The 72089-nt window shown below is 39.1% G+C and overlaps 3 protein-coding genes across 4 annotated transcripts; 2 read left to right on the top strand and 1 right to left on the bottom strand.

The window, feature by feature from the left end:
* Positions 1-18570: 18570 nt before the first annotated feature.
* LOC113051331 (potassium voltage-gated channel subfamily KQT member 1-like) lies at positions 18571-49310 on the top strand. Of its 2 annotated transcripts, XM_026214971.1 has the most exons (17): positions 18573-19182; positions 25139-25229; positions 30879-31005; positions 31083-31161; positions 31252-31348; positions 32591-32731; positions 32837-32947; positions 33034-33129; positions 33237-33338; positions 33728-33866; positions 34249-34302; positions 34395-34521; positions 43614-43689; positions 44729-44823; positions 45076-45122; positions 45312-45373; positions 48452-49310. In XM_026214971.1, the coding sequence occupies exons 1-17, from the start codon at positions 18887-18889 to the stop codon at positions 48665-48667; spliced, it is 1956 nt and encodes a 651-aa protein (XP_026070756.1). In that variant the 5' UTR covers positions 18573-18886; the 3' UTR covers positions 48668-49310. The 2 variants fall into 2 exon arrangements, with proteins under 2 accessions (XP_026070757.1, XP_026070756.1); XM_026214972.1 differs by lacking the exons at positions 45076-45122; positions 45312-45373 and having other exon boundaries at positions 18571-19182; positions 48452-48591.
* Positions 49311-54755: 5445 nt separating this feature from the next.
* LOC113051343 (cyclin-dependent kinase inhibitor 1C-like) lies at positions 54756-56240 on the bottom strand. The gene is made up of 3 exons (XM_026214998.1): positions 55648-56240; positions 55435-55537; positions 54756-55215 (listed from the first exon to the last, which is right to left on the bottom strand). Coding segments are annotated over exons 1-3 (621 nt in total). The 5' UTR covers positions 56165-56240; the 3' UTR covers positions 54756-55214.
* A 2838-nt stretch (positions 56241-59078) lies between these two features.
* Positions 59079-71909, top strand: LOC113051326 (transient receptor potential cation channel subfamily M member 5-like). Its single transcript, XM_026214956.1, has 26 exons — positions 59079-59154; positions 60884-60951; positions 61029-61179; positions 61266-61446; positions 61529-61695; positions 62260-62437; positions 62524-62588; positions 62702-62887; positions 63009-63105; positions 63218-63336; positions 63442-63771; positions 63849-63992; positions 64818-64941; positions 66259-66404; positions 66487-66599; positions 66691-66789; positions 66867-67116; positions 68679-68797; positions 68880-69012; positions 69099-69273; positions 69449-69617; positions 69785-69963; positions 70178-70310; positions 70423-70495; positions 70576-70666; positions 70795-71909. The coding sequence occupies exons 1-26, from the start codon at positions 59128-59130 to the stop codon at positions 70905-70907; spliced, it is 3630 nt and encodes a 1209-aa protein (XP_026070741.1). The 5' UTR covers positions 59079-59127; the 3' UTR covers positions 70908-71909.
* The last annotated feature ends 180 nt before the right edge of the window (positions 71910-72089 follow it).

Here is a 72089-nt window from a genome sequence, read left to right on the forward strand (position 1 = left end):
GGCATGTTTTCAATCTAAATGTGTCGAGTTACTTTCAGAGGCATGTTCAAATGAGGTCTCCAAAAGAGTAATGAGCATGGCAAACCCTGTCATGTGCTAAATGTCACTTCTTGCCCTTATCACAAGATCACCTTGATGGCAAGTTATCCAGACATCAAATTCATGGATTAGCTCTTACACTTGAAACAAGATCACTTCTTTTTGCCCCTCTCAGAAGTGGCAAAGAAAAAAGAAAAAATTATTCCTTTTTCAGTTGCTGCTGGTTTTCATGCTTAGCATTAAAATAATAATAATAATACAGAAATGACTGCAACTGATTTACCATGTGTCTTATTTAAGTGAAAATGTTTTATCTGTTTTCTGTTTACATGTGATATTTTTTTTCTTATTAACTTTAACTTTAACCTTTGATTATAACTTCCTGCAGGTTACGCCATTACACCAGTAGGTGACAACAAGTGATTTTATGAGTGATTCATTGTAATTTATTCAGTTAAAGCTGCGGTAGGTAACTTTTGACGCTCTAGCGGTTAATAAACAGAACTGCTTGCATCTTGCGGAAGAACATCGTAGCCGGAACTACTTCTCTCTGTTTATGTCTATGAAGAATCACAAAGGTTCTGGGTTACTTCGCCGCGGTACCCCCGAAGCAATCTAAAATAGTCCGAATATAAACACTTATTATAGGTGCACCCTAGTGATTCAGAACAAGCCAAAAACACGGTTTGGAAAATGGATTCATGGTGTACTCGCTTATTATATACATTTTTCTACATTTTGAACACAAACAAAATTACGGACCGCAGCTCTGATTGGTTGTTTCTTACCAGGAGCGGATGAATTTCAGCAAATGGCAATAGGAGCACTGGGAGGAGCCAGAGGAGCTTGATTTTTTCACAGATTATCCAACTCATATTCTACTGTCAGGACATAATGACAGGTTTAACAAATATGTAATAAAATATATTTTTACAAAAGTTACCTACTGCAGCTTTAATCAACTCAAAACACTGATTCATTCAGAAGCAAAAAAAAAAAAAATGTGTTGCTTGCTTCTATAGCTAAAACTGTCACGGTAGGAAATCCAGTGTTTCCTCCGTGTCATGTTTTGTTATTGTTTTTGTACTTACGTTGTCTCCATGTGCTCGTTTAGTTGATTGTCATCACCTGGGTGTTGATTGTCTCGCTCCAGCTGATCGTCATCATACCTCTGCTACTTATACTCACCTCGCTCTCTCTCTGTTGTCAGATCCTCTCTTATGTCTCCATGCTCTAGCTGAATTACCGTCCTCCGTGTTTGTGTGCTGGTTTGGATTCGTGTTGTCGTCCACGTGTCAGTGTTCCGGTCTGTTCCTGGTTCCAACCATTGACCACCTTCACCTGCACCGCTGACTTCACCATCCCGCTCTTCTCACGCCACCGTAGACCTTCCTTGCCATTGCCAACACTCTGGACACTCTTTATCAATAAACAACATCTGATTGCCTGCAATTGCTTCCTCCTCTTTTATCTGTCGTTACAGTAGGATCTGACCATCATGGAAGCAGCAGGCGATCGCTCCCCATCTCATCTCGAAGAATTTCTGCAACGAGCTGTGGGTCGTATGGATCGCCAAGACAAGGCGATAGATGAGATGGGTCGAGCCTTCCAAGCAATGGTGACGAAGGTGTCCGAGCTCGTTCTCCAGACGCAACAACAACAACAATCGTCACCCGCTGCGCCTCCCACGCCACCCACACCGCCGATCGTCTCCGGGGGGATTTCCCAGCCCGAACCACGCCTCCCCATCCCGGAGAAATATGCGGGTGAGCCAGAGTTCTGTCGATCATTTCTGTCTCATTGTTCTCTGCACTTCGCCCTGCAGCCCCGCACGTTCTACACCGAGGAAATGAAGGTGGCATTCGTCTTATCTCTACTTACGGGAAGGGCTGCCCTCTGGGGGACGGCGGTGTGGGAGAACCAAGACAGCTGCTGTGCCTCGTTCCACGCACTTTCGGAAGAGATGAGACGGGTCTTCGACCGCTCCGCCGCCGGGAGGGAAGCGGCTTGGCTTCTCACGGACCTACGTCAGGGGGAAAGGTCCGTTTCCGATTATTCGATTGAGTTCCGCACCCTGGCGGCGGAGTGTAAGTGGAACGAGGAGGCGCAGTGGGATCACTTCCTGCATGGGTTGGCTGACCGCATCCAACAGGAGATCCGCGCCGTCGAGCTCCCCACTTCTCTCAACAGTCTGATTGACCTAACCATCAGAGTGGAGAATCGACTCGATCAAGCCACAAGACGGAGGGGGAGAGCAGTTCTCGCGAACAGACCGGAGGCTCAGTATCAGCGCTCAGATGTTGCGGTCAGCCCACCGGGAGATCTTGAACCCATGCAGGTGGGGCGAGCTCGGCTCTCCCGGGAGGAGAGGATCAGGCGGAGATCCCTGGGACTATGTTTATACTGCGGCAGTCAAGAACATCACATCCAGCGTTGTCCGGTAAAAGGACCAAGCCCGATAGTAAGACGGAGGCTACTATCGGGTGGGATCTCTGCCAGAAAGACCTCATCTACATCGACACTCCTTCCGGTGAGTCTACGGTGGTCCACCCACGCACTCGAGCATCACGCCTTGTTGGATTCTGGGGCAGAGGGTAATTTCATGGACTTCCAGTTCGCTAGTAAGCTTAACATTCCTCTCACCTCCCTCAAACACCCCATTGCACCCTTTGCTCTCAATGGACACAGACTACCAGTCATCACTCAGACCACCTTACCTGTTTCCCTCACCACATCTGGCAATCATACTGAGGAGATATCATTTTACATTACGGACTCACCTCAATCCCCCATCGTTCTCGGTCACACCTGGCTTCAGAAACACAACCCCAGCATCAATTGGCGCCTTGGATCTGTGGTTAGCTGGAGCGAGGAATGTCATTTGTCTTGTCTTTTGTCTGCTGGTGTTAATGTTTCTGAGTCTGTGTTTCAGGGGGAAGCAGTGGATTTGGCTAGCGTGCCCGCGGAGTACCACGACCTGAAGGAGGTGTTCAGTAAGTCTCGTGCTGATTCTCTTCCTCCTCATCGTCCCTATGACTGTGCGATAGAGTTATTGCCAGGTACTTCTCCGCCTAAGGGCAAGTTATATTCTTTGTCTGTTCCAGAGACGGCGGCCATGGAGAAATATATATCCAGTTCTCTAGCAACGGGGTTTATCCGCCCTTCCTCTTCTCCAGCGGGGGCGGGGTTCTTTTTTGTGGGAAAGAAGGACGGATCCTTGCGACCTTGCATTGACTACCGAGGGCTGAACAACATAACGGTAAAGAATACCTATCCTTTGCCGCTTATGTCTTCAGCTTTTGAGAGGTTGCAGGGAGCGTCCGTTTTCACTAAATTGGACTTACGTAATGCTTATCATTTGGTCCGCATCAGGGAGGGGGATGAGTGGAAGACTGCCTTTAACACCCCTAGAGGCCATTTTGAGTACTGCGTTATGCCGTTCGGGCTAACCAACTCGCCGGCAGTCTTTCAAGCACTCGTTAATGACGTGTTGCGAGACATGGTCGATCTGTTCATATATGTTTACCTGGATGACATATTGATTTTTTCTTCGTCTCTCCAGGAACACGTGCAACACGTACGACGAGTGCTTCTGCGGTTGCTAGAGAATGGATTGTTTGTCAAGGCGGAGAAATGCGTTTTTCATGCACAGTCTGTTTCTTTTCTAGGACACATCATTTCGACTGAGGGTGTTCGCATGGATCCTGAGAAGGTTAAGGCTGTGGTAAATTGGCCATCCCCAGAGTCTCGCAAGGCCCTGCAGAGATTTCTGGGGTTCGCCAATTTTTACCGGCGTTTCATTCGCAATTTCAGCCAACTAGCCGCTCCTCTGACCGCCTTGACCTCCCCTAGTTTGACGTTCAGGTGGTCAGACGCAGCTGAGGCTGCGTTTGCCAAACTGAAAAGCTGCTTTGTTTCAGCTCCCATTCTCGTCACCCCTGATCGCTCACGTCAATTCATAGTGGAGGTCGACGCGTCAGAGGTGGGGGTAGGAGCAGTGTTATCCCAACGCGCATCCTCAGACGGAAAGGTGCATCCGTGCGCGTATTATTCTCACCGTTTATCTCCTGCAGAAGTTAATTATGACATTGGCAATCGAGAGTTGTTGGCAGTCAAACTTGCACTGGAAGAATGGCGTCACTGGCTTGAGGGGTCGGGTGTACCTTTCATTGTATGGACGGACCATAAGAATCTCGAATACATTAGAACCGCCAAAAGACTTAACTCCAGGCAGGCTCGGTGGGCATTATTTTTCGGTCGTTTCGATTTTACACTTTCTTACCGGCCGGGTTCCAAAAACATCAAACCCGATGCTTTATCCCGTCTTTTTGAGCGTTCCGATCGTACTGCTACTCCCGAGCCCATTTTACCGGGGACCATCATTATCTCCGCGCTCAGGTGGGAGGTCGAATCGAAGGTGTTGACCGCCTTAGAAGGGGTAACGCCCCCGGCTCGTTGCCCACCGAACCGATTGTTTGTGCCGGAGAGGTTACGGTCAGACGTTCTCCAGTGGGGTCATTGTTCCAGTGTTGCTTGTCACCCAGGGGTTAGTAGAACTAGATTTCTGGTCAAGCAACGATTTTGGTGGCCTGGTATGGCTCGTGACGTCCACGATTTCGTCTTGGCTTGTTCAGTTTGCGCTATTGGTAAGACTTCCAATCGACCTCCAGATGGGTTACTCTTACCGCTGTCTGTCCCTTCAAGACCCTGGTCCCACATTTCGCTAGATTTTATCACCGCCCTCCCGCCCTCTAAAGGCAATACGGTGATTTTAACCGTAGTGGACCGGTTCTCGAAGGCGACTCATTTTATTCCCTTGCCCAAATTACCTTCAGCCAAGGAAACAGCGGTAGCTGTCATTGACCACGTCTTCCGCATACATGGCCTCCCGACAGACGTGGTTTCTGACAGGGGTCCCCAATTTGTGTCCAAATTTTGGCGAGAATTTTGTAAATCGTTAGGAGCGACTGTTAGTCTTTCTTCCGGGTTCCATCCCCAGAGCAATGGTCAAACCGAACGAGCCAATCAGGATGTCGAGAGGGTTTTGCGATGTTTGGTTTCCAATAATCCTTCGTCCTGGTGTCAGCAACTCTCAGTTGTGGAGTACGCACACAATTCTTTGCCAGTGTCATCTACGGGCATGTCTCCATTTAAGTGTAGTTTAGGGTACCAACCACCTAATTTTGTCAGTACGGAATCCGAGGTTTCGGTCCCCTCCGCACACGCATTAGTCCAGAGGTGTCACCGCACCTGGACCAGAGCTCGCAGAGCTCTGCTCCAGGCTAGGTCGCGCACCAAGGCTAAGGCCGATCGCCACCGGTCGAAGCCTCCCCGTTACGTCGTCGGTCAAAGAGTGTGGCTTTCTACCCAGAATATTCCTATGCGGTCCGTTTCTAACAAACTTGCTCCCAAATTTATTGGCCCGTTTTCTATTACCAAGATTATTAATCCGGTTACCGTGCGTCTTAGCCTTCCTCCGGCGTACAGGAGGATTCATCCCGTGTTCCACGTCTCCAAAATTAAATCGGTGATTTCTTCCCGTCTTAATCCGCCTGCTCCGGTTCCCCCCCCGCCTCGTCTCGTTAATGGGGAAACCACCTATTTGGTTAATCGTATTCTGGACTCTAGACGGAGGGGACGCGGTTTTCAGTACTTGGTGGATTGGGAAGGTTACGGTCCGGAGGAGAGGAGCTGGGTTCCTGCTCGGGACATATTGGATCACCACCTTATAGATGATTACAATCTACAGGTAAAGCAGGCTGGGAACGTCAGGTGACGTCCTAGGGGAGAGGGTACTGTCACGGTAGGAAATCCAGTGTTTCCTCCGTGTCATGTTTTGTTATTGTTTTTGTACTTACGTTGTCTCCATGTGCTCGTTTAGTTGATTGTCATCACCTGGGTGTTGATTGTCTCGCTCCAGCTGATCGTCATCATACCTCTGCTACTTATACTCACCTCGCTCTCTCTCTGTTGTCAGATCCTCTCTTATGTCTCCATGCTCTAGCTGAATTACCGTCCTCCGTGTTTGTGTGCTGGTTTGGATTCGTGTTGTCGTCCGCGTGTCAGTGTTCCGGTCTGTTCCTGGTTCCAACCATTGACCACCTTCACCTGCACCGCTGACTTCACCATCCCGCTCTTCTCACGCCACCGTAGACCTTCCTTGCCATTGCCAACACTCTGGACACTCTTTATCAATAAACAACATCTGATTGCCTGCAATTGCTTCCTCCTCTTTTATCTGTCGTTACAAAAACTGAGTACAGAGAAAGAACATCAGACATATTCTTTTTCATTTATTTTTTTTTTATTTTGTTTATTTTTCACTGTAAAAACAAAGGGCTCTAGAAGAGCCAGTTGACAATAATTGCTTTTCCGCTGTCGGGCCAGTGCGAGCCAGTGCTTAAAAAGGGCCGGGCGGGGCTAGCCTCGGACCTGTAGCACGGAGGCAAAAACAGCGCTGCATTTCTACTGTCGGCCCAGAAACTCCATTACACTTCACTAAAACCCGCCCTTAACACGTCTCTCAAGAACAACATCATGCAACCCCATCATTTCACCAACAAAGAGAAGTTAGCAGAAAACTAATTAGAAATAAGTCACTGCTAGCGCGTCACTGCTCACAAAATGAACACGATGAAAGCGGACGTTTTTTTTTTTTTTTGCATGCTTTGTTAAATATTATAATCCAAAAGCATTGATGTTTTCCTATATTAATTAATAACATACATTGATCATAATGAATTAATTTATCAGGATTTAAAATTTTGTCACACAGAAAGCATTATGAAAATAGCCTGCTTATTCAGTCGAATCTGTTTCTGTTTATTTGTAGTAACAGTAGCCTATATACATCACTTTTAAAAAGAATGTTAATTTCTATATTTTTATGAAAAGCTACCAAAGTAGTTGTATCATCACATGCATAGTCTTTTGCATTGCTTATAAATATTTCTGCCTTGTCTGGTGATTATAATCCACATCGAATAAAGTTATTTCAAACACTCGCTGCTGACTGAAAGTGAGTTTTGAGCTCAACGTATTTAAAAAAGTATTTAATTCTGCTGTTATAGCTTTCTGAAATGCTCCGCGGCGCTGACGCTCACCAGACGCAGAGAAACTCCACCTTTTTCTTAACCACTCCTCTAGCCCCAGCTGGCCTGCTTTGACCCAAGGTTTTCGTCGGGCCAAAAAACCTGGACCATTGGCCCCAAGGAAGCACCAACGAGGCACGATCAATCACCGGAAATGGAAACGCGACTGGCCCTGGCACACACTAGCACTCCCGCTTTTGGCCTGATGTTGATTGTCCTCCATTTGCCGGTAGCCATGTCATCCTGTAGATCAAGACTGGGTACACACTGAAGCTAAGCAGGGTTGAGCCTGGTCAGTACCTGGATGGGAGACCTCCTGGGAAAACTGCAGGTGCTTCTCAATGAACTAGAATGTCGTGAAAAAGTTCATTTATTTCAGTAATTCAACTCAAATTGTGAAACTCGTGTATTAAATTCAGTGCACACAGACTGAAGTAGTTTAAGGCTTTGGTTCTTTTCATTGTGATGATTTATGATCACATTTAATAAAAACCCACCAAATCACAATCCCAACAACTTAGAATACTTCATAAGACCAATAAAAATATATTTTTAGTGAATTGTTGGCCTTCTGGAAAGTATGTTAATTTAATGTACATGTACTCAATTCTTGGTAGGACCTCATTTTGCTTTAATTACTGCCTCAATTCGACGTTGCATGTAGGTGATCAATTTATGGCACTGCTGAGGTGGTATTGAAGCCCAGGTTTCTTTGACAGTAGCTTTCAGCTCATCTGCATTTTTTGGTCTCTTGTTTCTCATTTTCCTCTTGACAGATTCTCAGTGGGGTTCGGGTCTGGTGAGTTTGCTGGCCAGTCAAGCACACCAACACCATGGTAATTTAACAAACTTTTGGTGCTTTTGGCAGTGTGGACAGGTGCCAAATCCTGCTGGAAAATGAAATCAGCATCTACAAATGCTGGTGAGCAGAAAGAAGCATGATGTGCTCCAAAATTTCTTGGTAAAACGGGTGCAGTGACTTTGGTTTCCAAAAAATACAATGGACCAACACCAGCAGACGACATTGCACCCCAAATCAACACAGACGGTGGAAACTTAACACGGGACTTCTCCACCCTCCCTCCAGACTCTAGGACCTTGGTTTCCAAATGAAATACAAAACTTGCTCTCAAAACTGTGTCTAGAATAAAAGTTTCTTAATTTAAATGTCTTTTTTTAAACTGTTGTATAGAGGGAATATCTTTAATCTAACATCATCACAGCCTTATTGTAATATTTAAATATTTTTATGTTATTTCATATTTGTCTTTCTCACTCAAATTCTTGAAAACGAAAGAAAAAAGAATAAATAAATGAACTGAATGCTCTCATTGTTGAGTACAAGCTCATGTGTTAAAATATGAGAATGCACATCACCCACAGGCAGCTTTGGGGCTCTTTGATCACTGTCTAGTTCATCTTATATCAATCTACAGACAGAAACTGAAATCAGTATTCAGGACTGTTAAAATATGGACTAATGAAGCAGAGTGGGATTTACTAGCCTGCTTCGACTGCACTGGCTGGAGTGTTTCTGAAGCTGCAACCACCGATCTGGAGGAGCTCACGGATACTGTATCTTCATATATCAGTTTCTGTGAGGATATGTGCATTCCTACCATTATTCCATAATTATAAATCATGGTTTACTGGGAACTAAAACAGCTTCATCATGTAAAAGAGGTTGCTTACAGATGTGGGGATAACATCTTGTATAACCAGCCTAGAAACAGACTGACAAGGGAGATCAGAGAGGCTAAAAGTAGCTACTCTGATAAGCTGAAAAAAAAAAAAACAACAACCCCAAGGTCTTGAAGTCATATGAGAGACTGGTGTTGGCCTGTCGAGAACAAACAGGTCTGTGGATGATGCAGTCAACATGGGATTGCATTATATTCTGCAAAATCTAAATAGACCTTGGACTTACACTAGGATCTTGTTTGTGTACTTCAGGTTGGCCTTCAATACCATCATGCCTGATCATGCCTGCCATTACGAAACATAAGTATATTCAAGTGTGATATTATTATACTTCTTTTAAACTTAAAATAGGAGAGCATGCTTTCAGTTTACTTTTTATGTAATTCTCACAAATGGTCTTTATGTACTCCTCAGAAATATATGTAAAATGACATTTAAGTATACTTGACTTATACTTCTTAAATTCTAAATATATTTGAGCTATACTCCTAGAATCCGTTTTCATTATTATACGGTAGAGGATGCTAGTACATATGTTCTGCACAGAATAAAAATAAAAAAAAAACAAGTGAAGAAGAAAAAGAGTCAACAGTCAAGCTCTGGGGTCAAGTCAAGCTCCATCTACGTTTTGATTATCATTCTGAATGCAATTCATGGTCTTTTTTCAGCTTTTTGATCAAAATGTTATTTCTTTATTTTTTTTTACAAAACTTACCCACATTAAAGTGTTTAAAAAAATTCATGAAGCTAGAATAAAATGTTTTTGTTTACAAGCAGATACCCTGTTCTGTCTTTGGATGTTTTGTATGTTCAGATATTCATACAACAAAATACATAAATAAATAAAAATGTATATACAAATTCAAACCTAAATAGGGTTATACTTAAAGTATGATGTAAAGTTCACTTAAAGGGGGGGGGGGGGGGGGGGGGTGAAATGCTCGTTTTCACTCAATATCCTGTTAATCTTGAGTACCTATAGAGTAGTACTGCATCCTTCATAACTCCAAAAAGTCTTTAGTTTTATTATATTCATAAGAGAAAGATAGTCTGTACCGATTTTTCCCGGAAAAACACGACGGGCTGGAGGCGTGACATGTGGGCGGAGCTAAAGTATCACGAGCGCCAGTAGGCTTTTGCGTTGAGAGCGTTTGGAAGCTGTGACACCGTGAGGACAAAACCAACCAAAACAAACCATGTCTAACAGTCAGATTCAGCATATTTATGATCCAGAATCAGATCCCGAGGCTGAAATTTAACAAGAGCAGCATCAGCAACAACGTCTCTATGTGGTATGTACTGAAACTGTACATATTTGCTTAGCGGTTTTGGAAAAAGTTCCACTTTGTCATCTTTTTTTCTTTCTTTTTTTTTTTTTAAGCTGTACATGTGGAAAGTGCAGTTTGATGCCAACATCGCATGTTGTTTACTTGATGTGCTTACGCGCCGATAGCTAAGTTAACAACACAGAGATATTTGAAGCAGTTTTACTCACCGCCTGCGGTTCCAACACACGATCGTGACCCTTTTTCGTTGGGATTGCATCATCCTTAAGAAATAAACGATGTGCAAATCCGGCGTCAAACTGGGCCTTGTTTGTAAAACAAGCATCTTCGAAATGCAGGGAACAAACACAAACACTTGCACAACTCCGTTGATGCTCTGTAAAAATAAACTCCATCCACTGGTCCCTAGTCTATTGTGCTCTCAGTGCTCTGCTATACGGGAGTGCGCGCTCTTCCGGCAGAAGTGTCTTAGCACCCATATAAGGAAATTCCGCTCCATCTAACGTCACACAGAGCCATACTCGAAAAAAACTTTCCGAAACTTGTGACAAACCGGAAGGAGTATTTTTGGAACAGAAATACTCCTTTAAACGTACAATTTTTGAAACTTTGTCCATGTTTAGCATGGGAATCCAACTCTTTAACAGTGTAAAAAACTCAGTATGCATGAAATAGCATTTCACCCCCCCTTTAAAGAAAACTTATGAGTATACTTGCAGTATAAAACTACCAATCTAGTAGTTTACTGAGACTAAACTTCAAACTGTACAAAGTATTTAATTAGTAAACTATCAGTATACATATAAGTTCACCTTTAGTATAATTGCAGTTCAACTACAAACATAGAGGTAGACTAGTTGTGTACTCAAAGTTTGCTACTGTTATACTTAAAAGTATACTTTTATATACTAGAAAGTCGGCCAATTAAGTCCCAAGGAGTATTGAAACAGTACACTTACAAGTATACTACTAGAACACTGATATTTGTATACTTGCTACATAAACTATACTTAAAAATATACTTGAACTTTGCTTAAGCATACTTAGTAGAATAAACTTGATATATACAACTTTTTGGTAAGGGTGATCATTTCGCAGACAAACTGACCCAGCTTTCTGTTCCCTCTCCAATCTGTCAGTGGATCACCAGTTTTCTGATACAACAGCAAGTGAAACTGAGTAAACTCATATCCTGGACTCTCATGATCAGCGCTGGTGCCCCTCAGGGATGTGTGCTCTCCCTGCTGCTCTTCTCCCTGTAAAGCGAATGAATGCACTGCAAAAGACCCCTCTGTCAAGCTCCTGAAATGTGCAGATGACACTGCCATTATTTGCCTCATACTGAATGGAGATGAGTCTCCCTACAGACAGGAGGTTAAAGAGCTGGCTGTCTGGTGCAGTCACAACATCCTGAAGCTGAACATGCTCAAAACAGTTAAGATGATAGTGGACTTCAGGAGAAACCCCCTGCACTCCTCCCATTCACCATCATGGACAGCACTGTGGCAGCAGTAAAGTCATAAGCCACTTTTCCACTGTCGGGCCAGTGCGTGCCAGGGTTAAAAACAGGCGGGGCGGGGCTAATAGCCTCGGGCCAGTAGCACTGAGGCCAAAATAGCGCTGCATTTCCACTCTCGGGCCAGAAGCTCCGCTGCGCTTCACTAGAAACCCACCCTTCACATGTCTCTCAGGAACAACGTCATGCAACCCCATCATTTCACCAACAAAGAGAAGTTATCAGAAAACTAATAAGAAATAAATCACTGGAACATGTGCGAACACAAAACTAACACGATAGCGGTGTTTCCACTTTCAGACCAAAAGCGGGCATGCTAGTGCATGCCAGGGTCAGTCGCACTTGATCGTGCCTTGAAAAACTTGAGCCAAAGCGGGCCAGCTGGGGCTAGAGGAGGGGTTATGAACAAAGGCGGGGTTTCTCCTTGTCTGGAGATCGTCAGTCGCGGATCATTTCAGAAAGATAATAGCTTTAACACCAGTATTAAAGACTTTATTACTAAAATAAGTTGAGCTCAAAACTCACTTTCAGTCATCAGCGAATGTTTGAAATAACTTGATCCGATGTGGATTATAATCACCACACAAGACAGAAATATTTATAAGCGATGTAAAAGACTATGCATGCTAAACATTAACGTTACCGTAGTAAACATGGTAAATGCAGCTTCTTATTCTCTATCACAATCGTGAATTTATTTAGTAACTTATATTATCTGTCATAAGTCTTGTCTCGAGAGTTTAGCTCCACATAGCCTATCATAAAAATAAAAATAGCCTATGTTTTTGTTCGGGAGCTTTTATAAAATAGAGATATTATCATTCATTCAAAATGTGACTTATAGGCTAAAAATAAAGAGAAACAGACTCGACTGAATAAGCAGGCTATTTTCATGACGCTTAAGCATTATAAATAAATAAATAAATAAAATATAAATAAATTTATTTATGTGTGACTAATTTTGAGTCCTGATAAATTAATTAATTATGATCAATGTATCACTTATTCTATATCTATAGATAGTAAAACATTGATGCTTTTGAATTTAAATATTTAAAAAAGCATGCAAACAAACAGATGCTTTTATCATATTCATTTTGTGATTGCGCTAGTTCCAGTGACTTATTTCTTAGTTTTCTGATAACTTATCTTTGTTGGTGAAATGATGGGGTTGCATGAGAGGCATGTGAAGGGTGGGTTTCTAGAGAAGCGCAGCGGAGCTTCTGGCCCGACAGTGGAAATGCAGCGCTATTCTGGCCTCGGTGCTACTGGCCCGAGGCTATTAGCCCCGCCCGGCCCGTTTTAAGCCCTGGCTCGCACTGGCCCGACAGTGGAAACATGGCTAATAACAGCGGCCTTTTGTTTGCATGCTTTGTTAAATATTTAAATGCAAAAGCATCAATGATCTACTATAAGTGATGAGAGCAAGTTTGGTATTTCATTTGGAAACCAAGGTCCTAGACCCTGGAGGAAGGCTGGAGAAGTTCATAGCAAAAGTTGCTTGAAGTCCAGTGTTAAGTTTCCACCGTCTGTGATGATTTGAGGTGCAATGTCATCTGCTGGTGTTGATCCATTGTGTTTTTTGTAAACCAAAGTCACACCACCCATTTGCCAAGAAATTTTGGAGCACATCATGCTTCTTTCTGCTCACCAGCATTTGTAGATGCTGATTTCATTTTGCAGCAGGATTTGGCACCTGTCCACACTGCCAAAAGCACCAAAAGTTGGTTAAATGACCATGGTGTTGGTGTACTTGACTGGCCAGCAAACTCACCAGACCTGAACCCCTTAGAGGATATGTGGGGTATTACCAAGAGGACAATGAGAAACAAGAGACCAAACAATGCATGTGAGCTTAAGACAACTGTAAAAGAAACCTGTGCTTCCATACCACCTCAGCAGTGCCACAAACTGATCACCTCCATGCCACGCTTAATTGAGGCAGTAATTAAAGCAAAAGCAGCCCCTACCAAAAATTTAGTACATATATAGTAAATTAGGCCAACGATTCACTAAAAAGTTTTTTTTTTTTTTTGGTCCTATGAAGTGTTTATTATTTGTTGAGATAGTGAATTGGTGGGTTTTTGTTAAATGTGAGCCAAAATCATCACAATTAACAGAACCAAAGCCTTAAACTACTTCAGTCTGTGTGCATTGAATTTATTTAATACACGAGTTTCACAATTTGAGTTGAATTACTGAAATAAATGAACTTTTCCATGACAATCTAGTTTATTGTGATGCACCTGTTACATCTGAAAATGTTACATTTGTAAATTACATTACACTTGTGAATAACAAATCTGTACATTCATCAAAACATTAGTTTATTTCTACGTATGTATTATATTGCATTATTTAATTTTCATATAACATTAATAGCACCCATGACACATATCCTCCTATGGCAATTAAACATTACGAAACATGCAGTGAGATACAATTCATACAGTGAGAGATATGAATGTGTTATGCGTTAATGGTAATGGGTTCTTGCATAGGAAAGAGTGACCTTGTACAATGTCATGACTCCTGACTAGGGAACAGCAGGAGTAATGTGTGGGGAAGCATGTGAGGAGGAAACAGTGTTGTACAGCCTAATGGTAGAAGGCAGGAAGGATTCCCAGTAGTGCTTCCTAGAGCAGAGTGCTGGAACAAGCTGACGGCTAAAGGTGCTTCAAGACAGCAGACTGTGGAGAAGGAATGAAGAATTCTTCATTATGAACTCCAATATTGTCTCCATCCTCTTCTCTACCAGTTCTTCACATGAGGCCAGGGTAAAGTATCTAACCTTCCTCACAGTTTGTTTTGAAGGAGACAAAGAGCAAATCCATGTTTCTTCCTTTGCAGATTAGTTTACATGTTGTCATATCAGACAGAATCCGAAGTAGCTCTTAATTGTTATGCATCACATGTTGGTTATTTTGAATTTCCTGAGGCATAAACAAAACAAAGGCTACATTTGCATGGATCTGGTGATTGATCACCTCTCTGCAAGAATTCCGTCCCCAGCCACATGAAACGTGATGTTTCATTCGCTGACCCATAAGTTACTTGGTCCTATTGCACGACGGCGCCTGTGACAGTAGCGTGAGCTGAGAGCCATTCCCCTGATCTGTCTGAGACTGGCATATTCAGCAGAGTCGCTGTAGTTCTGTGCTGATCCCATTAGTTTAACAGCATGGAATAAAAAGTGTCTTGGAGGGAAAGAGTGACTCACCAACCTATCCTCTTCTCTCCTTAACCATTACTGTGTGATGTCACAGAATGGTGAACTCTTTCATTTCTTAGCTCTCGGGAGATGAAGAGCCCCCTATCATCCTGTCAACATAAATGTGTTCTGGTACATATGTGCGTGTGAAACACCACCAAAGGAGCACTTACTCATAAAGCAACCGAATATACTTTCACAGTGAGTCTAAACATAGTATCTCTGAGATAGAAAAATCAATGGAACCAAATACTGGAAACCATTTAGACCAAGCCTAAAAATGGACTAAGGCATAGCAACACAAATAATACACATGCTGTGATATCTCACACCAATAGTGCCGCAGGTTGATAGCAATATAAACCCATTTAGAGGTTTATTTATTCATATGCACAGTGAAAGGTAACACTTTACAATAAGGTTGGGATTAGTTAATGCGTATAATGAACTAACAATAAACAATGTTGTTGTTGTTATAGTTTTTTAGCATTTATTTACTAAGCTAGGTTTATGCTCATTTATAAATATACTATAGTTCATAGTTCATATTAATTATTCATATTTGTTCATAATACCATTGTTCACTGTTAATATTGGAATATGCAATAGTATATGTATATGTGTGCGCGTGCGTGTGTGTGTGAGAGAGAGAGAGAGAGAGAGAGAGTGTGTGTGGGCTGTATAGAGAGAGAGAGAGAAATTAATATACATAATAATAATATTAATAACATTAACCAAGATTAATACAACTATTAAGATTACAATTATTGTTCATCCTTTCATGCAATTTGGTATAGCATTAAGTAATGCCAATTAAACTTTTTGTGAAGTGTCACCCAATAGTTTTTTGGTAAATGTTTTAACGTTCATAATTGAGAACTCAAAAAAATATTGAAATTTTAAATATATATTATATATATTTGCAATGGTCTGAGACACCATGCAGCTTCTTTCCAGACACTCACTTGTCACCATCATTTGTGCTTTTTTTGGCAGACAGCTGATTCAAACACGGTGATTTGCCGATAAAAGAGCGTTTTTAAGCCATTAGCCTGGATGTATATTGCCTCAACATCATTTGGGAGGTGAGGAGAGGTGAAAGCACTTACACTCCATACGGAGATAGACAAGCAAGGGCACGCTGTAGAGCTATTCTGTTCCAGTTCATCTCAAGTAAAAAACCTTGAACCGCATTAGTATTCCTGATGTCAGCAGTGAATTCTCTCTTTTCAATCAGTACATCTTCAAGGTTTTGTACAGTTTCATTGACCGCCCCAGGGACTTCATCCCAGCTAATCGTTGACATTTTTTACATTAAACGCATTGAAGATCAATGATTTTACGCATGAATGGCAGAAACCACTGAATCCCCAAACAAATGTACTTGTTCTTCCCAAGACAGGAGATCTGTTGGTAACCCACCAACTCGATCAAGGGGCATTCATCAGCCATAACAAAACTTCTTATCTCATGAAGACATTCAACATTCACTTCCAGCCCATTGCAGTTGTTTAAATCCAGCACTGTGGATAAAACTATCCAGTGATTTTCTTCATTTTCCTCACCTCACTGAGCAGGAGCTCAACGCGACCCACTTTACCTTAGACTCCAGCAGAACATTTACACACCACACTTACTTAGTCGTGCAAAGCAAGGGGTTTAATCCCTCAGGGTGTGATGGAGTGAAGCGAGGTAACTGCGCTTGAAGGTTGGCAATAGTTAATTTCATGTTGCTGAGAATCGACAGAGTCTACTCAGTCAGAGAGAAGCACTTTTCTAGGCAATACATAAAAAACGTTATCAAAAGCCACTCCAGCTATAATGAATTTGAGCTCTGCAGGGCTCAATCAATAGGCACCCCAATAGGTGCTTTATGATACAGTTCATTGTGTGGTTGGTGCTCAAAAGCATTGCATAAAATCCACCATATAAAGAAAGCGCTCATGACATTTCACCAGCCAGCTCCTTTCTTCAGCAGGGAGTCATAGGTAGCACTAGCATCTGCTCCAAACATCAAAACAAACCATATAAAAGACAAAAATTGTACTCTCTCAAACAAAATGGAACATTACAGATCCATATTCTGCCATTTAGATCCAATACCTCCATTAGAAGGCTCTGTGGAGGATCCAAGTAGTAGATGAGTCTAATAAAAGCTTCCAGCCTGCGTTCCAGCCTCAGTGGACTTGCACCACCATTCTAGATAAGACTGCTGATGTTCTGTCCTTGGGGTCAAAAAGTAGGTCCAGAAAAGTACCTACAAAAAGTTCAGAATGTAACAAATTGAGGAAAAAGGCAAGTCAGTTTGTGCTATGGTCTGTGCTAAGACCGTCTGAGCAATTTCTTCACAGTGAGGTGCATGCCACGTTTGACTAATAACATTATATGTGGCTTGATTTTTCACAGTGCTGTCAAATGCAAGTCATATAAACACTCCTTAAAATAATTTTTAACAGGTTACTCTAGCAGGTCTGCTCCAAAGCTTTTTGGGGCATGAGGTGAATTTTTTTTCATAAAGAGCATAAAGCATGTGAGTAATGTTAATTTTTTTACTGTGCCATATGAAAAAAAAAAAAAAAAAAAAAAAAAAAAATATATATATATATATATATATATATATATATATATATATATATAAATGCACAATCCAGGATGGCTGTATTATATAACATTATGGTCGATTTTGTCAACTCAAACAGAGGCTCGTCAAGCCAGTGGGAGATCGGACAGGTCAATGAAAATGCTGCTCTCTGCTGTATGTCGCAAGACACTGCAGCTGATTTTTTTATATATATAAATAAGTTCATGCCATATTCAGAATGATCTTTATTTAATTAATAATTTTTAGTCCATTTGTCTAAAGAAAAACTGTTTGTGTGTATTTGTTTTTGGAAAAAGCTGAAGGTGCAGTGTCACTCAGCATGACCTTGAACTGGTGCCTCACTCTTGAGAACTCAGGAAGGTATTGATTCACTGAGACGTAGGTTTCAAATACTGTCGACCCGTGAGGCAGTGAAGTGATGACAGATACTGTTGTCAAGTAGATATTAAGATATAGATATAGGTATAGTGATCATCAGCAGACAATGACCAGATTTGCAAAGGTCATATAAACTTAGGGTTTAGTTTCAGTTGATACTGTATAGGAAACTCTGTAGTGTTTTTTTTGTTTGCTTTTTGAGTGACCAAAGAATGGAAAAAATCGACCAGGTAGATTAAAACCCAGTTTTGTTTTTAAAAATATTAATGTTTTTATAAATTCATCAATTCATATAATCTTATATACATTTATTTATTTATAAATTTAATATGACTTAACAGCTTTAATTACATATCTTAAAAGCTGTTCATTTATTTTTGTAAAGCTAATTGTATTAGCTATAAACCTTTAAACATTATATATGTATATATGTATACATACATATATACATATATAATGTTTAAAGGTTTACATGTATGTATGTTTGTATGTATGTATGTATATACACATACACACACACCTTGAAATAAAATTTTTTTATTTATTTTGCCTGAGAATATTAACATATATGTCTTAATATTAAACAATTTATTGCATATAATTAAGTTCAAAGAAATTAACTATTACATGCAGAATGTTGATATATTGACTTTAGCCTTATTTAAAATATAAATAAATAAATAAATAAAATAAAATAAATAAATTAATTAATTAAAAAATAAATTCCCAGTTACCTTTGTTGGCAATGACAGGTGGCTATGTGCTTCCTGGTACGTCACTCACTGTCGCGTTATGAGTATTAATGCATGTAGGTTCATGCAGACAGTCAAGTGATGCGTCGTTTCAGCCTCCTGTTCTGCCAGCTAGACTTTTTCTCTTAGATGCTGCTTGCTCCTGAAACACGAATGAAGCCATGCAAAAAGTGCTTTATACTTTTTTTGAGCGCAGGAGAAGCAGATAAAACCAAACTAAACCAAGTCATCTGTGTCCGTCCCATCCAAAGTTGGAATAGTTTTGAATTGGGTGAGAGATCAGGCGTGAAAGTGTCCTCTCAGAAGCAGCATGAGCTCTCCACCTCACAGTACAGCGACAGAGGCTTCGTGGACTATTGGACCTTCAGAACTGGAGATGAGTGAAGTTGTGCACATGCGAAATGACAGTGTGCGGTTCGGCAGGAGTTCCCCGGCGTCCGCGGAGCCGGCAGTGATCACTCAACGCCAGGCATCTCACCTCCATCCCCGCATGTCCGTGTACAGCGCCACCCGTCCCACACTCTCCAGATCCTTCTTACAAGGACGTGCATATAATTTCTTGGAGAGACCTTCGGGTTGGAAATGCTTTGTGTATCATTTTACAGTGTGAGTATCTAACTCTGATTGCTTTAGACTAGAGAATAAGAAATAGTTTACAACATTGATATATTTTCCTATTCAGAAATGTAGTTTCAAAATTCGTTTACTGATGCAAGAGGCACTGCTTTTATTAAATGTTTGATGAGAGTACAGTGTTGTGCGAGATTATTGTTCAAGGTCATTTTTCATTTTGCATGAAATAATCTTCCCTTCAGTGCAGCGCTTCAGCATACAGAAACTAAATTGTCTTCCAAAACAAGAAATAGTTCATTTATTAAAATTTATGTAATTTTATGAGTTCAACATAGAACTTGCTGAATGTATTTCTTCTTCTTCTTCTTCTTCTTCTTCTTCTTCTTCTTCTAATTCTTCTTCTTCTTCTTCTGTTAAGGCTTTACATGTTTGTATTAACTGATACCCTGGAAAAACAAAAAAAAGGTGTTAATAATAAATACAAACTGCAACAGGTGACAGCTTTTTGATGTTTGAATTGATCAATTTATTAATAAATGTATTTATGGAACTCAAAGTTACCTTGAGTTAAAATCTGGCATTATTCTAACAATTTATTAAGGTATTGAGGTATGTGATTAAGTTAACAAGAGCTCTATGTAAGTAGTTCCTCTATACATGGTTTTACTTTTTGTTCAAATATTTTTTTTCAACTTCCTTGAGTAATGTGCACATAAAAGGGAGTACAGAAAGCAAAGCCTTGTTTTCATGAGCTAATAACATCCCTTCAGTACTCATTACATGAATACGAGATGATAAACTGTAAGTCCCTGTACCTGTATAACAGCAAAGTATTATGTTGAAAACACATGATTATAAGTGCATATGCATCAATTGACACAAAGCTTTAAATTCAGTGTCATTTGCTTTGGATAAGAAGACAAAAGATGTCAAGTGGTCAAATAATGCAGTCATATTAATTAATCATGCCCCAGTGCATGCTGCGAAGAGGGCAAATTATTTCAAAGGAAATTATTTTATTTTTGTCAAAACATGCATCAATCAACTAATGCTTGTTGGTTTGACTTTAAAAAGTCAGGAAATGCAGTAAGAATTGTGGTGCAGGGCCTTGTGCACATGAAAAAGCATTTAAAAAAAATCTGTCATGTCCTTATCCCCAGTCTTTTTGCTAAGCCTTGCATTCCTATATTTCTAAAACAAGTTTCATATTGTAATATAAAAGCTGCTTTGGGATCATTTTGAAATATTAAGTAAGCAAAACATTTTTTGGCTGTCTAGTATTACTTGATCTTTAAGATCTTTTTACAGTGTAATGAGTAACCTGAAAGGATGCTTTGAAGCAGAATGTAATCGTTTTGTAATTCTCAATATGACTGGACTCATTGAACCTTTCATGGTCTATATCTCTAGCAGGAGAGGAGGTGATAGCGGGCGGCTAAACTTGGCTGCAGAGATGACTCTGTTCGGCAGGGGCCCTGTGGGTTTGGTAACCCTGTGACTCAGTGGTGTTGGGCAGAGCTGCCAAGAGAACATGGGAATCTGACTGTGAGGGTGTAGCATCGGCGTACAGAAACTGTTAACAGCTTCACTAGTCATAGATCGTTTGACTGACTCATGGTTAAATGCATTGGTAAGAATGATGAGCATGAGGCAGAGGGTTGGAGGTTAGTCTGTAATTAACTGGTGGCTTGTGATGTAGCACATGCGATTTATTGTGATTTATGGTTTACTAATACTGTGATGGTCCCTATAGAGGACATTGAGGTTAATTGCATCGCTTAAGGGCACAGCTGGGCTCTCTGGGCTCGTCAGTGCATAATTCATACCCACCTGTTGCCTTACTAGCCCAGGGCCTTGAGCAGTAGTCGACCACACTGTTAGCTGGAACAGAAAAGTGAAGAGTATCGCCTGAATACGGAAGCGTTCTTCTGTTGTGTAAGTGTAGGAGGCAGTATATGTTAGCCAAGAATGTGCACAAGCTTATCACTGCTTCAAAGGCTGCAAAGTCATGGGGGAACGTAAGGCACTTATCAAAGTGTGACCCTTGTTTGTGTACTTGTGCACACACATGCTGATGGAAAAACTAGTAATTGTGTATGTGCCATACAGAGTTATTGTTATCTGCCCAGCAGTATGTGAGTGAAATGTCCCTCGCTGACATCTATCTATCTATCTATCTATCTATCTATCTATCTATCTATCTATCTATCTATCTATCTATCTATCTATCTATCTATCTATCTATCTATCTATCTATCTATCTATCTATCTATCTATCTATCTGTCTGTCTGTGTCATTATTTTTCTGCCTGTATAACTGTTTGTTTGTTTGTTTGTCGGTCTGTCTCTCTAACTATCTATTATCTATTTTCTATCCTGTTTTTGAGCATCTCTGCAGAATGGTCTGTTTTTACAGGCAAGGTGTATTTGAGGCTCATAAGTAAATGGCCACTGATGTGATTGGCTTATAGTTATGCTTATTAAAATGATGTAACAGATGTACGCTACTGTGGCGTTCTCTGAAAATAACACGGGTCATTTGGGTTAAAAACATATATCGAGCATCGCGTTAGTTCAGTCAGGCCACGTTAGTCACGCTTGCATCAGCTGACAGTCAGCTGTTCCTGATGTGTACCAATCCAGTCTTGACACCTATCACATGTGGTCTATTTAAATTCCCATTCTTCAGTGTCTCCTCCAACGCATCGCTGCTTGCAATTAACTCCCTCCTCCAACCCCAACTCCACCAACTGAACCTGTAATCCGATCTAACTTTGTTTTTACTTTACAGTCTCTTCATTGGAAGCAGTCTTTCACATTTTGTTTACAACTCACGTAATTGTGAATTGTAATTATATATGCTTATAATGGTTCTGTACTGCACCCCAGGGGGTTTGTCTTGCTGCTCTCCCCGCTCTGTCCAAGCATGGCTGCATTGACAGGCGTGTGGAGTGTTGCCCAGAACATACCGCCAACACTAACTGTATGCAATTATAATTGTCATAAATATACTTGACAGAAGTGGTCCTGATTGAAAACTACTCCGTATATATAAAATGTTTTGGACCAGACAATGCAATAGTGGTAAAAGCACATTTACTCTCCCTTGTGAAGAATGAAGTGACGTGTGGCCAAGTATGGTGACCCATACTCAGAGTTTGTGCTCTGCATTAACCCATCCAAATGCACTTATGTGTTGTGACATGGATTGGATTGACACAACAAATCCCACACAGTAAACTTGCTATTTCTGACATACAAGCATTCGCACCGCTTCTGACCTAAAAGAGAAACTGGTTTGCATCATGAAAGAGGTGGGGCTAAAGAAGCAGTGCTGTAGAAGCAGGTGTTGATCTTCTCCTGCAGAGGCAGTGCTTAGTAGGACTGTCAATGAATATTCTAAATTTGAATATGTATTCGAATAGTTTTTAAAAAAAACGAATTTTGAAGGTGAAACTTAATATTCGAATTTAAAAAAATGTGGAAAAAAGGCCCGCGGTAGTAGAGGCATGGTTGTCTGCTTTGCGAGTGGGTGTGCTAGCGTGCCGGAGGGTTCAGGGACAGGTCACAGCCTCACAGGAGTCGCACTGTCTGGCACAGCATCACTGCTGAAAGCTGATGCGTCTTCATGGAAGATGCCAGCAAGTGCAGAGCCCAACTCGATCGCAGGAGAGAAAATGAGGTAAAATTGTTGACCCGCGAGATAAAGTTGTATGAAAGCTATTTAAGATACAGTTAGCATACCATTCGACCACTAGCAACATGAGGTCAGATGTCAAAAATGTGCACCCAAATGAGCATGGCATAATGTGTGGAAGTCCAGCTAAACAGTCACATCTTGACACTTAACGTTACTTTGCATCGCCCGCCGCAAGCTCTTTGTCTGCAACACGACAAGAGGCCATAACAGATAAAATGTCAATGTCAGTCCTATATGCTGTAAAACTTCAATTAATATTAATAATATTTGTTTCAATCACTGAATGAAGCCTGCTTTCTTTCGGACAACAGTCGCGACCTTAAATTTCTTGCACAAAAATTTGTTTGTTCATTTAAACCATTATGCGCAGAGAACATGAGGGTGAGAGAGCGTGAGGTCTGCAGTCTTGGCCATTAGTTGATTTCCTTGTTTTTGTGTAGGTAATACGTTGTCATATATGTTTAAACTTAAATAGACTTTCTATACAAGTAGTTATGTCTCTTTGTATTATTTTGGCCTGTTATTGATGTAATGCGCGTCATTGACAACATGAGCAACCAGATGTTCGAATAGTTTGAATATTCGTGTATTTTTTAGAGGTAATATTCGAATGTCATTTTTGAGCAATTTTGACACCCCTAGTGCTTAGCAACGCTATTACAACATAAAGTGGCACATTATAAAGCTTTGGTTTCAATAAAATATTTTTAAACTAATGAGAAAGGTTTGAGATCTGAAACTTAAAGGAAGGTTTTTTTTTTTTTTTTTTTGTATATTGATCTGTTATATGTCAAAGATCAAGGGAAATTTGATTTCTCAGTTCATGACTTTAAATCAATTTATAACTTTCAAACGAGGCTTTATTAAGCCAAATTTTAAAGTTTGTATTGACAAATTTGCCTTTCTGGTTAAAAATGGTTTCATGGATTTCTTCATTCAAGAACTGAACTTTTACCTCAATTTAAATTCAACTGGAATTGAATTGGTATTTAAAAAGGCATTCTGAATTTGATATATTTGATAAATACTAGTTTGCAGACCTCTTTGTATTGTCTCTACCTGTCGTTAACAACAGTGATGCACTCAGTTTAGGTCCTTATTTCAGCATTTGAATCAGTGGTGACTGATTTTGATTTAGCACACACATATATTGATTCTGTCTGTTGCATTGTTTCTGCCTCAGCCTTTCTTTTTCAGTTAGTTTAATACTATACATTTCAGTGGTTTCTGCAGGTATGAATAGTTTAATAACCTGATGCATATTTGATTCTGTTTAGCCCCACTCATCAAAATAATATTTCTCATTGCTCTGATTATCTTCTGTTGTTTTTCCCTATTACTGATGTAAGCAACACAATTGTTTGTTGTGTTTATTATGCTTAACTAACCGCCATGGATTGGTAGATCGATTATTCGCTGCATTGCACGGTAGCCCCTGGCATGTTTATTGACATTTAACTTCTCTCGCAGACTGCTTGCAAGGTTATGTTTATATGTTTACTTACATTTCTGGCCACTCCCTCTGCATTTGTGATGACAGGCAACAGCTGGGCACTGTTTGACTGTGGCAGCTGGGTTTCATACCTCTTGGTGTTTCAATTTTTATTGTTAATGCAATCAGGCTGATGAATTATTGAGCTGATGGAGCTGTTGTAATGGGTTAAGCATCACTGCCAAAAACAAACACTGAGAAATAGCATTTACAAATTGGACCAACCAGTAGTGTACTTGATGTTGTGCTATTGCTGCTTGTTAACAGCATGCAGTTCAGATTACTCTAATAAACATTTTTTAATTACAAGATCAAATTTCCTCTTAATTAAATCAGCAAATGGCTTTCATGTCTTTATGTAACAAAAAGCTTTTCTCCTTCATATGCTGTTGGACAATTTGATTGCTTTGGTAAAACAAATTAACAAACATATTTAAAGCACATGAGGAATTATGTTGTTTATATAATTTGTTCTCTCAGATTCATTTCACAGTTGTGTGTGAACAAGCTCTCTTTTCTCTCCAAAAGAAGAACTTTTTTCTTTTGTCTCAGAGGAGTTACAACAAAGCCTTTGCTGCTTTTGACTGAGAGTTCACGATGACCTTTCTGTGATGTGTTTTAACTTACAGTGCTGTTTCAGGGCTTAGAAGTCAATCTGCACCATACAAATATATTTTTGTTTTTCTCTCTCAATTTTTCTCAGTTTTTCTCGTATTTCTTAGAATAGGCTAATGTCCTCTGAACATTCTTAAATATTTTGTTGTTGTTGTTAAAATGACTTGTCTTCCCTTCCGCAGATTCCTCATTGTGCTTTCTTGCCTGATCCTCAGTGTGCTGTCCACCATTGATGAGTATCAAACACTGGCTAATAAAACACTATTCTGGGTGGTGAGTCTTACTGTTTTAGACTTACAGTATGTTAAGTATTTTTAATTGAATCTGAATCATTCTGCTTCTTAATAATATCTATAATACCCAGTGGACTTGGATGATTGCATCTTTTTTTGTCTGTTTCTCAACCTGTAAACAGGCAGCATAAGTAGCAAACATGCATAATGCATAGGGTTCATTGACTACACTTGATGTGTGGCACGAAGCTCTGGAACTCTGACTCATCAAGCAAGCTTGTGTTTTTAAAGATGGTATTGGAAATGTTCACATTTGCATGCAACTCATCGTTTAACTTGTTCTCCATAGTGTTCACTGCCATTGTTTTTGTCCAACAGAGGGCAGCAGTTTATCTCTTTTCATGTTTTTATTTGGTGGCTTTACATTTTTTGGTAATGCCCTTTTTTGAAACTAGATCAATCTTTGCCCTCATTAAATGTAGGAAAAAGAAACACTCATGTAATTAATCACAAGAGCAATATTAAAGGGAAAGTCCATCCAAAAAATCTGTGCCCTATAATCCAGGTCTTGTGAGGAAGAGTTGTTATTCACTGATAATCTTTCTCTCTGCCATTTAAACACCGTTAGAAGAAGAAGCAGATTTAAATGTGCAAAAGTGAATATCATTTAAGAACTTGGTCCTTCCTCTTTTTCTTTTCATTTTGAGGACCACTGCCTTGATGAATTTGAGGACGGTAACTCTCTCAACATTGTAACTGACACCACAAAGTCTATATCAGAGTAGCAGCTCAGTTCACAGAAGATAAAGGTGTTCTGTTGTCTCGAATGGCAGCTTGAGCTGGCACTCTTAAATCATTCTGTTTACTTTGTTCAATAATCCATGGCAGTGTTTCTGTTAAGCATTAATTGCTTCAGGCCTTGTTAGCGCTTCTGAGACTTTGTATTCCTCAATATTCAGATCACAGTCTGTCAAGTAATTAATGTGCTCGTCGAAGCATTTCCTCCTGACAGAGGCTGTTAAACATGAACATAATCAATACCAGCTACAAAAACAATAGCTAGCTTTTGTGTCAAAGGTCCAGAGCCTCAATGCCATATGTCTAGATTAGTTAATATTCCCCGGCATGCAATATGCCTGTCTGCAAGCTTAGGCTGCCTGTTTACAGGTCGAGGAACAGAGACAAAAGAGAATCAATTGTCTAAGGCCAGCGTAAAAATGGGAAGATTATAACGTGGTGACTGCGCGTCAGAGGTCAACCCGACCACCGGCTAATGGGATTAAATCTATGCATTGTGTTCATTAGCCTATGCCTAACATCACAAGTTAATTCCACCATCTAGGGCTTGATGGAGAAAAGGTCCTCTTGGATTAGCAATCTGGCTACAACAGCTCTGCTTAACCAAGCTCACAACAGGTGTTGTCTATTGCTTGTTAAGGGTGACCATCAAAAATCAAATCGCATACTTTTAGCATGGGTTGATGCTAGACTAATTTAAGGGAGAAGGGTGTTCTCACAGGAAGTAGAACCATTGTTTTAAGGGCCGAAATGTTCCCTTAGACCCAACCGGCATGTCATCCCTACCCCCAATTTCCTACCCTATTTTAATGAGACATGGCCCTCTACATTGCGTCTCACAGCTGTTGGGGCAAACAAAAGCAGACTTGCCCTCTTTTCATGACGTTCAAAATGCACGCTAAGCCACAATCAAAAGTTTTTAACACACTTTTAATAATAGAGAAATAATCAAAGTACTCTTTGTATTCATATTATGAAGCATGTTAGAGTACACATATTAGTATATATATATATATATATATATATATATATATATATATATATATATATATATATATATATATATATATGGAGAGAGAGAGAGAGAGGGAGAGAGAGAGATAGATATATATATACTATTATGAACTATTACTTAATATTGATATTTATTCTGGTCCATAAACTGTCCTGATATCATGAAGAAAAAGTACTTATTGTTATAGATATAACACATCATTTAATGTTCTGCTACCGGTTTAGCATATGTAGGATATCATAGTTAAGATCCCAGATTCTCTTTTTTTATTGTGGGTAGTTGTTTATGTAAATTAACTTAAACTTGTCAGGCAAATCTTACTAAGTGCAGATTAATCATTAACTTAAAATCAATTGTTTAAGTCTTTTTCCAGTGTCCGCCACTAATAGTCTTGATAGGCCCTGTTAATCCAGATTAGGATGGCATTGTTTCACCGTGAGCAGAGAGAGCTTCTGCACATTAGCACTACTTATAGCCACACACATGCCACTGACACTTATTAACTGAGCCTATTCTGTGAGAAAAGAAGACTATTGTGTGTGTCACACTTCTGGAGTGAAGCCTCAGTGGTTGATCATTGCCTGCTCAACAGCTGAAGGCGGAAGAAGTCACACAGGACGTCACGCCACACACGGGTGCTGGAAGTCACACAGGACACTATACTGTGCTGACACCACGCGCCTTGAGAGATCCCACACCCAAGGATTGTGATCTCACATGCTTCCCCCTGGCCCATATGAAGCGTCATAGCTGTCGCCAAACGTCCTCCATATGCTAAGTGTGATAACACATCATCAAGCTCTGTCTCGAGGTGTTGCAAGGACAGCAGTCCTGCCACGAGGTGCTGCTAACCCCTTTCCAGGCAATTATCAGCTACAGAAAGAACACTCCCTTAATTGGACAAAACACAGATGTCTCTCTCTTTGTCAGTGAGGGCCCACCATGAATGAGGCCCCTCATGAATGGCTAATAAAACTGTAAATGAACAAAAGCCTATATCATGATGAAATGTTTCCTATCTGAAACCACCATGAATGCGCAATGACCATTTATTGCTGTATTCGTGCAGTCTTGCAGTAATGTTTTAACCCTTGGTCAAAAGAGCCTTTTGGTCAAAAGAGCCTTTAGGCTTTTTGTGTTTCGAATATAGTATAGCGAATAGAAACTAAACATTATCCAGTGCATTTTATCTTTCCAGACGATGTCCCGCAGCGATTAGGGATGAGGTGAGATTGTTTACCTGAAGTGATGTTCCCTGTTATGAAGTGAAAGGCTAACCCCTGGAGTTTTGAAATGTTTGTCTCTGATGCTGGTGATGTTTGGGGTGTTGGGACAAATCACCTTCATCCAATTTGCTCTGAAAAGACACTATCCTGTCAGTCCCCCCTCCCCCAACACAGAGCTAATGCCTTTCTATTGTGTGCGACAGGACTGAAGAACCTTGGGAGATACAGATAAATCTGTGTAACTTCTCAAACAGCGTTTTAATGTGTGACCTTCCAGTCAGATGAGTTAAAGAGTTAAATATTTCACGCTCAAAAATGAAATTCTGTTATCATTTACTCATCATTCTAAACCTCTGCATAACCTTGAGTTCTTTTGAAGAACATAAAAGAAGCTATTCTGAGAAAAGAAGGTATTTTTTTGTCTCACGTTCTTCAGAATAACATCTTTTGTTTTCCCTCGATGAAATAAAGTCATACAGGTTTTTAATGGCATGAGAATGAGTAAATGATGACAGAATTTTCTTTTTTTGGTTGAACTATCTACGTAAAGCTCATTAATTCCTCACTAATTCCCAAAAGGTTTGCACAATGTCACATCAGTAACAGATTTGCTTTGTGTCTTTCTTTACAAGTGTGTGAAGTGTTAGTTAATGCTACGTCTATTATTTATTATCGGATTAATTTGCTTGCTTTGGCTAGAACATAAAAGGCTAGAGCAGCAGAAGTCACTCAATGCCAAGTCACAAGCTCATAGTAAGTCCATTTTTAATATTTGATGTAATCTTATAAGATAGAGGACAAGGGTCAGCTGACCCTCGCTGTTATTACAGTGAACCCTTCCTCTGCTCATTCTGGTGACTGCATTCCAGCTGCGTTCTGGATGGGATATCTGATCGCCATGGTAACTGAGAGAGGCCCTTGCATCTGGGGTCTTGTTTCCTCTCCCCCTTCACCCCCCCACAGAACTGATCCCATGGCCTCCGTCGCCCACTGGCCGTCCACCCAGACCTTTCGTATGCCAGCTGGTCAGTGTGATCACAAGCCTAGATTTAATTAGATAGCAAGTAGAGGAACCAGCAGCATGGAGTGAACAAAGTGGGAACTGCTAATCTGACATAATTAGACGGCTAGAAATGGGTGTTCTGAAATATTTGGAATATTTGATGTTATGTTAACATTAAAAACAAAAAAACAAGAGTACATTTTATTAAGCATTTTTAAGTTTTTCAATTTCTTATTTGATAATGAATTAATGAAAAAAAATATATACACACACACACACACACACACACACACACACACACATATATATATATATATATATATATATATATATATATATATATATACATATATATATATGTATATATATATTTTTTTTTTATCCAATAATCATTTTCACACCTCATAATTCATTATCATATATATATATATATATATATATATATATATATATATATATATATATATATATATATATATATATATATATATATATATATATATATATATATATATATATATATATATCTCAAAAATATCAATTCTATTTTACTCGATAAACAGTGAGTTGGCCTACTTTCAGTCCAGTCTCTCTCCTCTGCTGTGACCTCAGCTGTTTCAACTCACTTTTCTGCTACTGTGCGTTGTTTCACACTTCATCTTCTGTCTGTTCCCACAGGCTAGGGCCGTGACTGCAGTTTCATTTCATTTTTGGAGGAGCTTTAGACAGGCTAGGCAAGCGAACCCTCGGCTTTGTGCCAGCAGCCGTCCCTAGGCAGCTGACCAAGCTCCTTCTTAGCCTCCTCTCAGACCCGGATCCAGCTCTCCAGACTGCTTATGTGACAGAGGGCTTCACGGCCAGCCTCATAACTCATACATGTCTGGTTCCTCGCAGCTCTCAAAGGGCCTGCGCTCAGCAGACTCTCAGCCTTCCTTTGTTTTCTCTTCTTTAAGAAGGAGACGAGGGCAACTGCTGTTGTTGGCCATGACCATGAACCAGCCGTCTTGTGTGTTCACACAGCCCTGTGCCAGTGTTAATACGCATCTGCTACATGCATCCCATGTATATTAATATTATATGCTTTATGAATTGCAAACTACATTCCAAATGATGCATGACCAAATTATTACTCCGCTATCATCTTTTATCCCATACAAACAACAAATACAATTAATTCAATGGATTCTTTGTCCATAGAGCTGTCATTATATATCTCGGTCATGGGATTGCAGCATTGAGTTGCAATAGGTGCACAGCACACAGTGGAGGATGTTGTTCTGGACATGCCTCATAAATATTTTAAAAAGGCATTATTATTCCTCATGAGGAACATCAAGATCGCCAAAGAGCACTACAATGACAGCCATTCACATTTTCCACATAATAACGCAAGTATTGTTAAGTAGACGTCTCATCGCTCAAATAAATTACCTCCTTATACTTTCAGAGTTATATTATAGCACAGCATTGTACATTATGCCTCTGTCAACTCAATTAGCTCTTTATACTTACATTATGTTCTAGTAAATCTCACATCATGTCTCAGCCACAATCATTTCTCATTGTCATGAGCACGTAATATCACTAATATATGTATTTAGTGCTCTTTTGTGAAAGCATAGTGTGTCTGTCTCTTTCATTCTGCAGGAATTAGTGCTGGTACTTTTCTTTGGTCTGGAGTATGCAGTACGTCTGTGGTCAGCTGGATGCCGGAGTAAATATGTGGGAATTCTGGGCAGGCTTCGCTTTGCCCGAAAGCCCATATCTGTGATCGGTGAGTGTGTAAATTCATTTTCTGATTTTCTTTGTGGTAGTTGTTATTGGCATGCCAACATGTTTTTCTTGTTCTAGACCTGATTGTGGTGGTGGCCTCTATTGTTGTATTGGCATTTGGCTCTAAAGGTCAGGTATTTGCCACCTCTACTGTCAGGTAAGGTTATAATTGTCTTGACTTAGCTAATTGACTTAGATGTAATTCTTTTGCAATGTATTGAAGCCATGACATGATGATTTGTTACAGAGGAGTCCGCTTTCTTCAAATCCTGCGAATGCTGCATGTGGATCGACAGGGAGGAACCTGGCGGCTGCTTGGATCAGTAGTCTTCGTACATCGCCAGGTATATATATGTATATATATATATATATATATATATATATATATATATATATATATATATATATATATATATATATATATATATAGATATAGATATATATATATAGATATATATAGAGATATATAGAGATATATATATATAGATAGATAGATAGATATATATGGTGCATTCACGTTGGTCCAACTGCACACAAAAAAATGAGTTGTTAATGACTTTTCAATTAAGAAAAAAATATAGGGACATGTAGGACAGTCATAAGAAATAAGTTTATATGTTTACGGTTATCCCCTCAGAAGTGTTTTTGCCGTTTTTTTTATATTTAATAATTGACTTTCAAAAATAATAATGTAAAAACTATTCTATTGACAATGTTAATTCTCGTGGAAATGTGCAATCATACACTATAAAAAGGGTCCTTTCCCCTGAACCGCGGTCTATTAACATGCCAGTGTTTTAGCAGTCAGTTCAATTTGGCACTCTTAAAATTGAAAGTTCTTATTAGAACCAACAAGAGATTATCGCCTTTTAAGGTGTTTGAAGATTAATTTTCCAATTAAACATGATCTTCATTTGAACGGTCCTAATACTGATTCATAAAATCCTTTTCACTCTTTGCATGTTATCAGCAGCTGCTTGAAAATATATTTGTACATCGTCTCCTGCAGATGTAACGGTGTACCGTTGAAGCTGACCTGTGGCTTGTTGTTAATTAATATTTTCATAAATTCATTATCAGTGTTTCCTGTACAACAAGTGAGTAGCGGGACTTTTTAGTGATAAGCTAAAAGGATTCATATTTTACAGCAAATGTAAGTTTGCAGTCTGAATTATATAAATGTGACACGTTACAGATGGTGAACCACTATATATTGGCAATGAACATCTTTCAAATGAGATGTCTTTGCGAGATCTGCCTAAAAAAGAACATTGGCTGCTACCCAACAAGTGTATTCACTTCACTTCATGGACAAATGACTCTTATGAGCCATTTTAGTGAATTAGATTACTGTGTTTTTAGTAAATAAAAAAGATACTAGTGGAAGCTATTACTACATAGTTCAGAATGAATCATGAAATACAACCATATATAATGTACAGCATTAGCAAAGACAGCAATTTATCATAAAATGAGAATGTGAATCAGAATCCAATTGAATCGGGAAATCTCTACCCAACGCTAAAGCTGCGAAACATCATTTAAGATTTAAGGCTGTAAAATTATAAGTTGTTTCCTCTTTCTAGGAACTGATCACAACTCTTTATATTGGATTCCTTGGACTTATCTTCTCTTCCTACTTCGTGTATCTGGCAGAGAAGGATGCCGTGGATGATAGTGGTTTCACAGAGTTCAGCAGCTATGCTGATGCTCTGTGGTGGGGTGTGGTAGGTCGACACAATGTGGATAACTGAAGGATAATACACCAGTAAACGGGATCATGTTGAGTAATGGGTGTTGCATGTCAGTGTCTTTTCTGTACATCTGCTCAGGTCACAGTAACCACTATTGGCTATGGAGACAAAGTCCCTCAGACTTGGATCGGGAAGACCATTGCATCCTGTTTCTCTGTCTTTGCCATCTCGTTTTTTGCCCTCCCTGCTGTAAGTTACCGAGATTTAATAGCCAGAACACTTGTTCCTCGCACAGCAGGCCAGTGTATGAAAAGAATGAACGTATTTCCCCACAGGGAATCCTAGGCTCCGGTTTTGCTCTGAAGGTGCAGCAGAAACAGAGACAAAAACATTTCAACAGGCAAATTCCTGCAGCTGCATGTCTGATACAGGTGTCTCTTCCTGTTGCCTATAGATGTAGTTTTCCTTATTATTTGTCACTCATGAGGATGGTCAGACTTTCCAGAGTCAATCTGTTTCTTCTGTTCTCATGCTGAAGGCATCCTGGAGGTGTTTTGCCTTAGAGAACCGTGATTCTGCCACCTACAAGTTATTTGTGAAAAGGAACATCAGCAGCTCAGTGTCCAGCCCTAAATTGAAGGTAGGCTACCTACCTTTACTTAAACATGCATGCACAGATCAACCAGACATTTTCACTTATGTAAAAAGAGTAGTAGTTACTCAGAATGTTTTAATGCTTATTTTTCTAATTAGTGTTATTTTTGTATTATTTATGTAGCATTATAGTATTTATTATTTTACATTTTCAGTTTTCATTTTACATTTAATTGAAGTATTAGTCTGTTAGTCTGTTAATCTGTTAACAATTTTAAATGGCTTCAGTTTTTTTATTTAGTTAAGTGTATGTGTGTGCTTATATATTTTGTTTCAAACTGTAGTACCAGCAACGAATTAGTATTACCTTTAAGGTTTCTCAAGGGATTAGATACAAAATTAAAATAAACACTTGTGGAATTTTTCTTTGGGCAGGTGAAGATGAGGAAGAAAATGAAGATTAATGAAAAGGATGATGGACTGAGTTTTGCTACGGTACCTTCCATAACCTATGACTCCTTAGATGACGGGAAGGACGGCGGACCAGAGACAGTGTGCAGTATTCAACAGTCAGGTATTACCAACAATAAACTAGGATACTCTTGACCTTTTCATCCTCTCTTCTGGTTTTCACCTGTCATGCTCTTGAAGCATCTCTCCTCTGATATCCTTCATTTCCCTTCTGCATTCTCACAGAAGGGGCAAACACAGGGAGCTCCAGTTAGTGTCTATTGCTACCTGTGTCTGTACTTGCTAACTATCCCATATGCCTGTCTGTTTTGATTGCTTTTTTCAAAAAAAAAAAAAAAAAAATTATAATAGTGACTCTTGAACCACATGCCATTTGTCTGTGAAACGTCTTATCCATCACAGTCTAATTACTTGGCATGAAATACACATGATTTGATTTGATATGTGCCATTTGAAAGCATTGTGATGGATCTCTCTCCTCACAGGACGGGTGCCATCCTGGAACTCTCTATCCTCTTTCCAGTTCTCTTCATCTCCCGGTGGGTAACAAAACGTTGTTCGCTTTTTTGAAATTGGAAAATTTCAGAGCCGTTTCAGTCTGAAATGATGTGCTTGCTATGCGTGTATTTAGGGAAAAAGCCTGGGATTTTGGAAGCGCAGTCTCGGCCCACACTCCGGAGGAGCAGCAGCATCGCCGATGATATGGAAACTGAGCTGGAGCGAGAGATTTCGCTTGTTCCAGTCACTCATGTGTCTCAGTGAGTAAGAACATATCATTTTTAGAGTAATTTAAACGGAGTCTATATATCAACCACAGACAGCAGGCAGTCAATTATTCCAGTTTCAGAAAGTTTTCCCGACTTATAATCTTTCACAGCTCTTCCGGATGACATGTCACGCAACATCTAGTGGATGGGCAATTAAAAAGTGTTAGCTTGGTGGTGTCAGAGTTAGCACACCCCTGCGGTTCACGCTCACAATATTGCCTCTGTAAATGCAAATGTGGTCTAATCGTCCTGCTAATCTCTGCAGTCACTGGATCCTCAGCTCAAATCTGTGAAAACACTTTTAACACAACTGCGCTATCTCTGCTGGAACACATCTCAGCTTTCCGAGCCCACCCACCTCAACTGAAAACGTGGCTAGAAAAGAATACAGTGTATGTTTCTGGGCCCCAAAGCATTCCCATGAAGAGTGGTTATGTCCCAGGCTGTGTTTGGCCCGAGAGGAGGTCATTATCAGAATCTCTTTGCCCCATTAGCTGTTCAGCATGTGGAACAGCGCAGGGCCTGTGTATACTGCAAACCATTTACTTTTGCAAGCAATGGAGCGACCCTGCCTCTGAATAATCTAAAGATCCAAGTCTCTGTTGGGGGTATACAGTCCATTAGATTACCCAGAGTGCCCCTTTCCATTTGTGATGGGATCCACCACTCTACAGCATATAACCTTAGGCTTCTATTAACCTCTAAAATATCTGAAAATACAAATGTATTTTTTGTCCACTGCAAACTTTTATTTATTTTGAGAAGCCACAAGAGGGCAGTTGAGGTGTTTTTGTAGACCAAACCCCTTCTCCCGACACTTCAAAGCAAGAGTTTCTTTTGGTGAACACGGGCAAAGTCATGCTGTTGTTGCTTTAAATGTTTATTATATTCATACAGTGTGATGTAGGTAGTCAAACTGAGAAAATGCATCTTTTGAGATACAATCCGGAAGCTATTGTAGTGTAGGACTGGTTTTCTTCCCTTTGCACAGTTCTTGTGTATTTTACACACTGACCTTGATGGAGCTGAAGCTGAAGTAGCAATGATATTAATCTCCGAATTGATACAATCACAACGTTGCTTGTACGCTGAGAATAATGTGGGAAAATGTTAGTGCTTTCCACCAAAGCAACTTCAAATAAATTTGAATGTTAATTAGGTAGATATCTTTTTTTTTTTTGTCTCAAGTATGATTCCTTTCTAAATCCTCATTCTTAGCAGACATATTGCATCTCCTTTACAAAGGAGCCTTGTCCCTACAAGCTTTCATTTGATCTTTGAAGTTTAATGAGCTTTCATTCGCCTCACACTGAGATGCAATGGCAACAGCTGGCTTTTCTCTCTTTCTCTCCCTCCCTCTCTCTCTTTCTTCTCCTGCTCAGTGTGGGTGTGAGTACATGTTTATTTGTTAATGTCCAGCAGAGCAGGGTGGGGACTCAAAAAGACCAGAACCAGAACGTCTCTTCTCCTCTCTGCTCATCTTTTCTCCTCTTACTCATTCTCTTCTCTTCTTCACTCCACTTCGTTCCTATCCTCTCCTCTCCCTTAGGACATTCGCCCTGCTCTGACCTTTGACCCAGGCTGTTAACTCAAGAGGTGGGAGAGGCACAAAAGCCTCCTCGTGCCTGCAGCTGAAACAGTTCGGCTGCATTGGGGGTGGGGAAAGAACAATGCACAGAAACATCTCTCTGACCGCTGCGCTCCTAAAACACACACTGGAGGATATCAACACTGCCTACACACTCTCACTACTATCTATTAGACGTTAGGATTGCTCATAGCGCAGTGAGGTGTGGGAAATAAAGACTGTATTGCTTTTGAATAAGTGTTCTGAATCAAACAGTTCAGTAGAAAATAGCCACAGTCGTTATTTCATATCAAATACAAAGGTGTCTTTCACAGCTGCCTGGATCACATAAAACAAACTCCCGTCCAGACCAACACAGGTCTAAAGATGCAATCAAGGTTAACGCAGGTGCTTCTGAATGTGCCCATTTGTACTCACACGTATCAGCTGTTGCAGTCTTGTAGGGCTGTGGTGTGTGGTTTACCAAAGAAGACCCGAGCTGAAAAGAGTGATTTATTCTCAGTAAACAGAGAAGGACTTCTAGTGGCGGAGGCCAAGCCTGGCCGTCTACACTGGTGCAGAGACAAAGAGCCATTGTCTGTGGATCTACACACGCCAACAATAGCCTGATTGACAAGCGGTCCTAGTTTGTAAGTGGCTTCTGGGCTAAAGAGTGCAACAGTGACTTTTGTTAGAAACACTCTTGTCTTCCAGAGCAATAATCCCCATGTTGGTGACTTCACAGAAATGTATTATGCATTATATACAGAATTTCCTAAGAGTGGAACATACTACTAAAATATTTATTTAAAGTAACACCATGAAGGTGTTTTTGATTTAACGGTTAAATATGTGAAATATTTCCCAGGTCGAGAACACCACAAGAATCACGTTTGCCTGTTAGACCGAGTAAAGTGTGTGTGATTGGACTATGCCTGTGTGATTTGGAGTGTGTGGCGGTGTGTGTGAGGCGTACTGAATAGAATAGAAACATTGGCTCACTAATGCCTCTTCAGCACGGCTTGCCAGCACAAGTTTCTTTATCTCGCCCGTCACGGCCCCTTTTCTTCCCCCTTAACAGTAATTGTGTTTCGTTACAGTGTGTTAGAGCTAACGAGGGACATGGAGCGAGAGTCAGCCGAGCAGTGAAAGACAGACAGAGAGGGAGAGAGAGTTGCTCAGCAAGAAGGAACACATCCCAGATGATTCTCTCATTTGCTGTCAGACCAAAAGCCCAGCAAGAAGCTGAAGTTGTAGAAGTTTGTAACAGAACACTGCACATGGTTGACTTTGACAACTAATCGGACAGATCCCTCCGAGCAGCGGTTGTCAGCAGCAGTGCTTTTTTTACTAAAGAAATTTGGATAGCTGATGCAAAAGATACAAATTTTGTCATCGTTCACTCACTCTCTTTGTCACAAGTTCAACATCATGTATTGTTCCGAACCTGGCTTGCTTTGTTACTTAACCCTTCCCTGACAAACAAATCCCTGACAATATTCAAGAAATGGCTGAAAACTCAACTGCATCCTGCATTCATTCGCCTCCTTAACAATACATTTGTTGTCTATGAGCACCGATATTTCCGTTTCACTTTGTGACAATGTCAACGTGCAATATCAGGTTTCTTTCAGACGGCCCGGCAAAGTTAGTGACTTTGTTATCTGGCAACATGATATGACAAAAAGCTCGGAGGACCCTGTTGATGTAAAAGGACTTGTGTTGAAATGGACGCTGTGGGTTTCTTTGCTGCTGTAATGTTTAGGATCATTTGAGGCCATAAGCTATTTAGGTTTTGGACATAAGCTATTTAGTCATGGTGTATAGCAGCAGAGGACTCGGTGTCAGAGTGAAGACTGCATTGCTGTGTGTCACTCCTCTTAAGGACGTTTAATACTCTATATTCGCCTGGTGCTTTGATGCTCAGGATGAAAGAGATATTTGCTTGGCTGAAGGCAGAGGGACCCCTGCTGCGTTTGTGTGTGAGCATCTTGAACCCGCACGTCTTTGTGTGCACATGTGTGTGTGTGATGGCTTTTGGCCAGCGGCCCAGACTCCCCCGAGCCTTTACCCCTGCGTACAATGTCCAGTCTTTGGTCATCTATTATCAGTCATTACTGCCTCAGTGGCCCTTATCTCAGCTGACCACTTATTAAAATGTCATTGAGGTATTTGAGCTTGAATGGGAAGACAGAGCTGATAAATTTGGGATAATGTCCCATACAGCGCAGCAGAGCCCTCTAGACCTTGTGATTCTCAGACCGCGGCTAATCAGAGCACTCTTCCCCTCCTCTTCCACAGAGCTATTCTTAGACACACAGGGCCCCTGTGAGCCTTTTAGTGCCATAGTGCCACGATCCTGCAGCCTGTGGCGCAACACTGCCGCACAAAGCTCTTCATCCTTTGACTCGCTGAGACGAGTCACAAGAGCGCATACTGCCTCCGTGGGGGACACTGTGGTAATTGACGTGTGTGCGATTCATCATATGACGTAACAAAACATTAGGGAGGGTTTGAGTATGCGGGCCATTCCTTTCGGATGATTGAGTCGTAAGTTATATCATGCGGTTGAAGTTTCTAAACTTACAATTGAATACAGAATTTCATCCCATTGTAATTATTTGCTTCAAATGCTGCTTTGATCAAGAAAAATCTAGTCAAAAGTTTCAGTTTGAAAACCTTTTTAAATGTATTTGGAAAAAAGTATGTTATGCTCACCAGAGCTGTATTTAATTGATCAGAAATTCAGTTAAAATAGACATTACACCAGTCTTCAGTGCCACAGTGAATAAAAGCTTAAATGAATTAAATTTTCCAACTCTGAAAATTATAATTCTGAAAACATTATGAAACCTTTCTACAATGAATTAGGTAGGTACGCGCAGTGTCACATGATCAAAAATAATTTTCGTTGCTCAAGAAACATTTCATGCTATTGTCGATGTTGTGGTAATAATGATACTGATGAAAAAATTGTTACAAAGCATTTTCGGTGTCAGTTTTGCATCCACAATTTTTGGTATTGGCCCAGAATTTTCATTTTGGTGCATCCCTAGAATTAGGACAAGTAGTGACTACTTACCTTCACACATTTCTTTCTATGCAAAAAAACTATATTTATGTGTTGGACATACATTTATTGTTAGCCATCTGTAATTTAGCATGGTTTATTCGTTTATTGGCAGATCTGTCTGATTGAGTTTGTCTTTTGCGGTACCACTTGAGGCCATGTTGGTGAAATAGAGAGAGAGAGAGAGAGAGAGAGAGAGAGAGAGAGAGAGAGTGTACATGGATGCTTTCCAGTGATAAGATTAGAGTGAAGATTGAAATGTTTCCTGTTTATCTACGTTTAATTACACTCAGATTAGCAGAGGGAGGTCAAATAACAGGCTACTTTTCCTACCTTAGACACACAATCAAAATAAAATGCCACTAAATTTCTATCACCCTTGCAGATTTAGTGTTGTTGTTTTTTTTTTTTTTTTTTTTTTTTTTTTTGCAGTTCTTATAAGACCTAATTTAGTCAGTATTATGTCCTCATCTCTATTAAGCATCTCCTTTCCATTTGAATTCTTTCCCGTCCTACCCCAAAATCAAATAAGATCAACTAAATTGATTAAAATTGATACAAACGTTGCCCTAAGGAGCGGACACGAGTCTTGGTTCAGCTGTTCTCTCATCTAACTGCTGCTAATGAGGGTTAGATGCACAGAAGTGTGGATGTCATTGTTCAACATTGCATATAGAGGCCAAGCTGAGAACACCTCCTCAGACCTAATGTTGTTGAACCCACCCCGTTAGAGTTAATTGGAGGTGGGGAGTTTGAGCCTTTGGCCTGAAGTGTTGATGGTACTAATGGTGTGTTTATTTCCTGTCCCACGATGCACTTCTTTGATCTTTATTTGGTGCAATTATGACAGCCTTTGTCACAAATACAACATCACTTGTTATTTACATGAACTAGCACGCAAACTCAGATCTTCGGCTTGCTTCTAAAATATATGGCAGCTTTTGCCTGGCTTGTCTTTTGAACATTATAAAACTGCAAAAAATGGGTTGATTTTTGGTTTATAATATACATTTTCATTTGTGATATGTGCATTAATATGTAAAACCAATGCCTTAATGATCTTCCAAAAAAAAATTATGTCATCCTTATGTAATTTCTATGGAATCCTCTTTCTGCCGTGTGATAAAAAAGGTTTATAAATAAATAATAATAATGATAATAATAAATTTTGAGTTATTGTGAGTAGATATAAACTGTGAGGAAAAAAGTCAAAATTCTGTGAATAAAAAAAGTTGCACTTAACCCTAATATAAATTAGTTTTGGACCTCACTGGATATCAGCATTTCACAATAAAAAGAAACATGGTAACATTTAATTGAAGCCATTATATATAATGCATTCTAAAAGTATTTTAAATTTATTAACTATTAATTATGCCTTGTAATGTACTTTATACATTGTACAATCTCATGAATAATTGTAACCAGTTATAATACTTTATAATATTGTTACACCTATACATTAAAACATGACAAACAACCAAATTCAGATGTAACAAGGAATCCTCAAATAATGTAATACATTTACTTTGGTTACAAATATTTTTACAAAAAAAAAAAAAAAAATTATGATTAGCTTGTTGTGGAATTATTGTTTTGTTATAATCACAATCTCAGTAGGTTAAGGTACTCAATGCACCATGGATGTTCTCTAGACAAACTCCTCTGTGTGTTCAGGTCAGTGATGGTCCTCCAGTGGATATGCAGTTTCTTTCACATCTGGCTGCTGTTGTTTAGCAGGCTCAATAAATAAAAAAATACACATGATCGCCTCCTTTTCTCATTCTCTCCTTATCTGTCTGTCTCTCTCCATCTTTTTCTTTCTTTCTCTCCCTCTCTATAATAGTGGGAGTCTTTCTCCCTTTGCGTCGGTCTCCACCAGTGTTCGCCATTAGCCAGGCTTTGTGCCAGCACTAGAGGCAGATGGTGACCCTGCTGAGGTCATGAGACCAGCGTTGCTATGCTGGTAACCATGACTGGAGAGAGGAAGTGGCACTGCCTCAGGGACAGATGGGATGGTTCCCATGTTCTATCTCTGTCCCACACCTCTCCCTCTCTTGCTCTCTCTCTGTCATGTTTGCATGCTCCACTGGAATGACAAACACCCAGGGAGGAATGATTCCTGAACTCTGTGCAGACCGCTGGCAGATTCCCACTTCAGCTTATCTATTTGGATTCTGTAGATTCAAATAATGTCCACCAAAACTTGATCTTCCTACCATATTGATCTCTGGGATGCATATGACACGGAGTCGTTCAGCACTTGACATGATTTAAACCTGAATATGAGATATTTCTTAATGCATTTCATTTTATATGTGTATAAATATGACTTTATACACTACTGTTAAATAGTTTGGTGATAATTTTTAAAAGTAAATTTTTATCACTTTTATTCTGACTATAAAAAATATATATATTTCTTTTTAAAATAAATGCTGTTCTTTAGAGCTTTCTATTCATTCATGTTTCTTGAATAATTTAATTAGAATGATTTCTGAAGGATCAGTGAGACTAAATGCAGAAAGTTGCCTGCTGAAAATTCAACTTTGCCATTACAGAAATATATTATATTATATTATATTATATTATATTATATTATATTATATTATATTATATTATATTATATTATTAGAAAACAGTTATAAATTATAATAATAATACATTGTAATAATAATTTCATAATGTTCCTGTATTTAGTTTTTTTTCATCAGTAAATTAGTGCAGGAGAGACTTCTTTCAAAAACATTATAAATAAATAAATAAAATTACCAACCAACCTTTGAACGGTAGAGTATGTATAAAGTTTTCCACATACTTGACTGAATGTTTCTCATGGTCTAATGAACCTTTAGGGGTTGTAACATTTAAATGTAATATTTCAATATTTATATGCTTGAAATTAGTTCAGATTTGACAAATATGTATTGTGGCAATACTAGTTTCTTTACAAACTTCACATTTTGATTTTACTGATTTATTTTTAAGATAGATAAGTTGGACTGGAGAGTGAAGAAAAAGCATTAAACAAGTGAAGACTCAATAATATACACTTGTTAAATCAAAACTTTGTTATTTACAGCATAATTCCAAACTTCTATTTTTGGTACACTAGTTTTGATTACTTAAATTTATAATAATTATAATGTGTAGCCGTTCCCAAGCATTTATATATGAATGGAAATAAATCATGAACTAAGTTATACTACGTATGCAAAATAGTATCAGATTTTGTTATCAAAAATTTTCCATTACCTCCTTTCCTCCACTTTCCTCCTTTAACTTAGCACACATTTGCATTGCTGTGGGTATGATAACGCTCAAAGCTATGAAGGCTTGCTATTTAACCACTGGCAGTATAACCCAGAGGGACGCTGGTTGAAGTCTAGAGTGTGGCACCAAAGAGCAGTAAATTGTCAGTTGCCTGGAGCATGGCATATGCCTTATTCCTCATTTCCCTGTAGCCCGCAGCCAGGGAGAAACCAGAAACTGTCAACAGCCACGTCCATGAAGTCAATGAGGCTTGATAGCCTGCAGCCAGTCTACTGCTAATGCATTTTAAAGAAACTAGTGAGAGTGCGCTCCATCTTTTGTCAGAGTGACATGCAACAGATCCAAGTCTTGGCATGCTAACATGTTACAGGCACGTTTCACATATACTCCCACGCGGGAGCTGACGTGCAAGGGAAAGTGTACCTCTCATACTTCATCTTTCTTTGAGACAATATCCCATTCCCCTAGATAACCCCGGGTCTCCTGGGAGTCAGTCCCCTTCCCCCCACCAAATCTCAGCGCTGTGGTTTTTGAAACCTTTGAAAAGCAGAGCGAGCCTTGTATTTTCTCTTAGACACTGTGTCCTGGTCGTGACCCTTGTGCTCAGTGGTCACTTGCAAAAGTCCTGTCTACATAAATAGCATCTGGAGAGGCTTTGGGCTGCACCTGAAGGACCTGCCGGAGACTGATAGGATTGTTTTGCAAATTACATTGAAAATGAGTTAGTTAGGGGCGGCATATGCAACCATAATATCAGATACCACATTTATCACCACAGACAAAAACATCTACATCAAAAATGTAGTTCTAATTTCCGAAAATGTAAAAATTATTTGATAATCTTAGCACTTAAAGGGATAATTCATCCAAAAATGAGCCTTCATGTCGTTCCAAACCTGTGTGACTTTATTACAGAGTCATATAAGAGAACATTTTGAAGAATGATCTTTGCCCATCCAATGAAAGACGGTGATGTCCAAAATATCATTGCCTCTCATTGTAAGGGGAAAAAATAGACATTTTTGAAATGATCTTTGTGTTGCACAGAGGTCCTACAGGTTTGAAATGACTTGAGGGTGATATAATGACATACTTTTCATATTTGTGTCAACTATCCCTGTAAATGGGCTTTAAGTATCTCTCTAATACTAATCATGACACAAAAACACACAGGTTGCGGGATTCCCATCGAGCAGCCATCCGTGTGATCCAGAGGATGTTCTACTTTGTGGCCAAAAAGAAGTTCCAGGTAAGATTTTCTTCTTCTGTTTGCAAGCACAACCGAAATGCAGACTTGTTTCTCTTGGTTGTGGTGTTTAATGCAATTTTATATTTGATGATAAAGAAGCTTCTAAATTCACATGTTCCCAGTAATTAGCATTCCTTAATGAATTTCAGTGTAAGTCGTGAGGTGTTTTTTGAAACGTATGGAAGGGAAGATCTTGAGTTGGGACTCATTCAGTAACAGCAGATGCTCTCCCTCAAAAATACATGATGATGTCAAAAGATTACCTTAATAGCTATCCTGGACACTTCCTTCTTCTCCTTTAAGCAGCTGTGCCACACTTGATAACTCGTTATTGCACTTTATTTGTCTTTTCTCTTTGCCCTCCCATCCCCTCGCCATCCTTTCATTTGACCCACTTGCCTCAGTCATCTCTCAATCCCCTTATTTTCCCCAAGTCCTTCTCCCCTCCTCTCACACACTCTTGTGACACAGAACACACACTTTGGAGAGTCTGTCAGATGCTGCTGGCTAGATTTGCTGTTTCTGATGTCATGACAATGTTTACCCTCCTTTGAAAGACTCTAGCTTCTCCTGAAATGGTTCATTTTTGCCAAAGATGTGTGAATGTTTGGCTATTTCACTGACGCTAATCAAACCGAGCTTACGTTCTGTAGCAAACGTGAAGTTTCACACATCTTTCCCATGTTAGTCAGGAAGCTCAAATAAATGTAAATAGTCATAAGCATCATCACCTGTTCTATATATATATATATATATATATATATATATATATATATATATATATATATATATATATATATATATATACTGTATATAAGCATAATTTTCTTAAATATATACATATATGTGTTTGTATTTAAAAATACAAAATGAATACAGTGCACACTCATATATTATATAAACATAAACTTTTATTTTTATAATCATATGACAGCACTTTTATACATTATATATATTGTAGACAAATATTACTGTTTTGTTATAATTCAAATATTATATTATATTGGCAGTTTTTTTGTATGTATTTGTGTTTTTGCAGCAAGCACGTAAGCCGTACGATGTGAGGGATGTCATTGAGCAGTATTCACAGGGTCATCTCAACCTCATGGTGCGCATCAAGGAGCTCCAGAGAAGGTGGGATAAGGACTCACTTTCTATCAGTTAGCAGCAGCTTAAGCTTGTGTTGAGAAAAGTGTTGACTGTAACATGGTATACATGAATGACATTTTAGAGGTATAAGAGCAATATAAATGACAGTTCCATGACCTCTGGGTAAACAAAGCTGGGAAGTTAAGTGTACATTCATCCCTGTCACTATTCCTCTCACATTTCATCTGCCATTTCTGCACATGAACATTTCACATGCCGCACGCTTGGCCCTGACAGACTGGATCAGTCCTTAGGGAAGCTGTCTTTCTACCAGACAAGTTCAGGTAAAGCTGAGCCATTCTTTACACTCTCTGCTCTCACATTCCTTGACCCCACACCATGTTTTGCTACAGCTTGACCCCTTCGTTGTTCTTAATTTTGCTGTTTATTGTTGTCTTGTAGTCTTAGTGCACATTCGTGTTTATGCAGGGTGTTCATTATGTTTTTCTTGGCACCATTCTCGTCTCCTTTAGAGCGCATAAAAGACAAAGGCATAAACACTATTGGCTCCAGACTCAACAGGATGGAAGAGAAGGTAAGCGCTTGAATATCTTTGCTGCAGCCAGAGTAGGATTTAGCTAAACTTAGTGAAAAGGACATTTATAGCATTTTGTCTTGTAAAAACACAGGGAAAACATGTATTTACCTTATTATGTGAAATATCTCTTTAGTTAATACCGCATGCTCTTGAATTTTACTGAGAAACCATGCAAGAAGTCTCCCATTAGTATAACAATAACAAGTTCCAGTTCTTTAGTTCTTTTAGCAAATGCACACAGCACAATTGGTTCGGCAAGGACAGATAAAGATCTGTAAGCTTCATTCATCAAGCCTTTAACCCGGAGGCAGAAGGAACCTCTCTCTTTCACTGCCTTCGATCAAACATCACTTTTTGAAGACTTCTCAAACAGTCTCTGTGAGTGATGTGTGCTGATAAGGGTGTTAAGACTTTAAAAAGAACAGCTTTCTGGCTTGTGTGTGTGTGTGTGTGTGTGTGTGTGTGTGTGTGTGTGTGTGTGTGTGTGTGTGTGTCTAAAAGTGAGAGGTCTGTTAGCCTCTCAGAATGAAGGGGATTCTGGAGCTCTACAAACGCTCACTCTGCTCCTGTTCATTTGCCACTCCAGCCATAAATCCTTTTACAAACAGCTCTCATCCCAGACACAAGCTCCAAACAGTGTACACACTTGTTCACATGATCTCTCTCTCTCACATACTCACTCACTCATTCACTTTCTCCCTCATTGTTTCTCCTAGATGTTTGAGTAAGAAACAAATCGACTCATTTTACGAAATGCCTGAAAAATGGCCTGTGTTAGGACATTTTAAATTCTTTACTAAAAATGCTTAGGAAAACATTTTAAGAGAAATTTGATCTTTATAATGGTTTTCATAGCTGACGTATCTGTAGGGATAAATTGCATCTTGTGCTGCCTTGAATTTATTTATATTAAAACATTAAAAATAAATGACTTTAGGATTGATTTGATCCCATTGACTGACTTCTTGTAATGTTAGGCCCATATTTGTGGCAACGATAGTGATTGATGCATTGAGTAACCAAATTAAGCATTTCCCAGCAGGATCCACCGTCTTCAACTTTTTACTGTAAAGAACTGTTTGAAAATGTGTCATTAGTTGTACAGGCTGTGGACAGGATACCCTACCCCTTTACAGTGTCATTCTTCTTCCCATAATTCTGTGGTAAACAGGAAGCAGGCAGTGTCTGGCATAAACAGGAACAAATAGCCTTAACATTTAGGCAAACAGCCATCTGAAGTAATTCTCTACTGCACTGCCCTCCACTCTGACTGAACTCTCTGCACATTTAGGGCTTTTATTTTTTTATTTTTTTTGGGAAACAGTTTTTCATTTCTCTTCTTCTGTGTTTCATTTAATCATATACACCGCTGTTTAAAATGTTTGGGTTAACTCTTTTTTTTTTTTTATTATTAAAAAACAAAAAACAAAACTATCCTACACTTACCAAGGCTGTATTTTGTTAAAAATACAGTAAAAATACAGTGAAATATTATTACAAAATATATATATAATATATATATAATATACATAATATATATAAATATATATATTATAATGTAATTTAATCCTTGAATTACAAAACATTTCTTGCTTAAGGAACATTTCCAATAATTATCAAAATTGTAACCAGTTGTGCTGCCTAATATTATTGTGTAAACCATGATACATTTTTTTTTTCTTTTTTTAAAAAGAATTCTTTTAGGGAGATTAGAACGTTAAAAACAACAGCATTCATTTGAATTATAAATATTTTATTACATTATGCATGTGCATATACATGTCTTTATTGTTAGTGAATATAACATATTTAAACTTAAACCGTAAAAAGTGTGTGTGTGTGTGTGTGTGTGTATATATATAATTCATTTATTTAAACTACAGACATGACTGTGTAACTTTATATAGTTTTGCCAACTAAATATATTTTCCCATCAAACTACAAGTTTATTATATTCAATAAAGACTACTTTAGGTTTATAGGGGCAAAACTGTAAATGTGATATTATATAGTACTATGACAAACTTGTAGGTGAGTGCGAGTAAATTATGACAGAATTTTCATTTGGATGAATTCAAAATCTTGTTTTTCTCTGTGGTTAGCAGTGTGCATGTTTGCATTCATGTCTATATGGGGAACTGCTGTATATGTTTACATGCTTGAGCTTCCTGCCCGTACTCTGTATGGTGCTGTGTGTTTGTGCATGTGTGTATGTGTTTGTATGTGACTGTGGTGCCACTATCATTGTGTAAACTGTGGTTCAGCACGGAGACACTCGTCTGGTTATTTCTAATGGAGTGTAGACAGCACTGGCTCCACACGTCACTTACCCTAAACCCAAGGGAAAGAACCTCAAGACATCTGGCTCCCCAAATGTAAAATTATAAGTATTTCTCTGACAGTTTTCTTCCTTTCAAACATGAATCCCTTTAAATATTTAACAAGAAATCCCACTGGTATTGAAATATGTTGGTTTCTATGAATATAGACAGTAACGTAAACTACTCTGACACACTCTAAAAAATATATCTTTGAAGTTGTAAATCAAAAAAGATTATTGGAGGACAAAATACTATTTCAGTCTGTCTACTATAAAATGTCACATTTAAATTACTTGCAATTTCCTATTTATTTCTCAAAATAGTTTATGAATATGTCACAAAAATGGTCCTCTATTTCAATGTTAAATAACCACAGCCCTGATGATAGTTTCCACTCAATTTCACATTGATATTCACTTTTAACAAATGAGTGTGGCCTAATCTTTTCATGTTTCGACTATTCATCATCACCTTATTGATTAAACTGTAATCCCATTTATAACATATAGAAGATTGGATTTATTGCCTTTGCTAGTCAAGTCAAGTCAATTTTATTTATATAGCGCTTTTTACAATACAAGTCTATTCTAGTCTATTTGTACAGATGGGATCTTGTATCAGTTGCTGGTGTTTAACAGCATGCATTGACGGTTTGGCTCTTGTTTATGACGTTATTTACACAGACGCTGTGACTACGTTATTTTAGACACTGGTTTGAAAGATGTGCTGAGGCCACACACTCGTTTCCCCACAGATCACACACATGGACAGGACCCTGAACAGCATTGCAGAATCTCTCAACCTCATGTTGGCGTGTGAGAGACGAGGAGATCTGGCCAGAGGGAAGGAACTGCGTAGCAGCTTCCACCGACAATCGGCCACCTTCAGCCTTTCAGTGCCGTGCAGACAGGACAGCCTGTCCAGCTCAGAGCAACTGTCCACAACAACTGTCATTCACGAAGACAGCTGAGCGAGTCACTAAAGCATCACTAAATCACAGAGTGCCTGATATACTGGGTCAGTTTTGGCTAGAATTAATATAAGAGATTAGGTATGGCTCGGGTTCAGCATCAGCTGATTTTAAAATATCGTCTTGTTTGACTATTCCATCTTTAGAATTTGAATTGAATTTCTTTTGATGCAACAAGACATGGACACATATTTTTTAGCATATCATTGTTTGTTCAGTTTTTTATTTTAAACGAAGGTATTTCATACTTTTTGTGATAAGTTTGACTCCTTCCGTCCACTGTTAAAATTAAGGGTTCTACAAGGGGGATTTCATTGAAGAACCATTATTGTGTTCCCAAAAGAACCTTTCAGTGAACAGTTCTTAAAAGAATGATTGTTTTGAGTGAAGAACTTTTTAATAAATTAAAGAAACTTTTTCAATTATAAAGAACCTTTTGTACAGTGGAAAGTTTCCATGGATGTTCCAGATGCCAGTAAAGAACCCTTATTTTTAGATGTGCAGATATGAACATTGTGATATTATTTGGAGTGTTATGAATTGTTGAATGTTTTTAAAGGGGTAATGTGACGTTGCTAAAAAAGAACATTATGTTGTGTATTTGTGTAATATGTGTTTATGCATTTTAAGATTAAAAAAACACATTATTTTCCACATAATGTATATTATTGTTGCTCCTCTATGCCCCGCCTTTCTGTAACACATACATTTTTACAAAGCTCATCGTTCTGAAAAGCGAGGTGTGCTCTGATTGGCCAGCTACCCAGTGCACTGTGATTGGCTGAATACCTCAAGTGTGTGATGGAAATGTTATGACCCTTACCACACTGTGATGGCGTCTCCTGGCATGACGAGACAAAACCAATAAAACCAATTAGGTCCAGTGGGGACATAATTACTGATTATAATGACTTATACTGTGTTTTTATGCATTGCGTTGCGTATGGTGCCGGGTTAACAAAAAAACATTTCTGCTTTTGTGATTGGAGTAATAACAAACAAGCGCTACTCTACACTGCTTAAAACTCGTGTTTGAATCATCATTGGCAAATTCTTTAAATATAAAAACATACTTACAGGCTGTGAGTCAGAAGTGCCAGACTGTCCACGCAAAGGTGTAACTCCTCGACTTTATAGAAGCAGCCTTTGAGCACGGACCCATTGTAGGCTACTCTGACGGTTTAGGAAACAGTCCTCCATAAAATGCGTAACACACTGCGGGCTTGAGTGATGAACGGCCGGTGGACTTGAGAACGATGCAGCCAGCAGGTTGAGGCAACCACATGTGACAACCACGGGCTGAATTTTGCTTTGTCCTCGTTGAACGCCAATCCACAGTGCAAGGTTGATGTATTTCTTCCGCGAACAGCATGAATCATCTCTAGGCATGACGAAACAGATATCATCCCCTTTTGGAAGGCCAAACAAAGCAGTTTTGCTTTCACAGTGAAACACACAGCATCTATACAACATGGCGGCGGTGCCAACAACAATACTACAGCGAGAATAAAAGTTATGCCTTCTTTCTTTGTGTGAACATTTGGCTGGTGTTTTGCAAATCTTCCCACACAGTGACATAGAGTTATGTTTGAATGAGTGATTTTGGGGAAGTATGGACAAGACTTAACTTTTATAAAATATATCACTTTGGATTTGAGACTTAAGTCTTTGCAACTTTACAGATCTGATTCATGCACCAAGAGCTTGTAACCTTTCAAAGAGAAAGAAAAAATGTGAAATCACATCATATGACCCCTTTAAATTATTTCTGTTGACAGGAACAAAAAGTGTGCTCTTTGCTCGTGTTTATAAATCACTAATAAGCTTTTAGAGGCTCACAGATGTGTAAATACTGTTTCAGAGCTTGTGTCCTCTCAATTAGGTTTTTATTTATGTTCATTCACTAATATGAATACTCATTTTTGTAAAAATAAATAAATGCTGTATCCTACAAAAACTACTGATTCAATTCCCCATTCAAATCCTAACTGTGATTGTTAAGAAGTGCTTTTTCTTCTCACGTTTAAAAAAATGCAATATTGGAATTGAGTTCCTAAATAAACTTCTTGTTTCTTCTTACTCATGTCTGCAGTAATTTCTGCAATGTTTCCGTGAGGTCAAACGTCTTGGCTATTCAAACACAAGTGTGTGCAGTCCAGCTTCCCGCTCTTTTCCTTCACCATCAGGCCAGAATAGTGCTATTTATGCTGGTCTGGAGGCATTATGGCATTCAGGAACAGTTGTTGTCTTTTTTCTAAAAGACTTTCAGTGACACTTTCAGAATTCCTTTGGAGCATCCCGACATATCAATGACTTATGCAGCACACGACCATATGGGGAGCACTGTGACCTCTGATCTTATGACAATACATTTGCTCTCAGGGGTGAGGGGCTTTGTTGCTATGGGGATGACTACATGTGCACCCTCTGACCTTATCCTGGGCAGGAACACGGCTGTCCACTCGGCTTTTGTTCATGCACAGCTTCTCGTATGGACCATTGTCACCTGTAATATGTGCAACAAATCAGACATTCCGTCACATACGCATTCCTGAAATGCATGACGATTTTGTCTTTATTATCTCACTCCTGTTATTGAAGGCTTAGGATTAAATATCAGGAAAGCTGAAGTAGCAAACCAGGATGTCACCTTGTTCTTGAACCATGTGTGCCACCTTAATCTTAAGTCAATAAAACCAGCAGATATAAAACATGATATACCATATCTGGCTTATATAAAATAAAAAATAAAAAAAGTCCCATAGGGAAGAGGAATAAAAGAAGTGTCTGATACTGTATAGAATATACCTCCTCATGACAGGACAATTATGTCAACAATAGAATCAACAGGACAACAGTATTGGCAGACACCACAGAGAGCAGGCCTGCTACAGAGGGGGTCTGGCCCATATGCCGCCAGATAAATGATAAGCCTTTGTTATTCATTTAAAAGGACGTACTGCTGTCACTGTCTCTAGGACCGCTGAGGAAATTTTGAGACCAAATGCCATTAATTCTAGCTAGTGAACCCATAGAGGTGTATCCAGCCTTGAAGACACAGCTTGCCAGTGCCTCCTCTATATTTATGGGTTTTATTAGTGAAAGAGAACCAGCTCTGAAATAGAGAGGGCTACAACACAGAGATGAATGGTCTGATGGTCTTGTTGCAAATTGCAGATGTTTGTGGGTAGCAATGTTGGGAAAGTGATGTCCCTGTTAGAGAAAAATAAATGAATGGCAATTGAGGGGGGACATGAATTGTATATATATGTGGTATCTTCTCTTTATTATTATAGTACTTTGTCTTCTATAAGTGAATTAGAATTGATTTTTTTTTTTTTTTTACCATTTTTATATTTTAAAGATTGAAAAAAAAACTCTCCTAGTCATAGGCTACGCTAATTATTAGATTTAAATTATTTATTTAAATTACTTGATCATATATTGTAGATTATTGCGTACTCATACAGTATTTTGAATTCAGAAGTTGCACACTATTTCGTAGTTTTAAGTCAAATAAACGAGCACGATTTAAATAATGTTTTAGTCCGAATAAAAGGATTCGAATCGAACTCTTAACTTTATTTAATTATGTACAAACTGCATGGGCTGAATGGATGTGTCTCTGTGGGATTTGCTGATAAAAGTCGATGTCCCATGAGCCTGAGGTAATCCATCTGGTCAGGAAACCCAGCTGAACTATAACGGAACATATTGGAAACCCTGTCAATCTGGACATAATGATTTTAGTGTAAAAGCTCAAATAATGAGGTCCCAATAAACCCTGGGGGATTCCTCACATTAAAGTCACACAGTTATGTTTATTAAAACCCTCGTTTTCATTAATAATCATGAAGCACGATGGTGTCTGCTTCGCGAACATATAGCCTAATATGTTTTAACGCGAAACATAACTAGAAAGAAAAAAACATTCCGGTAAATAGAATAATTTTACCTCTTGATCATAATTGGTACCTATTACATAAACTTTTATACAAAATTCACAATACACGAGTATAGCCTACTTAGGCTACATCAGTAGTGATTAAACTCCTCAGATGCCGGCCTATTTGTGTAGTCAAAAATAACTAGGCTAATAATTAATAATATTATTAATATTTGTTATATCATTATAGCTAGTTAATTACGTATACATTGCATGCATATTTGGGCTATTTAAAGTGTTATCCAACAATCTTCATGCAATCGCGTTTCAAATCTCATCTCATTCGTTTCTTGTGAACGATGGCCAGTCGCTGCATGACGGACTGGAGTATCTCTGTTCTCTCGCACACGACTAGATACGGACTAGAAACAAAGGCAAACAGGATTTGTGAGCACCGAGTGCTTCTATAAGAGCACAAAGCCTCATTTGCAGGTGAATGCGATGGCACTCGCCTTTAGCGGCCTTTGTTCCATTTCGCCTTTTTTGGTGCCAGATGGTCATGGTAATGGGGAACTTCTTTAGAGAGGTTATTTCTGGCGAAACACTGGTAGGCTACTCTTCACCAAACGCGAACGACGCAAATTAAAGGAAAAAATTCTGAGGATAACAAACTTCGATCGGCTGAATTTATATTTATATATATATATATATATATATATATATATATATATATATATATATATATATATATATATATATATATATATATATATATATATATATGAAGAGCTCAGATGCAAAAGCCTCTAAATGCCATCTGAAATTTTCATCTAAAATTAGGATTTTTATCTTTATTTTATTTATTTTTTTTATTTATTTTTTTTTTTATTTAATAGCCTGGCAAAGGAGCTGCACATTGCCATTAAAGTAAAATGACTCAACCTAAGCATAGGAGCTTGATAAAGATCCTAATTTTAAATGAAAATTTCAGATGGCATTTAGAGGCTTTTGCATCTGAGCTCTTCATATATATATATATATATATATATATATATATATATATATATATATATATATATATATATATATATATATATATATATATCCAGCCAATCGAACTTTGCTATATATATGAAGATGCAAAAGCCTCTAAATGCCATCTGAAATTTTCATCTAAAATTAGGATTTTTATCTTTATTTTATTTTTATTTATTTATTTTATTTTTTTATTTAATAGCCTGGCAAAGGAGCTGCACATTGCCATTAAAGTAAAATGAATCAACCTAAGCATAGGAGCTTGATAAAGATCCTAATTTTAAATGAAAATTTCAGATAGGCTATATATATTGTTTTTATTATTATTATTTTTTTTCAAAGTTAAAAAGGTCTTCGTTTTTCGTGTAAATTACAAATAATAAACTAGATCATTTCTGTTGTGAATACAATCTATTTCATCCAGTGTTCGTTTCTTTTCAATTTATTATCAGTTTTAAAAAGCTGTTCATGACAAATTTTTATGTCAATTGATTTTTCGTCATTTGAAACGCAATTGATGTAGGAATCAAGCAGCTATAAGTTTGAGTCTGATACTTTTAAAATGGTCAACGAATCAAATAAAAAAAATCAAATTGGATAGATAAAATATTGCTCACCATTAGATTTCGTTTTGGTCACTGTTTTGTTTATATCGTCTTTGTTTCTCCTATCTCAATGACATTATAAAGATCTGGCGTGTGGTGGTATAGTCAATGTTATTCACAGATAGTGTGTAGGTAAGGGGGAGGGGAGGGGAGGCAGGTGGTTGGCGTGTAAATAGAAGAAGCCCATTTTGTTCAAGTCTTGGTAAGTGTTTCATTAGCGGGATAGCTGAGAGGGTGCTGAAAATGAAGGTCTTATGTGGACAAAGCGGGGTTCCAAGGGCACCTGCCTCCTTCATTATGGAAAGAAAATGGCATTTAAATCCTCCCTATAGCACGCAGCTGCCCGCGTATCCCTCCCCACAAACACTGAGGGCGGAACAGCTGAGTCCCTCCTGTTTAGAGGCCAAACTCTCCTCTTTTTGTCACAGGCAAAATGTTGATGCCACAAAAGTGTATGGCAAACATTTTTTCTTTTCTTTTCCCGTTTACCCACATCCCATGATCCACAACAACGTGTCTAAAACGATCTACATAACTCAGGAACACACATGAATACGACAGGTTTAGCAAAAATATAATTTAATTTACACTTTGATTCAAAGATACAGCGTGAGCTACAGAATATACTTTAACAAACACGGCTCAGAACAATTCTTTGCATGATGTTGCAATTGCAAACAAAACTTAAATAAAACACAACATAAAATATGGCCAAAATGATAAAAACAATAACAATAGCTGTAAATAATAAAGAGTAACCGAGTATTATAAACATAAATAAAATAAGTTAGTATATTTAAGAAATCAAACAAACAGGTATTGCTCTATTTAGAGCAGTGTGGTACAGCCCTCTACACAGTTCAAAACAAACGAAATATCACATTGCACCGTTTAGACATTGTAACACTGCAACAAAGTCTGTGTTTTATTGCTACATGAGAAAAAGTAAAAGTGTGTCCCCTTGTTTCCTTCATCCGCTCTGCAGATAAACACAGGTGGACTGCTGCGTGGAGTGCAAACATCTATAAAGCAAAGAAAACGAGAATTTAGCGTTAGTTACACAGCTAAACAACAGCTTTAAATCGGCTTATACAGCGCATGGACATTTAAATGAAGGACTTCGACTGAATTCGTTGTCGTCAATTAGTTACAAGTTTACTACAATTAGTAATAGGGTAATAAAAATAACAATAATAATGATTTATTATAACAATAATAATGATTCCCGGAGCTGATCGTACCATCGTATTGTTTTACGCGGCGTCACTTCAGTGCTGGCGGCTTGATGCGCGCTCCCGTCATCCTGCTTGGACTCCGGGGTCCTTTTTCTTTTCGGGAAGAAGTCTGGTGGAAATCAATATTAATAGCCGTTAGACATGTTCGCTTGCATTTCACATTAAATATATTGATCTTTAAACAGTTTCCACTGTTTTCATCTATAGTTTCCAGCTTACCTGTGATCTGTGGCGTGCTGTGTCTGGGGGTCTCTGGGATGAGGGACCTCTTGCGCGTGTTTCTGAGGACTGCAGAGCGAGCTGGTCTTGAGTTGAGTGCACCTGAGAGGTTCTCCTGGTTGAGTTCTCCGTGTCGACTCGGGACGTCCGCGGACTCTACCGGACCCCTGGAAACCCCATGTAACCCGCAGTCAACAGCGATGGACGCGTCTCCTGTTGCCATAACAGACGCTCTCTTAATTTGGACTTTATCCTTGTAGAAAAACGGTAATGTGTCTTCAGAAATCTCCTCCCACTCGTAATCTCCGTTCAAAGGGGAGTTGGTCTCAAAGTTAAAGTTCCACCGGCTCTGGTCCCGCTCGGAGATCTCCTGGAGTTTAAGTGTCGTTTCGCAGTGCAGCTCCTCGTGATCCAAGGATCCGAAAAGGTTACGGCAAACCTTTGTTCGCGCGAGAAGAGGAAAGGTCCTCCGTGCAACATGACGCTCCAGATTGCTTGACACGTCCACGTTTGCCATGATGCCTAAAAGTCGTACGCCGACGTTTGTTTAGTTCTTGCTGTCTGTAGTCTGTTTATATCCGTGCCGGTTGTTAAAGGCCAGCTCTGTACGAGCAAAATCCTCCGATTGGCTAGACGACCACCACGCCCTGTGTAACCCCCCCCCCCCCCAAACCAGTATCAGCAAAGTGACCTTCCCCCCTCACTTTGAAAATCACGGCCACTGTGTTAATACCATAAAATACATGTAAAATACGCGACTGTTTTCAGAAAATAAGAAAAAATAAAAACAAAAGGAAAACAAAATAATAGCCTAGGTCTCTCAATATACTATACAGCAACAACATGATAAAAATATATATGCAACATAAATATTAAACCAATATAAAATTGTATTACTAATAGCCTTTATTAAATTAATTATAAAAAGTATTAGAATATTTCGAATATTCGAGCGAAGTCTGCCGTATTTATTATCATCTTCATTAACAACAATGTCATCTTGTTCATAAAGTGTATACGTGCTGGCTCAGTTTCAACATTATATCATTTGGTGTAAATTATAGTTATTAGCATTCGGTGAGGTTTTCTCCCTGATACCGACTGTATCTCTTAAACGATACATTTAGTTCCAAAATATTTTTAAAAATGGTGCATTTTAAAACAACACACCTTATGGTTTACATTGTGTCTTTACTATTACCTTAAATTTAGTAAAATCTTTAGTATAAATTATTAAACAAGCGTTGAATGTAAGTATGATTAATACCGAAATCGAAGTGACGCACACAAATCTAAACGCTGAATCTAAATCAAGTCGCGACACTTCTCAAATCCGCGCGCACTTCTGTAGCCGCTGCCGCTGGGCGGTGCCCACAAATGGCGCGCGAACCTCAACCAACCAGGTGACTCGGGCGATGACGTCAAGCGCGTTCGCAACATGGCTGCGATGCGCGTGACTGAATCTGAGAGGACGAGATCTGCTTCACGAAGATTAAAAAAAAACTAACTCGAGACGAGTAACACTAATTGTCCACCCAAATACAAAATGCTAATTAAGTTTGAATAATACATTCAAGTTATGCACATTATGTGCTAATAGGTTTACCAAGATAATGTCAATATAACAACAATTATCGCTCTGGGTGAGTGCTTGTCTGCAGGCCAGCAACTCATCGCTTATTAGCGGTATATACTTATACATTTTTATATTTCACATCTAATATTTTAACTTATATATATGACTTAATATATAATTTACTTCTTAAATAATTAAAGTTCCTTCTGACTGTATAAAATTGTGTTTTACATAGCCTACTTAAAGATATGGCCTGTTGCTTAGTTATAGTCAGCGAGACGACGACAGCCCATTGCAGCATTTTTTTCAGACCAGCTTCCTATGCTTCTTGATGCCTTCCTACTACCGTATACTGCCTCACGAGGCAGCATTTTACTGTTTAAGACAGAGCCTGTGGTAGATTTGCACATCGACGTCGTCTTCGTTCCCCTTCGTGCTGTCTCTCAGTAGGAGTTGCTGACACCTAGTGGCTGACTCCCGAAACTGCAGACTAACGTCAGATTCTCTCGTCCTCCAGCTGATGGCATGCTTATTTTTCATTCGTAAGAAATTACAAAAAACATTTAATCAATAGACACTTAAGTGTTAATTTTATTAAATTGCATCTATTTGCATCTGAAGATTTCAATTACATTTTAATGGAATGAAAAAAGAGATATTTGCATTCACAGCATGTCATCCTGTAGCCTAAGACTGGTTACCCACTAAAGCTAAGCAGAGTTGAGCCTGGTCAGTACCTGGATGGGAGAGCTCCTGGGAAAACTAGGTTGCTGCTGGAAGAGGTGCTAGTGAGGCCAGCAGGGGGTGCTCACCCTGTGGTCTGTGTGGGTCCTAGCGCCCCAGTGTAGTGATGGGGACACTATACTGTCAACAAGCACCGTCCTTCGGATGAGATGTTAAACTGAGGTCCTGACTCTCTGTGGTCATTAAAAATCCCAGGATTTCTTTCAAAAAGTGTAGAGGTGTGACCTCAGCATCCTGGCTAAAATTCACCCATTGGCCTCTGACCATCATGGTCTCCTAACAATCCCCATTTCTACTGATTGGCTTCATCACTCTGTCTCCTCTCCACTAGCAAGCTAGTGTGGGGTGGGTGTTCTGGCGAACTATGGCTGCCGTCGCATCATCCAGGTGGATGCTGCACACTGGTGGTGGATGGGGAGATACGCCTGTCAATGTAAAGGGCTTTGAGTGCTTAGAAAAGTGCTCTATAAATGAAAGGATTTAATAATTATTATTATATCCAAATTTCCCTTTGGAAACTCTAACATGTGAACAAAAAAGGAACAATAATTTTGAACCTGATTTTATCCAAAGCTCAGATACCTGTCCTGGAACATGTATGCATAATGCATCATTTGCATATTTTAACATAACATTTCAGAAATTTATATAAAAAAACTGTGATAAATCAAGGTAGGAGGTATGTTTTAGTTACATTTGTGGTGTCTTGCCTTCATTCTAGATATAACAATCTTTTTAAGTCTAGCTTTTCTAAGTCTAAGATTTCAAAAAATTTAAGAAGCTTTCATGTCAATTTATACAGTACATACAAATTAGCAACATTCAGTGAAAGACCTCCATGTATTTTAAGCCTTCAGCCTACAAAATTTCAACCATTTCAAATGTCTAAAGGCAATTAGGGGGGAAAAAAATAACAGTAAGCATGTAAATTAAATTAATCACCTATTCCGAAGCTATTTTCCTGTTGCTGTATTAGACTAAGGAATGCTAATGCTGGAGATCAGGAGAAAGGGAGGTAAGTGGTTGAGCGTAGGTAGCAGCGGTTGGTTAGGGAGTGGTTCTGTCATCATAAACCTCCCGATTCACTTCCTGGTGACACTCTAGAGCTGCCCAAGCTTGTAGTGGCCTAGAGGATCCAAGAGCAAAGCCTTCATCCAGATATGCTGGGGCATCAGGATACTCCTCTGGTAAGTGAACCCTTTCCGTAAAAAATATGACTTCAGCTTCCAAGTAATTTGTTGGGTTGTTTATAATAGCTGAAAAACTTTCTAGAAAACAACAACAACCACATTAATATTTTAATTTTGCATTTTGTGAATACTAGCCTGTTATGATTTAGTAGACATCTGTGAAGTTTAGCATTTCAGATTATTATTCACATACCCCTACAGCCTATACTTTCAATGCAAACCTCGAGTTTTATTTGTTCTTTCAGAGATTGACTTTTGTTCAAGTTAACATTTGGACACTAAAGAAAATATTTAAACTACATTAAACGATGACAGTAAACCCAATTCATTGATAAAGTGTCGATGATAAAGATATGTTTCCTGCCGGATCTAATGTCATGTCTAGATGTGACCTTTAATGCAAATGCCTGTATTTGTATGCGGCAGTGTCTGTGGCGTTTTCCTCTCCCATACACCAGTCAAATCATGGGCAGCTCCTGCAGCTCTCCACACACCCACACACACACATCAGTCACGTTTGCATAAATGTCCTTGGTACTTTTCAATAATCACATCCTCCCTCCGAGAACTGATTATTATTTAAGTCGCAATTTGCATAATGTTTTTATTTATAGTTTAAAACTATAGCTTTACAGCACTCAGTCAAACCATATTGTGGCTCATTGAAAACAATGAAATGAATGGCAGCTAGTAGGAAACTGGAAGTTTCAAAAGGTTTAATCAGGAAAGGTGACAGATATACCTGAAGCTGATAGCATTTGGATAAAAACGAATTGATAGAAAAGAGATTAATCAAGTTCATTCAGACTGATTACATCGATTACAGGCTGTCAACCTCCTGAAATGTTTTTATAGCATCATGCTTCTGTTTCGGACTGCTTTTACTATTGCTCTTTTGGTCCGTGCCTCTTCAACCACATGAGGGAACTAACCTCCTAATCACTTGTTGACCAGGATGCAAATAAGCAATAGTTGACAATTACGAAGACAACTTCTGTGGATGATCAATTTTGGCTGCTATCAGTGTTTAAAATGATGTACAGAAGTTTACATGGATTGATTATATATATATATATATATATGCATGAACTGAAAAACTGATGTGTTTTTTACTAACCTGAGGTAAAGAGTCAGAAAGCAAAAAAAAAAAAAGGCAAGCATAAAGAAAAAAAGAACAAGTTGAAGACAAACATATTCTATTCTATTCTATTCTATTGTATGTGAAGAGTTCAGATGCAAAAGTCTCTAAGATTAGGATTTTTATCAAGCTCCTTGAGTCATTTTACTTTAATGGCAATATGCAGGTCCTTTTCCAGGCTATTAAAGTGAAATAACTGAACATAAATATAGAAACCAGATAAAAATCCTAATTTTAGATTAACATTTCAGATGGCACTTAGAGGCTTTTGCATCTGAACTCTTCATATACAATAGAATAGAATAGAATAGAATATGTTTGTCTTCAACTTGTTCTTTCTTTCTTTATGCTTGCCTTTTTTTTTTTTGCTTTCTGACTCTTTACCTCAGGTTAGTAAAAAACACATCAGTTTTTCAGTTCATGCATGGCTCAGCCTTTACTAGAAACGAGGGCAAGTTTGCATGCCTAGAATGAAATGGAAATAGCTTCTGCTTTACATAAAGATGTCCAACTACCTGGACAAATCAGCAGCTCCTGTGGCTGCACCTGACTGGACTGTGATCCACTGCATCTTAATTCTGTCTGTAGGAGGTGTTACGGCAGGGCAGGAGGTGTTTGCAATGTGGCCAACTGTTGAATGAGTCTCAAGAACCTGGGTGAGACTAGCTGCATCACTTATTGCCAATACTTAATACAGTTTACAATGCCTGACCTTTTGTGTCACTATGTGCAGTTCTCTACCAGGATGTCGGTGTTACGTCCCACTCACAGAGTCTGTTGTTAATATGGGCGAGAAGGGCAATAAGAGATTAGTTAAACCCCAGTGGATGGATGGACGTTTGGGAGATATTGATTTTACTGGCGTCAGTCGGACCAAGGGCAAGGTATATCAGGACAGATATTTAAATCTTTTTTGTTCTACCACTAATGAGCTTGTGCACATTATTCACAACTTTATTTGTCAATCCAGTTTATCAGGGTAACCAGCTCTACAGATCCAGATGAAATCTACCAGATGTTGACTAAGCAGTGGGGTCTGGCCCCTCCTCATCTGGTGGTGGCACTAATGGGAGGAGATGAAGTGGCTCAGATGAAGCCCTGGCTGAGGGACACACTTAGGAAAGGCCTTGTGAAGGCAGCACAGAGCACAGGTGGATAATGTACTGCTCACCAAAAACAGAAATCACAATTTCCTTTTGACTGTAACAGAACTTTGACCCTTGACCTACACAGGGGCGTGGATCCTGACCAGTGGTTTACGTTTTGGCATCACTAAGAACCTGGGTCAGGCTGTAAGGGACCACTCTCTAGCGAGCACTTCCAACAAGGTGCGAGTGGTGGCCATTGGAATTGCTCCCTGGAACATGATTCAGAACAGAGATCTGCTACTGTCTGCAAAGGTGAAGACTGCCTTCAGACGTTTATAGACAAGTGTTTTCATTTATCATATCATGTATCATTTAGTTGCATGAAAGAAGCATGCAGACATTTCATTCTGCAATAGAGCGCTGCAGAAATGATTCCTAAAACAAGTGAACATCGTCCCATATTCAGTGTTGTTGTTTGGGTTTTGTAATTAACATGACATAAAAATATATTTTCCCAATTTATTCTATGACATAAAATAAATCAGTAATAGTACCTCACTTGTGACCTCTTGAAAAAGGTGGTCTAATGGGACTACAGAGGCTGCAGGGGACATTCAATCTAATCTCGGCAAACCGGAAAACTCCTCTACACTGATAGCCTCACTGTTTATACTTGCACTCTTACAAACTATTTTAACTTCAACTTTTGAACTTCTAGATTTTAAATAAAGATTGAAAGAGTTGTTGGAAGCTTAGTGGCAGTGATATTAAAGTCATGCAACAGTTGTGTAGTTTGTCTAAAGCCTAACTTGAGCGGTTTACTTCTGGAGATTGTGAAACATTGATTATTTTGTGTAATTTGTTCTTTTTGTTTAGCCTGATCATCCAGCAACATACCCATCTGAGGATCTTCCCCACGGTGCAGTGTACTCCTTAGACTGCAACCATTCTCATTTCATCCTGGTGGACGAGGACCCCCAGAGACCTGGAGCCACCGCTGAGATGAGAGTCAAGATGCTCAAACACATCTCTCTGCAGCGTACAGGATATGGGGGTGAGTTGAGACGGATTTTTATTTATTTATCTATTCATTTTATCTTCTCATGAAGAGATTTTCAATGGAATTCATTGTTTTAACAGGCACAGGTAGTATAGAAATCCCTGTCTTATGTCTTCTTGTTCATGGAGAGCCAAGGATATTACAGGTCTCTCTTAAAATTTTCTTATTGAAATATATCCTCTGAATTTCTGAAGCGTTTTATTGTTGCATGTTATTCTCTCCAGGTTGGTAATAGCCCCTTTCAATGCCTTCTTACAGAGAATGTACAAGAATATTCAGAATTCAATACCCTGGCTCATTTTAGCTGGCTCGGGAGGAGTCGCAGATATTTTAGTGACCCTGATGGACAAAGGATGCTGGGACGCTGATATGGTCCAAGAGCTGCTGATAAACACCTTCACCAATGGCCTACACAGCACTGAAATCCCTTCCTGGATCAAACTGGTAATGAGCAGTTTTTTTGTTTTAAGATATTTAGATGGTGTGCTTTTATGGAAGAATGGATACTTCTGTTTTAGGTGCTTTTTTTAAGTCATTTGTGTAAAGACTCTGATTTGTCCGTTAGATCCAAAGAATATTGGACCATGGTCACCTGCTGACCGTTCATGACACAGAGCAGGACCCAGAAATGGACACAGTAGTTCTCAAAGCGCTGGTTAAGGGTGTGTAACTGTGATTTTATACTAACTCCAGCAAACTCATGAGGGAATCGTATATATTTCTCTATTAGAGTGATATGTTTCTGTATTCATAACTGTTCTTGTCTGGGCTTAGCTTGTAAGAGTCAAAGTCAGGAAGCACAGGACTTCCTGGATGAGCTGAAACTGGCTGTGGCCTGGAATAGGGTGGACATTGCTAAAAGTGAGATCTTCAGTGGAGACATAGCATGGAGTGTAAGAACTGAACTTTTAAAACAAAATTGTTTTGTTTGTTTATCAGTAGGCCTACTTGTTTGGATTCTCATACTCAATATGTATTATGTATTTATACTCTTCTAGGCTCAGGACCTGGAGGAGGTGATGATGGAGGCATTGATAAATGACAAGCCGGACTTTGTGCGTTTGTTTGTGGACAACGGCGTGAACATAAATGAATTCCTAACTTACGGCCGCCTTCAGGAACTCTACTGCTCTGTGTCGGAGAAAAACCTCCTTCACACCCTGCTCCTGAAAAAGCATCAGGTTTATTTGGCTAGCAATCGGATGTCAGGACACCCTCACACTGAACCAGGCGACCGCAGGCCTCGTTTCACCTTTCATGATGTCTCCAAAGTCCTCAAAGACTTTCTTGATGACACCTGTAGGGGTTTCTACCAAAAACTTCCAGCGGTGAGTGGGCCTTTAACATGCACTGAGACGTGATCCGCCATGCTCCAGTCCTACTATATTCTGTGTATCTGCTGCAGGAGAGGATGGGGAAAGGCCGGCTTTTCCATAGCCACAAAAACCTACCAGACATGGACCAGCGTTGTGAGCACCCTTGGAGAGACCTCTTCCTTTGGGCTATCCTGCAAAATAGGCAGGAAATGGCAAACTACTTCTGGGCCATGGTGAGTCAATAAACCAATATGAGCGATGAGCTCATTTTCATAAACTCCATTTGCATTTACAAATTCTGTTTACATCTTCACAATTTGTTCTTTAGTCCTTATCAGAAGCTTGAATCTAAGTCCCATTGATAACCAATCATTTTCAGTTATATATAACAAATGACCTCAGAAGGGTTCACAGATCAAACTTAAAGGGTGGGTAAACAAAGAGCAATTTGCATGAACATTGCTGAGAATCAACCCTGAAGGAATTTGACTGGCTGTGTTTTTGCATTTTTGTGGTTTACAATTCTTGCTCGTTTCTACTGTATAAACAGTACTTATTTAGGGTGATCATATGTCCTTATTTCCACCGAGCATGTCCTGGCCATTTCTAAATTGCCTCAAATGTCCTGGATTTGGCTTTGCTTTTCCAAAAAAGTGCTGCAGCAAAACGTCCAAGATTGTCAAATATGTTTGCCGCAGACCCAAACATTTTGTGGTAATCCAATGGCGAATTGGCCTTCTGGGTTTTGACTTTATTGTTTTTATACTTACTGACGGTAATAACTGAAAAGTTGTCTGACCAATCGCATGCAGGCATTCAACCAATCATGGAGTGCGAGGAGAGAACAATCAAAGCAATGCAAATATGTGTGCATATATTGTATGAGGACTGTCGAGAGCACGTCAATAAGAAAACAAAGCCAACACCAAGACATTTTAGGCAGTTTAGAAATTCAGATCAGGACATGTTTGGGAAAGAAAGGACATACTGTATACTGACCCTAACTTATTCAATGAATTACTGTTCAATCATCTATTAAAACTATTTGTGTGTTTTAGGGCTCCGAGGCCGTGGCAGCTGCTCTGGTGGGCTGTAAGATCATGAAGGAGATGGCTCATCTGGCTACTGAAGCTGCGACTGCTCGTAGTATGAAGAATGCAAAATATGAGCAATTTGCTATGGGTGAGAATCACAGCTTTATAAGCAACAGACTCATTGCTCAGCAGAGTGGAGAACCCAATCAATCAAACGTTTAATCTTTGTTGAGTTCATTTTTTGTCAAACCATTTGAACAGGGAACTAGCTAATCCAATTTGAAGGTACAAGGAAGCTTTTTAAAATGACACTTAAAGATTCTGACAGTTGTGATATACTGACATGGATTGCTTTGTAATATAGTACTGTGTTAAAATTGTGAACTCAGTGTCATTTTTAGTTATGTGTTTCAATAATCCTTTCACAGTCAGTTTCCCTTAGTTATTTTTTTTTGTTGTAAACTGCAGTTTATACCAGGGTCAAATATGGTGCTAACCTCCTTTAAAAATGCCAAAAGGATTCTTAACCTGCATGTTGCTGAAATAAAATGTTAACCCAAGGTTAAGTAAAAAGTATAATATTTTGTTATGGTTTACCCAACATTGTCCCATTTCAATACAATTGGTGCATCCCAAATCGTGTACTTGTGCACTATTCCATGACGTTTTTAATATGAATAGTGTGAGTAGTGTGTTCAAACTGAAAATTCCCAAAAGAAAAAATGCACTTTAAATACCCGGATGATGCACTTAAATAACTGAAAAACTAAGTGTGAAATGTTGGACACTTCATGCACTCAACTGTCACAGCTTTAATTACGAAACGACGGGTGAAGAGCTATCAGACTTCGATTATGAATGACAAAATAACCTTATATCATTCAAACACTACATGATTGAGTACATTGTGCATAAGCACATAGTGTATGAGAGCATAGTGTACAGTGCACCATTTGGAATGAAGCTTATGAAGCATTTAAGAATGCACCAAAAATCATAAAAGTGCTTCATATAAAAACCAATATTCAAAGCCTTCTAAAGTCATACAGCATTTTTGTCTGAGGAACAGAATCAGGAATTCAAGGCATAATTCTTCCAAAATGAAAATTCTGTCATCATTTACCTTCCCTCATGCTGGTTCAAACCTGTATGACTGATGCAGAACAGAAAATAATATATTTTGAATTATGATGGTAACCAACATATTTGGTGACTATTGACTTCCACTGTATGGGGAGAAAAGCCAGAGGCATTTTTAAAAATATCTTCTGGGTGAGTAAATGATGACAGAATTTTCATTTTTGGGTGAACTCTTCCTTTAATTAAAATTAAGAACAGCATTGGTTTGAGTAAATGACACAAAGTGTTCATTTCTGGGTGAACTGGTTCATTAAGCTGTCTGAAAAGCCTGTATAAAGTGTAACTACCAGAACGATCAGTCCTCATGCCTGCACTGTTCTGACAGATCTGTTCAGTGAGTGTTATTCAAACAGTGAAGACCGAGCCTATTCGCTCCTGGTGAGGAAAACATGCTGCTGGAGCAAAGCAACTGTCCTGAATCTCGCCACTTTGGCAGATGCTAAATGCTTTTTTGCTCATGATGGTGTCCAGGTAACACCCTAAGTCTAATTCTTACATTATCATGCCACCAACCAACCATATCCCCATGATCAACCTGGATGCTCTTGCACAGGCCCTGCTGACCAAAGTCTGGTGGGGAGCCATGAGGACAGACACTTCCATCGCTAGACTCGTGCTCACCTTCTTCATCCCTCCCCTCATTTGGACCAGCCTCATCAAGTTCAAGTGGGGATATTATTTGATTAATTCCACGTGTGACATTTAAACTGAATTTTTATTCAATATGCATCAATATATGTGTGTTTATGTGTCACAGTGCAGAGGAACACGTGAAGAAAGGTGAAGGGGAGCCGTTTGATGAGCTAGACAGTTTGGAAACAGAGCAGGCCCTGTTACTAACAGAGGAGGAACCAGTGTAAGCCATAAATCCATACTAAAATAGATAAAAACTACAGTGAAGTTGAATGAAAAACTGTGTTTTTTTTTCCTCAGTGCTGCTGAAGGTGGCAGTGACTCTTGCCGTGCGAGTTGGATTTACATGGTGCTGCAGAAGTGGAATCGTTTCTGGAGCGCTCCAGTTACTGTGTTCTTGGGGAATGTCATCATGTACTTTGCCTTCCTCATTCTGTTCTGTTACGTGCTCCTTCTGGACTTCCGGCCACCCCCACCGCATGGCCCGTCTGCAGCTGAAATCATCCTCTACTTCTGGGTCTTTACCTTGGTGCTGGAGGAAATCCGACAGGTAGGAATTCATATTTTTATATCTATTTAAAACCTATGTGGCTGTTTTTACATTGTGTTTGTGTGTATGTTGACAGTCTTGTATGATTCCCTGCTGATATGACTTTGAGCAGGAGTTTGGTACATATGTCTTTACATATTATTTATCCAAAATAATCAGAAACATAGTTAAAAGTAAATTTATCTGCTCATTTCTAATATTAGGATTCTTTAGAATACGTAGAGCAGTGTTGCTATTGTAAAGCTAAAATAAAAACCTTAAATTTTTTTTGAAATAAAGCAGAAATAATATGCAATATAAATGTTAGCTGAAAAATGTAAATTAAAATTAAAAAAATTTGTAACTAACTGAAATTTACAAAAGTTTAATTTTAAAATAAGTTTTGGTACTAAAATTACTACAACAAAATTTGAAATAAAAAGTAAAGCTACATAGAAATATAATAGAAATTACAAAAGAATATAGCAAAATAAAAATGAAAACATATCACTCTTAAAAATATATTATAATGTATAAATAATACTAAATTGGCTCCGATGTAGAGTGGTCAGTAGATTTTCACACACACTGGGTCACACACAGGGTTGCACAATATAAAAATTTGATTTTAAAATGCCTTCTGAATTCTGATTTGATTTGTATTGAAGTAGCAAAGAAGGTGCATAACTGTAACTTGAGTTAACCATAAATATGTTACGATACAGATACGATACTTGGATTCTAATCTACCCCTTGAAGTCTTCGTACAGAATTGTTTTCATTCAAATTATATATAAAGTGCTTTCAGAAGTCTAATAGTCTGAATTTACAACTTTCAATGCAACAGAATAGCACATCGCAAAAATACAGTGTAAAATGCAATGCACCAGTGAACAGATTCACAATACAATACAGTACAATGCAATATGCCAGATATAATATAGTACAATACCATGCCGGAAAATACAAACAGTCATAAACACACATGCAGGGTGCAGTTTAGCAGTGAAGTGGCCAGTGTGCCCCAGCAGCTGAACAAACAATGCCAACACAAACGGGAGAAGGGTTAAGAAACATATCCAGTTCAGGGAAGTTGTTTATAAGAGTGACACCACAGGGGAAGATACTGTATTAGTTCTTGTTTTGATAGGTGTGAAATGGTTCTCTGAGGGTAGATATTCAAATATGATGTGAACAGGGTTTAAAAAACACTTTTACCTACCAATTTCCTGAACTCTGACTCTGACTGAGATAGGGTAGGTAGGGTAGATGGCAGCCAGTGATTCTCTCAGCTGGTTGCCTAAAGTGCAGAGGTGTGGCTTCATATGTGATGATGATTAAAATGCTATACCAGAAAGCTATGGATGAGGTACGGGGCAGATTTAATGACAGAGGTGCAGAACAGGTTGATCAGCGCTTGTGGAGGAATAACCATTTTAATCAGTAAATTGTTTTTTGAGACTTTCTCGATTTTATTGGGCGGGGTATTAGTTGGTTAACCTCCTGAAAGTCCACAGTGCAGTTATATGTTGCAAAGCTGGTATTCAGTGTATACACCAATTTTCGAACACTCTGATCCACAGAGTTTCTTCACGGATGAGGACATGAGTATTTTCAAGAAGATGAAGCTATACGTGGAGGATAACTGGAACAAATGTGACATGGTGGCCATCTGCCTCTTCGTGGTGGGACTGTCATGCAGGTATTATGATCACATGTGTTGCCGTTGCATGAGCCACATTCAAAGAGCAGCGCACTTCATCTGAACCCTTTGTTTTCTCAAGGATGGCCTCAAGCACGTATGAGGCCGGCCGCACTGTTTTTGCTTTGGATTTCATGGTTTTCACCTTAAGACTCATTCACATTTTTGCCATTCATAAGCAGCTTGGGCCCAAAATCATCATTGTGGAGAGAATGGTGAAACTTGACACAATCTCATTTAAAAATAAATCTTTGAAGAAACACCCAAATAACCACGTGTTGTTTTGATAATGGTTTCACAGATCAAAGACGTGTTCTTCTTCTTGTTCTTCCTGACCGTGTGGCTGATCGCGTATGGAGTGACGACTCAAGCCCTCCTGCACCCCAATGACCCGCGCATCGACTGGGTCTTCCGCAGGGCGCTGTACCGCCCATACCTCCACATATTCGGACAGATTCCTCTGGAGGAAATAGATGGTACACTATCAGCATTCATGCTTAGAGCAGTTGTTAATCGGTGCTTAATTTTAAGCTCAGTGGGTCTAGTCAGATCATTTCCGACAGTATCTGTTCTGTTTAATTACTAGACTTGACCTCTAGGTGGAGCTACTGCAGTTTATTCTTGACCGTATTTGTCCATGCATCTTCACAGCGGCAAAAATGCCAGATGATAACTGCACAAACGATGTAGAGGAGATCGTCTCAGGTGTTCTGCCTCCCTGCCCAAACATCTACGCCAACTGGCTGGTCATTCTGCTGCTCGTCATCTATCTGCTGGTCACAAATGTGCTGCTGCTCAACCTTCTCATTGCCATGTTCAGGTCAGAGTCTGGCTAATATTTTGAGAGGCTACATAATGTCAGTTCATCTTTGCAGAAAAGTAAAGTTCCATTTCAAATGTGTTTGCCAGGACAGATTAGTGTGTAGGTTTTGTGTGTGTATGTGTTTATTTATTTACTAAGTATGCCACGCAACTCTCTCTCCGCAGCTACACCTTCCAGGTGGTGCAGGAGAATGCAGACATCTTCTGGAAGTTCCAGCGCTATAACCTGATTGTGGAATACCACAGCCGTCCGGCGTTAGCTCCGCCCTTCATCATCATCAGCCACATCTCTCAAGCTCTCCTCAGCCTCGTCAAAACTACAGAAAGCAATCAGGATCTGCTGGGTGAGTAAACCCACACACCCTCTGTGTGTGCTTCCTGGACGGATTATTCTGGTAACTCACGATGAATACCCATCTGGTAACTTTCTTTTTGAGGCAAGTTACAAGAAGTACCGAACGATGACTAAGAAGAAAAGAACATGTCAGAAAAAAAGCAAGGAAAATATTTAAAGAACCTGTGGTTATGTGTTTGTTCCTCTTTCCTTGTGGTGGTTAGAGAGGGAACTACCAGCTGGACTGGACCAGAAGCTGATGACATGGGAGACGGTGCAGAAGGAGAACTACCTGGCTGAACTGGAGCATGAGCACAGGGAGAGCAGTGCAGAGAGACTCCGATACACGTCCTCTAAGTGAGTTCCACTAAGATCTTATAATAACCCATTGTCTTGCATTGAGATTTGGGCTAGAGATTGAAATGTATAACCATGTTGATCTACCCTGTTTGCGTGTAACACTTCATAGGGTACAGAGTTTGCTGAGGATGGTTGGGGGTTTTAAGGAGCAAGAAAAGCGCATGGCGACAGTGGAGACTGAGGTGAGAAGAAGGAGTAGCTGCTGACTTCATTAAGTCCATGATGGTGAATGACTTTACTGAAAGTGAAACTTCATCTGTAGGTGAGGTACTGTGGAGAGGTGCTGTCTTGGATTGCAGAGTGTTTCCACAAAAGTACTCTGAAGTGTGACAGGGACGCTCCTAAAGCCCCACGTGAGGCTTCCTTTACTATTGTGTTGCTCTTATTCGGAATTCCTCATCTCTGATATCTTATTTGTTCCCTCTGTTACTCCGTGCCTTCTTTCCATTGTCACAGTTAACTCTAGCTTCACGTTTTCCAGGTTCCATTGCTATCAGCTCCAGAAATCCGCCACCGCAGGAAGCCAAGCGAGAGCAGCCATCGAGACATTCAGGAAATGGTGTCGACAAGAAACTGCCCTACATCGATCAGTGATCTGCCCACGTTATTATGCATTTGTTTCATTTAACTAGATAACTAGTGAGACGGTTGTGGCTGTATTTGTTTAATGAAAAAAAAGTCAAAAAGGCAATATTGCGAAATATTGCAACAAGTTAAAATAACAGTTTTCTGTTTGAATATATTCCCAAATGTAATTTATTTCAAAGCTGAGATTTCAGCAGCCCTTACTCCAGTTTTCACTGTAACACAACTCTTCAGAAACATTTCTTATTATTATCATCTCAGTTAAAAACAGTGTCACAGTGCACACTTGACAGTTTCACACAGGAACACACTGATTATTCATGATCAAGAATGACCAATACCGTAATGAATCAGGAACCAATTGACTTGGCAAATTTACCCAACGTGCACAAGGGACCTCAAAATCAGCCTTGAGGGAAAACAAGGATTTAGCGAAAGTCTGTTTTCAGTAAGATGACCAGAACTAAATGAGGACACATTCACTCTGTACGAACCTACAGTGTTTGCTCCTTAAGACAGAAGCCAACCGGCTCTAGATGTAATGAAACTGAAAAGCATCATAGTCGCTTCTGCACTGTGATGGATAGGCTAGGTATGTATTAAACTTCAGGTTACACTTGATTTTAAAGTGTCCTTGTTACAGTGTAACTAAACATTTAAGTAATGTGTAGTTTTAATGAACTACATGTACTTACTATAGGGTTAGGGATAGAATAATGGTCTGGCTTAGCATAATTATTGTAGTAATTGTTATTATAATAGTCAGTACATGTGTAACAAGGACACCTTGAAATAAAGGGTTACCAAATTTCATTTGTTCCTTTATTATGGCGTTGTGCTTAAGGAACAATGTTTTCTGTTCCAAATGTTTGTGATGAATTTATTTATGTGTGCTGCAAAATCAATGATACCATACATGATTTCTTACTCATCTTTGTAATATTTATGTTGTGTGATGCAACAATGAATGAGAATGAAGAATAAAAAGTTCAGTAGAAAACTGTTCAAGCTTATTCATGAGACTATGTGTAATATCTGTATGCATGTGTTTGTGATTGCATGTGGAGAATAATAATTTATTATTTCTTTATCATTTATAATATATACCAATGAACTTTACATCCTTTGCAAATGCACAATCCACTGTGCCACAACTCTCAACTTCTCTTGAGTGTTTGTATTGTAGTTTTC

This window comes from Carassius auratus, chromosome 32, assembly GCF_003368295.1.
Source record: "Carassius auratus strain Wakin chromosome 32, ASM336829v1, whole genome shotgun sequence".
Taxonomy (NCBI): domain Eukaryota; kingdom Metazoa; phylum Chordata; class Actinopteri; order Cypriniformes; family Cyprinidae; genus Carassius; species Carassius auratus.

Bases quoted from the DNA above. Each gene is read 5' to 3' on its own strand.
- LOC113051326 (XM_026214956.1), top strand. From the start codon at position 59,128: ATGCTGGGGCATCAGGATACTCCTCTG. The intron at 66,600-66,690 runs GTGGGGATATTA...TATGTGTCACAG, and splicing joins ACCAGCCTCATCAAGTTCAA to TGCAGAGGAACACGTGAAGA. The intron at 68,798-68,879 runs GTATTATGATCA...TGTTTTCTCAAG, and splicing joins GTGGTGGGACTGTCATGCAG to GATGGCCTCAAGCACGTATG.
- LOC113051331 (XM_026214971.1), top strand. From the start codon at position 18,887: ATGAGCTCTCCACCTCACAGTACAGCGACAGAGGCTTCGTGGACTATT. The intron at 32,948-33,033 runs GTAAGTTACCGA...ATTTCCCCACAG, and splicing joins CGTTTTTTGCCCTCCCTGCT to GGAATCCTAGGCTCCGGTTT. The intron at 33,867-34,248 runs GTATTACCAACA...CTCTCCTCACAG, and splicing joins GTGCAGTATTCAACAGTCAG to GACGGGTGCCATCCTGGAAC.
- LOC113051343 (XM_026214998.1), bottom strand. From the start codon at position 56,164: ATGGCAAACGTGGACGTGTCAAGCAATCTGGAGCGTCATGTTGCACGG. The intron at 55,538-55,647 runs GTAAGCTGGAAA...GATTTCCACCAG, and splicing joins CAGCACGCCACAGATCACAG to ACTTCTTCCCGAAAAGAAAA.